The sequence below is a fragment of the Pristiophorus japonicus genome, chromosome 5 (assembly GCF_044704955.1).
Source record: "Pristiophorus japonicus isolate sPriJap1 chromosome 5, sPriJap1.hap1, whole genome shotgun sequence".
NCBI classification, from domain to species: domain Eukaryota; kingdom Metazoa; phylum Chordata; class Chondrichthyes; family Pristiophoridae; genus Pristiophorus; species Pristiophorus japonicus.
Genome location: NC_091981.1, coordinates 216,314,237 through 216,386,325, shown reverse-complemented (window position 1 = coordinate 216,386,325; position 72,089 = coordinate 216,314,237).

Genomic DNA, 72,089 nt, shown 5'->3' with positions numbered 1-72,089 from the left:
TGCTACCAGTTAGGTTAGCCCAATCAACATGTAGATTAAAGTCGCCCATGATTACTACAGTACCTTTATTGCATACATCCCTTATTTCTTGTTTGATGCTGTCTCCAACCTCACTACTACTATTTGGTGGCCTGTACCCAATCCCACTAACGTTTTCTGCCCTTTGGTATTCCGTAGCTCCACCCATACCAATTTCACATCATCCAAGCTAATGTTCTTCCTTACAATTGCATTAGTTTCCTCTTTAACCAGCAACGCCACCCCGCCTCCTTTTCCTTTCTGTCTATCCTTCCTAAATGCTGAATACCCTTGGATATTGAGTTCCCAGCCTTGGTCAACCTGGAGCCATGTCTCCGTGATGCCAATCACATCATATCTGTTAACTGCTATCTGCGCAGTTAATTCATCCATCTTGTTCCGAATACACCTCGCATTGAGGCACAGAGCCTTCAGGCTTGTCTTAACACACTTTGCCCCTTTAGAATTTTGCTGTAATGTAGCCCTTTTTGTTTTTTGCCTTGGGTTTCTCTGCCCTCCACTTTTACTATTCTTCTTTCTATCTTTTGCTTCTGACTCCATTTTATTTCCCTCTGTCTCCCTGCATAAGTTCCCATCCCCCTGCCATATTAGTTTAACTCCTCCCCAACAGCACGAGCAAACACTGCCCCTAGCATATTGGTTCCAGTCCTGCCCAGGTGCAGACCGTCCGGTTTGTACTGGTCCAACCTCCCCCAGAACCGGTTCCAATGTCCCAGGAATTTGAATTCCTCCCTTCTGCACCACTGCTCAAGCCACGTATCCATCTGAGCTATCCTGCGATTCCTACTCTGACTAACACGTGGCACTGGTAGCAATCCTGAGATTACTACTTTTGAGGTCCTACTTTTTAATTTAACTCCTAGCTCCCTAAATTCATCTCGTAGGACCTCATCCCATTTTTTTCCTATGTTGTTGGTACCTATATGCACCATGACAACTGGCTGTTCATCCTCCCTTTTTAGAATGTCCTGCACCCGCTCCGAGACATCCTTGACCCTTGCAGCAGGGAGGCAACATACCATCCTGGAGTCTCAGTTGCGGCCGCAGAAACGCCTATCTATTCCACTTAAAATCGAATCCCCTATCACTATTGCTCTCCCACTCTTTTTCCTGCCCGCCTATGCAGCAGAGCCGCCCATGGTGCCATGAGCTTGGCTGCTGCTGCCCTCCCCTGATGAGTCATCCCCCTCAACAGTACCCAAAGCGGTGTATCTGTTTTGCAGGGGGATGACCGCAAGGGACCCCTGCACTACCTTCCTTGCACTGTTCTTCTTGTTGGTCTTCCATTCCCTATCTGGCTGTGTAACCTGTACCTGCGGTAAGACCAACTCGCTAAACATGCTATTCACGTCATTCTCAGATCGTGGATGCTCCAGTGTGAATCTACCCGCAGCTCCAGTGCCGCAATGCAGGCGGATGCACTTCCCGCACGTGTAGTCGTCAGGGACACCGGAAGCGTCCCTGAGTTCCCACATAGTACAGGAGGAGCATAACACGTGTCCGAGCTCTCCTGCCATGACTTAACCCTTAGATAAACTTAAATTGTCAACAACAATGCTAAAGGTTACTTACTAATATAGAAAAGAAAAAAGATAAAAGTAAAACCACTCACCAATCACCAGCCAATCACTTACCCCCTTGGCTGTGACGTCACCTTTCGATTTGTTTCTACTTCTTTTTGCCTTCTCTCCGACGACCCCGAACTCGCGCTGCTCCGAGCTCCCGCCTCCTCGACTGACTGCTCGAACTGATTGACTCCCGCTGGCCTTTATAGGCCTCTCTCTTATCTGTCAACTCGCAATTATTCTTTACTTATGGTGTCTCACTTGACGAGTGAAACGCAGAGGCTGGCAGGTCAGGCACCAAAGGGTGCTCTACTCTTCTTGGCCTAACTTGGAAGTCGCGCAGGGAGGGATGACACCATACTACCATGTTTAACTTGTGTTTGATTTTACCTGCTGTAAATCGCAACATCACGAGTGTTGTAAGAGTGTTACTTGAACGTTTTGACTTTGTACCTTTATTTTACTGAACTTAAAATGTGTTTAACTATGGAACTTTATGTTACCTGAGAATGTGTTCGACTATGTGCTTTTACTTTACTTAAAGTTGTCTTTGACTGTATACTGTTATTTTACTGTGAAAACCGAGTAAAAGAGGAACATCATACCCCCTCTATGATATAACTGAGTTGTAACGACTGTAGTCACCTGTAAATTGCATTGCATTTCAACGGGGGATGCAGGGTAATGTTTAGTTAGTATAAATGCAGGGAAGGTCGACTCTCGGGAGCAGGAATTTTTCTGACCTTGATTGACACTCAAGAGTGTGGAGTGTCAACAGGGGGGACTGAAGGGGTGCAAAATTCACAAGAACCTTCCTTGTGTTTGGGCTCATTCGAAAGGAAATTTAATTTGGAACTATCTACCGAAAAGTTTGGAACCCTAAAGTGCTTATGGAAGAAACTACAAACTTTAATAGAATTTTGAACTTTTACAAGACAAATTCAAAGCTGTGGGTGGACCTAAAGAACTAACAGGAGACAACTTGATTATTGAAATTGTCTGGGTGTGAGGACTAAAGTAACCTGTCTGGAGAAATGGGTATTCGAGAATCCTTCTCCACAAGAGACATTAACATTACAAATAGCCCAGAGATAGTTAACCATCAACTTGAAACTGGAAAACCATTTCAGCATGTACATCACAAAGAGGCCCAATCCAGCCTGTATGTGAAAAACTAAGCACAAAAGGACATTGCAATTACCAAACTAATATTTCCATCAGTTTTCGAACATCAGCCCACCCAAGACATATTAACTTTAACAAGCCCGCCAAATATTACAAAGAAGAGTCAAGCCCACTAAATTCAAACAAAGGATTCTGAACAGATTTGGCGCCAAGATTAGAACCACTCAAACCATATAATTGGCCCCCTGTTTCAACAGAGGGTATGACATACTTGGCTATACAACCGAGACCACGCTTGTGCCATCAAAACAAGGAGAGAAACCAACGCGACAATTGTAAACTAACTTCTCCAGCCACGAAGTCCTGAAGTCCTGAAGGGAGAACACCACCATCGCGGCAGCAACCGACCACAACCAACATGGTATCAACGAAAAACCACCTCGATCGACCAAACGCGAAACAAAACTCCAACGGGGAAAAACCGAAGAATCGAAAAGTTTCCACTCTACAATCTAATCCTGACCTACCAACGGGTAAAACATTACCTAAAAGACTGTAGAAACCTATTTCTAACCAAAGAAAACGGGTACTTACCCCACAGATCCAAAACGCGCCTTACCGCATCAGCCGTCTCAACCCAACTGAAGATTGCGCAGCAGAAAGTCTTCTCCGACGTTCGGGGTACGGCAAGCAGACCCTACCGCATCCAGCGAACCCCAAAACCGCGATCTACCGCTAACTGCCAAAAGGATTGGTAAGCATAGTCCCTGCCTGCCCTGGAGTCCAACCTCGCTAGAATTAGGTATTGGGAGGTGGGAGGTGGGAGGTGTAATTCTACTGTAACCCCTTTAAATGTGTAGTGTATGGTCCTTTATTAGAGTGATTATAAGTTTGACCATTGCACCTTTCCTTGTATTGTTCCTTATTAGAGCGATTGTAAGTTTGACATTGTACTTTCTTACTAGAGTAATTATAAGTTTGTATTTCCTTGACTGTAATTAAATCAAAGTTCTTTTGCATCAAACCACTTTGTCACATCCCCCAAATAAATCCAGAGTTTAGAACCCAAGGGAGTGGGAGCGATTCGAACCGCTCAAGTTGGTCAGAAGGGAACCTGACCCCCTCATAGAGACCACCCCCTTTCTGGGTGCTCCTTGGCCTCCTTTTTAAGGGGACTGCTTAAAAATATTGAAAAATTACAGCCAGATCTCTAGGAGGTCCAGACCACAGTCCTGTCCTGGATCACCACATGTGTCCCACAACCACCGGTGGTCATGGAGGTGCACCTGGTCAGACCATAGCATGGTTACAGCACAGAAGCAAACCGTTCGGCTCGTCGAGCCTGTGCCGGCTCCCTGACCAGGCGTACCTGAGCTGGCCCTACGCCAAGCACCGGTTTAAACGCTTAAACAGATTTTTGGGGCCTTGGAGTTAACAACAACAACTTTTATTTATATAGTGCCTTTTGTCATGTATGCTACATGTTTACAGCTGGTACCATTACACATGATGTACCACCAGAGGGCACTGCAGTGGGAGACTTGTAAGTTACCTGTACAGGTGTGCCAGGCCTAGTATAAAAGGCAGGCCACCATGTGTGATCCTCACTCTGGAGTTACAAATAAAGAACTAAGGTCACTGCAGTTCAAGTACAACACATTGCCTCGGGGAGTCATTATCAGAGCATCTAAAGACATAACACTGGCAATGAGATTATGGACCTTCACGCGAAAATGGCTAACTTCGGTACATTGCAGCAGTTCGCCGATGGTGATGATTGGGATACCTTTGAGGAGAGGCTCGACCATTTCTTCAAAGCAAATGACCTGGCAGGCGACAATCCGGCCATATTGGCTGATAAGCGCAGTGCTATCCTGCTAACCAGTTTTGGGCCCACTGTCTATGGCCTCGTCAGGGACTTGCTGGCACCAGCGAAGACAACGACCAAGACATACGAGGAGCTTGTAACACTGATCCAAGAACAACTTAAGCCCAAAGAAAGCCTCCTCACAGCCAGACACCGGTTTTATACACACCGATGGCCCAAATGCCAGGAAATCGCGAAATATGCTGCAGACCTCAGGAGGCTGGCAGCACCGTTGGATTTCAGCGACTACCTCACCAAAGCACTGCGGGACATCTTTGTCATGGAATCGACCATGAGGGCCTTCTTCATAAGCTGCTGTCTGCGGATACCACAGTCACACTGCAGAAGGCCATCGCCGTGAGCCAAGCATTCATAACCTCGACCTTGGTTCGAGGCGGATAACTCATCCTCAGGACTCAAACCCAGCAAGTACTGTACACAGAATGGTGCCTTTTAGAGGCTGGACTGTAGAACGTGAATCTTCTCAGGGAAGAGAGAATAGGCCTCCGAGTCCCTTACCTCAGAGACCGCTGAGGGGGGCTAACCGAGTAGCTTCATGCTGCCGTTGCGGAGGGAATCACAGGGCTCACCAGTGCCGTTTTAAGAACTATGTGTGTAAAGGCTGCAGCACAAAGGGCCACCTCCAGTGAATGTGTAAAAGAAATATGACTCACTGTGTTGATGAAGAGTTTGCAGATGGCCATGAATCCAGCACGGATTATGAAACAATAGTCAGAGAGGCAGCTCAACCCCACGATGAGGTGTATGGTATGTTTACCTGCACCACCGAGTGTTCCCCGTTGAGGATGGAAGTCGAGATAAATGACTTTCCAGTCTTCATGGAAGTGGACACGGGAGCGAGTCAGTCAGTAATGAATCAAGAAGCCTTTGAGAGGCTATGCGACAATCAGGCTGAACGACCCAAATTGGTCCCGGTTCAGGCTAAGCTGCACACCTACACCAATGAACTTATCCCAGTCGTTGGTAGTGTGGATGTAAAGGTACTCCATGATGGCGCGGTGCACAAGTTACCTCTGTGGATTGTTAAAGGTGATGGACCAACGCTACTCGAAAGAAGGTGGATGGAGAAGATCCATTGGAGTTGGGAAGATTTCATCCCTCCAGCGATCAATGTCCCCCGCACTCAGAGGCAAAGCAAGCCCTCACCTGAGGTTGGATCCGGCACCAGAGAGCAGACCAGCACTGCATCCGAGGCACAGACCATTCAGCACGACTGCACGGAGATGATCCAGCTGAGACGACCTGAACACGCCTTCTAGGCTCCAGTGGCAGGACTCCGGAGGAAGAAAATCGGATACAAAGGCTACTTCCCAGCTTCGGTGGCAGAACCCGAGGAGAAGAGGATCTCCGCAGTCGAAATCGTGGATGGAAGAAAGTTGGTGCCCAAACCATGAGGTGATGCGCTGAAGAAAAAGGTGGTGGCGGCCAGACCACGAGGTGCAGCGCTGATGCAGCAACACATGGCACCAAACGGAGAAGAGGATTGGAGTAAAGATAGCAAGGCTCTCTTAAAGGAGGCCTGCAACCCACCACACTTAAAGGGACAGTTCCACATTCTCAATAATGTAACAGCAACTGTGAGTTGGACGTAAAATGTGTAATTGATGATCAGAGTTGTGTACATGCAATAAGCAAAGAAATGTTGTCCGATTGCGATCGAAGCTACTGTTTATTCACAATGAGTAATGAAACGTTGTGCGATGTAGGATTTCAACTGCATCCAGTTAATGCAGCGGGCAAACACCCAATGGGAGCACACAGGTCCAGCGAGCTACCCAATGCTGTAGCCTGTGCCCCTGGGACCAGAGTGATGCACCACATAGTGTGGCCACAAGCAGCTAATATAGACAAGCTGCAGAGCAAGCGATCTCAGGAGGGCAACGGCACCGGTATCGATACCCTGCCCCTGATCGGCTCCACCTCTCAGGCACCCGATGGCACCAACTGCCACAAGCCTGAAAGAGCAAACCGTGCTAAGACGCAGCTCCCAGACCCAATCGCCACCAAGGCTATACCCGGGAACGAAGGATCGCCCGCAACGGTTCTCCCAAATGGGACCGGGACCAACCAGGATCCCAAACCAAATAACGCCCAGGCAAGCGAGTCAGCAGTTCCCTGTGCACTGCTAGACGACTGCTCCTCAGGGAGCAGCAGCGACCCGAGGCGCAAGGAGAGGACAGGGAGGTCACAGGCATCTGTGAACCTTCCCCTTCACTAGGAGCAACGGCAAAAGCCCCGAGAGCAGGCAACTTGAGCCAACCGGGTTCCCACTGCCAGCACTGGGCACCGCGCTGCCACCAGACTACCTGGGCACCATCCAGCAGTTCTGGCACTAGTTCATCCTCACGCACCGGTGCTGACCCCAGCACTGACTCCAAGTGTATATCAAGTATGTACCTCACCAGTCAAAGGTACTTACCTCACAACGGTACCACGAATGTGATGCTGTAAATGCAAATATTTCTTTTTGGACTTGAATGTATATGAATGTAATGAGCCCCCAGCACAATCTGTAGGTGGGGGGCGGGGGGGGAGGGGGGGGTGGATAGAATGGAGTGGTCATGGACGCACAAACAGAAACCACCAGGACCTCCACTGCCAATGAAACACTACCCACTCACCCAAGATGGAAATGACCCTCCAAGGGTCAACCAGATAGAGCTAAGTCCAGAGCATAGTCAATGTATGAAGGCGATTTGCATGAAGGACTTGGGGGAGAGTGATGTCATGAATTCTACATGTTTGCTGCTGGTACCATTACACATGATGTACCGCCAGAGGGCACTGCAGTGGGAGACTTGTAAGTGCCAGGCCTAGTATAAAAGGCAGGCCACCAAGTGTGATCCTCACTCTGGAGTTACAAATAAAGGACTAAGTTCACTACAGTTCAAATGCAACACATTGCCTCGTGGAGTCATTATCAGAGCATCTAAAGACATAATACCTTTAACGTAGTAAAACGTCCCAAGGCGCTTCACAGAAGTGTTATATAACAAAAACAGATAAATGTGACACCGAGCAACATAAGAAGAAATTACAGCCGATGACCAAAAGCTTGCTTAAAAAGGTAGGTTTTGAAGGAGCATCTTAAAGGAGGAAAGAGAGGTAGGGAGGTGGAGAAGTTTAGGGAGGGAGTTCCAGACCTTAGTGCCCAAGCAGCTGAAGGCACAGCCACTGATGGTTGAGCAGTTATAATCAGGGATGCTCAAGAGTACAGAATTTCAAGAGCGCAGATATCTCGTGGAGTTGTGAGGCTGAATTAGATTACAGAGATAGGATGGGGCATGGCCATGGAGGAATGAGAATTTTGATATCGAGGTGTTGTTTAACTGGGAGCCAATTGTAGATCAGCGAGCACAAGGGTGATGGGTGATCATGACTTGGTGCGAGTTAGGACACGGGCTGCCGAATTTTGGATGACCTCAAGTTTATGTTGTGTACAATGTGGGAGGCCAGCCATGAGTGCATTGGAGTAGTTAAGTCTAGAAGTAACAAAGGCATGGATGAAGGTTTCAGCAGCAGAAGAGTTGAGGCAGGGGCAGAGGCAGGCAATGTTATGGAGGTGGAAATAGGTGGTTTTAGTTATGCCACGGATATGTGGCCGGACGCTCATTTCAGGGTTAAATATGACGCCTTGGTTGCGAACAGTCTGGTTTAGCCTCAGATAGATGCCAGGGGGAGAGATGGAGTCAGTGGTTAGGGAATATAGTTTGTGGCAGGGACCAAAGTCAATGGTTTTGGTCTTCCCAATATTTAATTGGAGAACATTTTTGCTCATCCAGTATTGGATGTCAGACAAGCAATCTGACAATTTAGAGACCATGGAGGGGTCGAGAGACGTGGTGGAGAGGTAGAGCTGGGTGTCATCTGCGTACATGTGGAAACTGACTCCGTGTTTTCGGATGATATCGCCAAGGGGCAGCATATAGATGAGAAATAGGAGGGGATCTGTGATATATTCTTACGGCCTCACAAACACACAGACTACAAGATGGCTGTTAACGCCAGGAACTTGTCAGGTGATCTGTCACCTGATGCTTTTATTCATGTTACAGCAATGGTTGCATTACCACAGTAGCCACTAGATGGAGCAGTAGTCCACTAGGTGGAACTATATATTGCACTTCTCCCTTCTTAATGAAGAAGTAATTATAACAAACAATTGTCATACATAACTTGCATGGTTATACATAACAAAAGATAGGGACTTATTTTGCCATATTTACAAATCAAACTTAACTATTGGTTTTCTGTTTCAAAAAGGATACCTTCGCTCTCGAACAGAACTTTCCAAACATGGTGTCGAACTTAGACTCATTCTAGGCTGATCCTGAGGAAAGTTTTCTTCCAAAGGATGCCATTGATCTACATTTTGATTCGTTGCAACTTCAGACTGTTTGTCTGCCTGACTCGGATTCAGACTTAAATTCTGACTTTCTCTTGGACTTGTTTCTCGTACATTTGATGTAGGATATGCTATTAGTACTATACTTGTAATAAGACTATCTGATGAGCCAGAAATAATCGAATCATTCCAACTTTCAACTCCTTCCACATCTGTAGGTAAAATATGATCAATGTGAACAAACCTAACCGATCCATGATCAAACATCTTGACCAAATATGTACAAGGGCCACATATCTTCACTACTCTTCCTGATAACCACTTTAACCATTTATGGTGAGGTTCTTCACTCTCACCTTCTGATTTAATTTCACACTTCTCTCTCTTACTCTACCTCTATCATGATTCTTTTTAGATATGTCACCGTGAACTAACATGGTACTCTCTACCAATTGGCTTTTACACTCCTTGAATGCTGTGTCACATTCTTCTGACCACTTCCAATGGACCTGTTTTTTCAACAGCTCATTCAGTGGATGTAACACTGTAGCCAAATTGGTAGGAACTTCCCATAATAGTTAAAAAATGATCGCAGTTCAGTGACATTCGTGGGAGTGAGTGCATTTCTAATTGCATCCAGCTTTCTCTTGGTTGGATGTAAACCATCTTTGTCTACTCTATGTCCTAAGTACTCCACTGAGTTTTGAAATAATTTACATTTGTGAGCAGTCACTTGTACTCTGTGCTTCTCTAGCCGTTTGAGCACTTCATTCAATACGTTATTATGGATTTGCCTGTTTGTTGCTGAAATTAGTTTGCCATCTAAATTACATACTACCCCTTCAATGCCTTGCAAAATCTGATTCATCACCCCTTTGAATATGGCAGGGGCGGAAGACACTCCAAATGGTAGCCTATTAAATTGATATAGGCCTAGATGAGTATTTATAGTCAAACATGACTTGGACTCCTCATCTAATTCAAGTTGTAAGTAGATATTTTGTAAGATCCAACTTCGAGAAGATCTGACCACCTATCAACATTGTGAACAAATCTTCTGCATTTGGCAATGTATTGGGGAGATTACCCTCTAGAACTTGGTTTACAGTTACTTTATAATCCCCACATAACCTTACCTTACCATCTGACTTAAGTACAACAACAATGGGTGTAGCCCAATTACACAGATCTATCTTAGAGATAATGGCCCAAAGATCTTGGTTTCTCCTTCCCGCAGGTGTTCGACTGGATTCTGGGAAAAAAAGCTGCTGCGCCCACGCAAAATCCTGGTCCAGAGGCCTCTCCTGACTGCGCATCACATCGCATGCACGTCGGGACGTGCGCAGGCCTGGAGCTGGAGTCACATGGCTCTGGGCAGCCAATCAGATAAAGTATATTCTCATTCATAGTAATAGGAGTTTCGTAAGTCCGAAACTCCTATTACTATGAATGAGAAACACCCCCAAATACCCAAAGACTATATAAAACATTTAAAAAAAAACACCTCACATAAATGCACGATAGAAATTAAAGTTGATAGAAATGTTTTTGAAAAAACATTTTTTGCTGATTTTTTAAAAGTTTTAATTATCGTTTAAAATAAAATTACCTGAGTGTGCAGGGTTTTTAACATAAATATGTATTTTTAAATTTTATTTTAATATGTTTTTAATATGTTTTTAAACACTTACGCTGATAAAAGTAGGCTATGCGCCTGCTTTTACCAGGTGCAAGAGTTTTAAGGACATTCGCAAGTTAAGAGATGGGCAAATAGCCCAATCTCTGACATGGGAATGTCCTCCCTCCCGATATGCGGGAGATCTGTAAAGCCAGAAACTTGACAGATCCAAAAAGCAGGTTTTCAGTGCATGCACATTGCGCGCCAAAAAACAGCTTTTCCGATGCCTTCCAGGGTCCGTAGAAACTCCGTGCGGACCCAGGGAGGCTGCGTTTTCTGGGCCATTGTTCTCAATTTCTAGTCTTTTGAGTTCTTGCTCAACTTTCTCCTTGAATGCATATGGTATGGGACATGGCTTGCAGTAAACTGGTCTAGCATCCTTCTGTACCCTGACACTCGCCTTGAAACGTTGGATCGGACTGCCCGTTTCGCAGAACACCTTCGGATACTTCTTGATGACATCATCCTGCGATGAAAATCTCGTTTCAACACGAAAAATCTCATTCCAATCCAGCTTCAGTGATCCCAACCAATTCCTACCTAGTAAGGCAGGCTTGTCTCCTGCCACTACTAAGAGAGGCAAGCTCTGAAATTGATCCTTGTATTTCACCGATACGGTGATACAACCTACCATAGGAATGTTCTCTCCTGAGTAGCATCACAGCTCTATCTTGGATTTCTCCAATGGGAAACCACGCAATTTGTCAAGGTATAGCGATTCCGGTACTACACTCACGGATGCACCAGTGTCGATTTCCATGGGTATCTTGTTTCCTGCAACATCTACTTAGATGATGATACTTTTCGAATCACTGTTAGTTACACCCGTGCTCCTGATGATGTGTATCTCTTCGTCCTGTTGCTTTTCTTCCATGCTATATACTCTCTGGGGATTTCTACTTACAGCCTTGAAAGTTGGTTTACTCTTCAGTCGGCACGTCTTTGCAAGATGCCCAGTTTTCATGCAGAAGAAACACTCTGCCTTCATATAGGGACAACTTTGAGCAATGTGTTGTCCCAGGCACCGATAGCAGGACTTCAATGTATTATTACCTTGGCCAGTTGCTGAGGCCTTGGGACCCAACTTGCTTTTATTTTTAACCTGTAAGCAATTCACCTCAGTTGTCTGATGACTGGAGATGGTACGAAATTCTCGGGAATATTGGTCGGCCATATCCATTGACATAGCTGTCTGACAAGCTAAATCAAAAGTCAAGTTAGGAGTTGTCAACAATTTTCTTCTGACTGCTTCATTTTTCATCTCACAAATAAAGCGGCCACGCAATGCTCGGTCCTGTAAGTTTCTGAAATGACAGTAAATACATAGTTTCTTTAATGCTACAATGTACTCACTGATACTTTCATCGGTTAATTGATCTCATGTTCCAAAACAATAACTTTTAGCAATTTCCAGGGACTTAGGACTGTGGTACTGTTCTAACTTCCTTAGAATCTCCTTAAGTGATGTATCCTTTGGCTTGACAGGAACAAGCAAATTTTTCAGTGTTTCATACATCTTGGGGCCAGTTTCAGTCAGGAAAATAGTCAGTTTTCTTTCCAACACCACACGGTTACGGTTTTCATCATCAGGGACTTCGATGATACTATTTGAGGTTTGAAACATTTCTAGCCATTCCACATAAGCTCCAAAATTTCACATTCGTGATGGAATTCACCCAAACACCCTATTATTCCCATTGGCGCGCCAACTGGACTCTGGCAGTTCAGCCAAGTGTGCTTGTAATTTATCTTGGATTTTTAGTTGTTCTGCAAACAAAGGACCTCTCTAGTCTCTCTGATGTTTGGCTGGAATCATCCACCAACAAAAATTTCAGCTAGGGAATCCAATTATCTCATCCTTCATCACAGATGTGATATATTCTTATGACCTCACAAACACACAGACTCCAAGATGGCTGATAACTCCAGGAACTTGTCAGGTGACCTGTTATCTGATGATTTTAATCTTGTAAACAGCAATGGCTGCATTACCACAGTAGTCCATTATGTGGAGCAGTGGTCCACTCGCTGGAACTATACATTACAGGGTTAAGGATAGATCCTTGGGGGGCACCAGAGGTAACAATGCAGGAGTGGGAAGAGAAGCCATTTCAGAAGATTTTCTGGCTGCGATTAGTTAGATAAGGATGGAACAAGGCGAATGTAGTCCCACCCAGCTGGACGACGGTGGAGAGGCGTTGGAGGAGGATGGAGTGGTCAACTGTGTCAAAGGCTGCAGACAGGTCCAGGAGGACGAAGAGGGATAGTTTACCTTTGTCACAGTCACAAAAGATGTCATTTGGACTTTAATGAGAGCCAATTCAGTACTGTGGCAGGGGAGAAAACCAGATTGAAGGATGGGTTAGTATTGTTTCCATTGCTTACTGGTACTTACAGGTATGCAATATATAAGGCCTGAACTTCTCCACTGGATGATGAATGAGCACATGTTGCTGTACGTTAAAATTTGTGGTTGAAAACAAGTATGACAAAGTGAGGCTTTGCTACCAGCTGGTATCCGCCTAATTGGGAAGGAGAAGTCATGTTAATGAGGTCCCACAATGAAGTTCACAGTATTTGGGTGAGCTCTGCTCTTGGTGCTCACTGTGTCAAAGGTGCCATCTTTTGGATGAGGCATTAAGCCAAATCTACTATCTCAGATGGATGTAAAAGATCCTATAGCATGATTTCGAAGAAGAGCAGGGAAGTTCTCCCCGGTGTCCTGGCTAATATTATCTCTGACCAAAACAGATTGGTCATTATCACATTGATGTTTGTGGGACCTTGCTGTGTGCAAATTAGCTGCCGCATTTTATACATTACAACAGTGAAGACACTTCAAAAGTATTTCATTGGCTACAGTATGCGGACAATGCCTGCGTCTGCGCACATAGAGGCTGAACTCCAGAGCATAGTCGATGTATTTATTGAGGTGTACGAAAGCATGGGCCTTACGCTAAACATCCATAAGACAAAGGTCCTCCACCAGCCTGTCCTCACCGCACAGCATCCCCTCAGTCATCAAGATCCACGGCGTGGCCCTGGACACCATGGACCACTTCCCACATCTCGGGAGCCTCTAATCAACAAGAGCAGGCATCGACGACAAGATCCAACATTGCCTCCAGTGCACCAGTACAGCCTTCGGCCGCCTGAGGAAAAGAGTGTTTGAAGACCAGGCCCTCAAAACTGCCACCAAGCTCATGGTCTACAGGATTGTAGTAATACCTGCCCTCCTGTATGGTTCAGAGACATGGACCATGTACAGGAGACACCTCAAGTCGCTGGAAAAATATCACCGATGATGTCTCCACAAGATCCTACAAATCCCCTGGGAGGACAGATGCACCAACATCATCGTCCTCGTCCAGGCTAACATCCCCAGCATTGAAGCACTGACCACACTCAATCAACTCCGCTGGGCAGGCCACATAATTCGCATGCCAGACACGAGACTCCCAAAGCAAGTACTCTACTCGGAGCTCCTTCATGGCAAACAAGGCAAAGGTGGGCAGCGGAAATGTTACAAGGACACCCTCAAAGCCTCTCTGATAAAGTGCGACATCCCCACTGACACCTGGGAGTCCCTGTCCAAAGACTGCCCTAAGTGGAGAAAGTGCATCCGGGAGGGCGCTGAGCACCTCGAGTCTCAACGCCGAGAGCATGCAGAAATCAAGCACAGGCAGCGGAAAGAGCGTGCGGCAAACCAGTCCCACCCACCCCTTCCCTCAACGACTATCTGTCCGATCTGTGACAGAGTCTGTGGCTCTCGTATTGGACTGTTCAGTCACCAAAGAACTTACTTCAGGAATGGAAGCAAGTCTTCCTTGATTCCAAGGGACTGCCTATGACTGACTGACTTCATTGGCTGTAAAGCACTTTGGGATATCCTGAGGTTGTGAAAGATGCTATAGAAATACAATACTTTATCTTTTATGAAATAAGCAAATTTATAAGCCTGCTGTAGTTTGGATTGTGAAAGCCACCTTTCTATTCTGAAAGTATATTAAAAAGTTATGTTTGTTGTGGTGGAAATATAGATATTTAATTAGAATTTGCTGCCTGGATTAAGTGTTTTTGATGTGGAGATTGCCAGTTTTGTGTTTCGTATTTTGTAAGCTCCTTATCTGAATGCACGAAGCATTCGTAACAAATTAGATGAGCTGCCGACATAAATAGTTACAAATGGGCATGATCTGATAGCCATATAAGAGATATGGTTGCAAGGTGACCAAGAGTGTGAACTAAAAATTCAGGGGTACTCTGCTCATTCCGCCTGGCCATTTGAGGCCGGCTTGAATGGTGCCATTCTGACATCGTGGATACCATTTCCTGCCATGATGTCCTGGAATTCAATGCTTGTAAAGCATGGGCCATTGTCGCTGACCAAGACGTCCGGTAGACCATGGGCAGCGAACAGCCCGTAGACTTTCTACCGTGGCAGAGGATGTGCTTGAATTGAGAACGCTTTGCCCTTCTCACCGCCGGTGCGTGTAAAACCGGTGTCTCGCCATGTGCATGCTGCTCGCCGGTTTAAAGTGTTCCCCGATCAACTTACTGAGCTCTTCAAAAGTCTTGTCCGCCGGCTTCTCTGGCGCTAGAAGGTCCTTCATCAGGGAGTACGTTCTGGATCCACAAACCGTCAGGAGATGAGCTCTGCGTTTGTCGGCCGAATCCTGTCCCAACCATTCCTTAATGACGAAACTTTGCTGTAGTCTCTCAATAAAATCGTCCCAATCATCACCAACATAGTCCCTGTCGTCTGTGCTGCTAGTGGCCATGCTTGCGTGGTTTAAATCCCTCGTCGCCAATAATATGTCCTTACTATACAGTATAAATGCACACAAGGCCCATACTTGAGAGAAGGTCACTCTGTGACCAGTTACCTTTATTAGCCAGCACTGAAGTGATGAAGGTGGGTGGAGCTTCCCCTTTTATACCTGAAAGTCCAGGTTAGGAGTGTCTCTCACAAGTTCACCACCTACTGGTCAATGTTCTCACGGTGTACAACTTAGGTCAGTTTATACATGGGTTACAATAACAGTTAAATACATGACAGTTTTGGTGGAGATAAGGAATAATAAAGGGAAAAATCACTGGTGAGTGTAGTCTATAGGCCCCCTAACATTAGTAACTCTGTTGGTCGAAGTATAAACCAAGAAAAAGTGGGGGCTTGTTAAAAGGGAACAGCAATAATCATGGGTGATTTTAACTGCCATATTGATTGGACAAATCAATTTGGTCAGGGTAGGCTTGAGGAAGAGTTCATAAGGAATGGGTTCCTTCAGCAGTATGTAATGGAACCAACCAGGGGGCAGGCTATCTTAGATTTGGTCCTGTGTAATGAGACAGGATTAATAAACAATCTCCTAGTAAAGGATCCCCTTGGAATGAGTGATCATAGCATGATTGAATTTCAAATTCAGACAGCGGGTGAGAAAGTTGGATCTCAAACCAGTGTACTAAGCTTAAATAAAGGAGACTATGAAGGTACGAGGGCAGAGTTGGCTAAAGTGCACTGGGAAAACAGATTAAAGTGTCGGACAGTTGATGAACAGTGGCGTATCTTTAAGGAGATATTTCATAACTTTCAAGAAAAATATATTCCAGTGAGGAGGAAAGGGTGTAAAAGAAAAGTTAGCCACTAAAGAAAAAAAGGATGGTTTTCAATTAAAAACAAGTGCATACAAAGTGGCCAAAACTAGTGGGAGGACGGAAGATTGGGAAGCTTTTAAAAGCCAGCAAAGAATGACTAAAAAAATGATTAAGAAAGGGAAGATAGACTATGAATGTAAACTAGCACAAAATATAAAAACAGATACCAAGAGTTTCTATAGGTATATAAAAAGGAAAAGAGCAGCTAAAGTAAATGTTGATCCCTTAGAGGACAGGACTGGGGAATTAGTGATAGGGAACATGGAGATGGCAAAAATTCTGAACAAAAAAATGCCATTTGCCTTCTTCACCGTCTGCTGTACCTGCATGTCAACTTTCAATGACTGATGTACTATGACACCCAAGTCTCGTTGCGCCTCTCCTTTTCCTAATCTGCCACCATTCAGATAATATTCTGCCTTCCTGTTTTTGCCACCAAAGTGGATAACTTCACATTTATCTACATTATACTGCATCCGCCATACATTTGCTCACTCACCTAACCTGTCCAAGTCACCCTGCAGACACTTAGCATCCTCCTCACAGCTCACACTGCCACCCAGCTTAGTGTCATCTGCAAACTTGGAGGTATTACATTCAATTCCTTCATCCAAATCATTAATGTATATTGTAAATAGCTGGGGGCCCAGCACTAAACCTAGCGGTACCCCACTCGTCACTGCCTGCCATTCTGAAAAGGACTCGTTTATTCCTACTCTTTGCTTCCTGTCTGCCAACCAGTTCTCTATCCACATCAATACAATACCCCCAATACCATGTGTTTTAATTTTGCACACTAATCTCTTGTGTGGGACCTTGTCAAAAGCTTTTTGAAAGTCCAAATACACTACATCCACTGGTTCTCCCTTGTCCACTCTACTAGTTACATCTTCAAAAAATTCCAGAAGATCTGTCAAGCAAGATTTCCCTTTCATAAATCCATGGACCGATCCTGTCACTGCTTTCCAAATGCGCTGCTATTACGTCTTTAATAATTGATTCCAACATTTTTACCACTACCGATGTCAGGCTAACCGGCTAACTGGTTCATTCTCGGATTGGCAATCAGTAACTAGTGGAGTGCCGCAGGAATCAGTGCTGGGACCCCAACTATTTACAATCTATATTAATGACTTGGATGAAGGGACCGAGTGTAACGTAGCCAAGTTTGCTGACGATACAAAGATGGGAGGAAAAGCAATGTGTGAGGAGGACACAAAAAACCTGCAAAAGGACATAGACAGGCTAAGTGAGTGGGCAAAAATTTGGCAGGTGGAGTATAATGTTGGAAAGTGTGAGGTTATGCACCTTGGCAGAAAAAATCAAAGAGCAAGTTATTATTTAAATGGAGAAATGCAAAGTGCTGCAGTACCACGAGACCTGGGGTCCTGGTGCATGAAACACACAAGGTTAGTATGCAGGTACAACAAGTGATCAGGAAAGCCAATGGAATCGTGCCCTTTATTGCAAAGAGGATGGAGTATAAAAGCAGTGACGTCTAGCTACAGTTAAACAGGGTATTGGTGAGGCCACTCCTGGAATACTGCGTACAGTTTTGGTTTCCATATTTAAGAAAGAATATACTTGCTATGGAGGCAGTTCAGAGAAGGTTCATTAGGTTGATTCCAGAGATGAGGGGGTTGACTTATGAGGAAAGGTTGAGTAGCTTGGGGCTCTACTCATTGGAATTCAGAAGAATGAGAGGTGATCTTATCGAAACGTCTAAGATTATAAGGGGGCTTGACAAGGTGGATGCAGAGAGGATGTTTCCACTGATAGGGAAAACTAGAACTAGGGGACATAATGTGAGAATAAGGGGCCGCCCATTTAAAACTGAGATGAAGAGGAATTTCTTCTCTCAGAGGGTTGTGGAAAACAGGTCAATGAATAAATTTAAGACAGAGATAGACAGTTTCTTAATCGATAAGGGAATAAGGGGTGATGGGGAGCGGGCAGGAAAGTGGACCTGAGTCAATGATCGGATCAGCCATGATTGTATTAAATGGCGGAGCAGGCTCGAGGGGCCGTATGGTTTATTCCTGCTTCTATTTCTTATGTTCTTATGTATATTTCCTTAGTTTCTTTATCAGCTTTTCCTACAATATAGCTGATTGCTGGCTTTAGTTCCCAAAGCCCACTCTCCAGGCAGTAGGAACCATTATAACAAGTTGGAGCAAATGGCCTCACAATTTTCGACAAGGCTAGACCTCCCTGCTACTAATACAGCTCTACCATACCAGAGGCAGGTGCATCCCCGAAATTGTCAACATCACAATTTTAACACTTTCTTTAAAAATTATTTTCCTAAAAATATGCAATAATGATCCTGCAAAAGAATAAACAGCCCCCTGTGATTGGTTTTCTTTTGGCATTATTATCAGACTGGAAAGCCCCCAAAAATGGTATGAAATCCTGGAACTGTCACAAAAATGACCAATGCTCTAACAATATGCAATGCAACATCAACTTGTATTTATATAGCACCTTTAACGTAGTAAAACATGACGCCATGTTTTTGGATGATGTCGCCAAGGGCAGCATATAGATGAGAAATAGGAGGGGGCCAAGGATAGATCCTTGGGGGACACCAGAGGTAACGATGGGGGTGTGGGAAGAGAAGCCGTTGCAGGTGATTCTCTGGCTGTGATCAGATAGATAAGCATGGAACCAGGCGAGTGCAGTCCCACCCAGCTGGATGCAGCAGACAACAGGGAATTAATTAATGACTGTAACCTTTCTCAAACTTTAGATGATGTGTATAAACTGCTAGAGCTTTACTCTTGCAATTTATAAGTCATGCAAATTCCTCACTTAGGTTACAGCCTGGTAATTCAATCTCAGCTATCCAGTATCCAGTGGAAATTTGGAAATGTTATTTTTTGGGGGCAGTACAGGGAATTAATATGTTGCAATCAGTCACTGTACAATTGTCGTTAATATGCTTGTCAGATTGTAACAAACCCATGAGTAAAGGCCAGAATTTTCTTTACCTGGACGGGTCAGGTGCGGGCGGTCGGCATGGTGGATTGGGATGCTGTTGTTCTTCTCATCCCGCTCCTCGGAGCAACATATCCTTAATAAAGCCTATTAAGGCAGGCCTGCAAGTTTCCCGGCCCTATTAAATGGTGTGGGCCTGATGACATCATCGATGACTCATTTCCAGCCGGGATATTTAAACGAAGTGACTATTGGTACTAACGCATTTCTGGTCCTTCTGTGCCTACATCCTCTGGACTCTGCCCCCCGCCTGAAACCAGAGGCAGAAGTGGGGCCTGAACCGGAAGTGGGGCCCGCAATTGACCAGGCTATTTCTCTAAACCGGCGGGCGGTGGGCGGCAGCGGGGGGAAAGAGAGAGAGAGCCGGTGGTGGGGGGAGAGAGAGAGAGAGAGCCTGATGGGGTTGGGGGGGGAGAGAGAGACAAGAAGGGGAGAGAGAGAACTCAGGGAAGATGGATCACCTTCTTCCAACCCCCTTTACATCCACACCCGATTTCTCGGAAAGCTCGGTGCATGTGTTACAAGGGACATCATTGGAGTGGATGAAATCCAGAAGTCATGACACTGTCACTATTCACTTCATACCCAATAAACCTGTTAACTTTTCGCACTCAATGCCCCATCTATGGGAGTTGGGGGGGGGGGGTGGAGAGGGGTAAGGGGGCACTGGAGAAAGGGACTTTGGCTGGGGGAGGAATGCACTTGCGCTGGGTTAAGGAACATCAGCTGGAACTTGGGAGACTTTTGCTGGGTTGTTCAAGATCTGTCCTCTGTGGCTTCAGAAGACAGAATGGATCAAATTACAAGTTGCAATTTGTCAGTCAGAACTTGGGCTGGGCGGTTCCATTTACACATTCCAGAGAAACTTCAGGGTATGGCTTATCCTCCAAGAGGACCAATCAGCAATAGGTCATGTGATAATGGAGAGCCAATTAATGGTGGCCATTTTATTAATACAAACAGTTGTGTCCATATTTAAAGGAGGCTTGGCCACATTACATTTGAAGATTCATCAAGGAGTGAACAGGCTGTACATTTTAGTTTTCGGGTCTTTCTCAGTCTGGCACATATGACTGCACAGCTGCAGAGGGCTGCACCCTGGTTCTCAGATGATTCCCTGCATATGCTTGTGGAGGGCGTGAGAGCATGCAGGGAGGTCCTCTTCCCTTCTGATAGGCGCAAGAGACCTCTCCAGGCAACCAAAAGAGCCTAACTGGTGATAGCAGAGGAGGTCAACAGCAGGGTTGTCATGATGAGGACCTGGGTGTAGTGCTGGAAGCCCTTCAATGATCTCATTGATCAGGAAAGGTGAGTGCACAGCCCCAGTCAACCTCATCCTGCTGTGCCTCTCATCACATCCCCATCACTCTGCCTTCCCAAGCCTACTTCTGCACATCATTACTCACACCAACTTACCTTACAATTCCACCCATCCCTCTCTCTCTATATCTACATTATCACATTCCCATCTGACTAACCACACATAAGAACATAAGAAATAAAAGCTGGAGTAGGCCACCTGGCCCCTCGAACCTGCTCTGCCATTTAATAATATCATGGCTGATCTGATCATGGACTCAGCTCCACTTCCCTTCCCGCTCCCCATAACCCTTTATTCCCTTATCACTCAAAAGTCTGTCTATCTCCGCCTTAAATATATTCAATGACCCAGCCCCACAGCTCTCTGGGGCAGAGAATTTCATAGATTTGCAATCCGCTGAGAGAAGAAATTCCTCCTCATCTCAGTTTTAAATGGGCGGGCCCTTATTCTGAGACTATGGGCTAGAACCTCCACTTTTTTGTGCTTATCGCCCAAAAATAGGCGTTATTTCTAGCATGGGTGTTAAAAAAAGGTTTTCTGATCGCCGGCTTCTCGCCCATTCTCAAAACACCTAGTTTCCATTTTGGAAATGAGCGTTACTGCGAACGGCATCAAATAGGCGGTAGAGTAAAATTCTGCCGTAGAGATGGTGTCGGCAAGTCGAGGTAAGAATGTTCTCCTTGTACTTGCGGGGGGTGTAACGTCTGGTCCTCCTCATCAGTCTGTCACGTCTTACATTGGGTACATAATGCAGTGGAGCATTCCATCGGAAATGTTGAGTCTGCTGCATGCATTTGGTCACCAAGAGTGGGTGAGAAAGGACAGGCCCCATTGCAGTAGCTCTGTTTTCCACCGATTGCTCACAAACCAGGAATGTCCCGACTGTTATGTATGAAGAAAGAGTCAGACTGAACACTGTGAGCTCACAGTAAAGTGTAATCTTTAAATTGTGAGCTCACAGTAAAGTGTGAGCTCGCAGTGTTCAGTCTGCCTCTTTTATTGTAGGTCTCCAGAGTGCCTCTCCAACCTGTGAGGCCTCCTTAAATACCTGTGCTCCCAAGGGATTATGGGATCCCTTGGGACTCCAGGGGATGAGTCCTCTGGTGGCTGTACAGAGTAAATACAAGTTTACATATATAACAACACTACCCCCAAAGTCAATAGTGTAACTATTTACAATGTGAGCCGATCTGGGGCCCTTCTTGCCCTGGTTGATCGTCTCGGTATGAAAGCTGGTATTGTTGAATCATTTGTTGGGCCATTGCTGGCCTGCTGTGCAGCTGGCCTTGCTGGGCTGCCTGGTGTGTTGGGTACTGCTGGGCTGTTGTGGATCATGGGTTCTGCTTCGTGGTCAACCGTGGTGCCAGTTGCCATTGGTGTGTATGTTGGGGGATCAAAAAAGGTAGGGTCCAAGGTGGGTTGCTCAGGATAGTCCGTGAATCTGAGTTTGATTTGGTCCAAGTGTTTCTGGTGAATGAGTCCATTTGAAAGTTTGACCCAAAATACCCTGCTCCCCTCTTTGGCCACAACAGTGCTGGGAAGCCACTTGGGACCTTGTCCATAATTCAATACAAATACAGAATCATTGATTTCAATCTCGCGTGACACATTTGCGCTATCATGATATGTACTCTGTTGAAGCCGCCTACTCTCTACCTGTTCATGTAGCTCAGGGTGAACTAACGAGAGCCTTGTCTTAAATGCTCTTTTCATGAGCAGTTCAGCAGGTGGGATCCCAGTGAGCGAGTGGGGTCTCGTACGGTAGCTAAGCAGGACTCGGGATAGGCGAGCCTTCAGTTACCCTCTTCAAGCTTTGCTTGATGGTTTGCATTGCTCTCTCTGCCTGACTATTGGATGCTGTTTTAAATGGGGCAGATGTAACATGTTTGACCCTGTTACGGGTCATGAATTCTTTGAACTCAGCATTGGTAAAACATGGCCCGTTGTCGCTCACCAGGACATCGGGTAGGCCATGTGTGACAAACATGGCCCGCAGGCTTTCAGTTGTGGCAGCGGACGTGTTAGCCGACATTATCTCACATTCAATCCACTTGAAATACGCGTCTACAACCACAAGGAATACTTTACCCAAGAACAGGCTTGCATAGTCGGCGTGTACCCTAGACCACGGTTTGGAGGGCCAAGACCATAAACTTAGCAATGCCTCCCTGGGTACATTGCTTAACTGCGAGCATGTATTACATCTGTGAATGCAGGACTCTAAGTCCGCATCGATACTGGGCCATCACACGTGGGATCTGGCTATCGCTTTCATCATTACGATGCTTGGGTGGGTACTGTGGAGGTCACTGATGCAGGTGTCTCTGCCCTTCTTGGGAACCACTACACAATGGCCCCACAGAAGGCAGTCTGCCTGTATAGACATTTCATCTTTGCACCACTGGAACGACTTTATCTCTTCCTGCATTTCCACTGGGACACTGGACCAGCTCCCGTGAAGCATGCAGCTTTTGACTAGGGATAATAAGGGGTCCTGGCTCATCCAGGTTTTGATCTGCCGGGCAGTGACGGGTGATTGCTCACTCTCAAATGCTTCCATAACCATGGCTAAATCTGCAGGCTGCGCCATTTCTACTCCCGTGATGGGCAATGGCAGCCTACTGAGAACATCAGCGCAGTTTTCTGTGCCTGACCTGTGATGGATGGCGTAGTTGTATGCGGACAACGTGAGCGCCCATCTCTGGATGCAGGCCGATGCGTTGGTATTTATACCTTTACTCTCGGAAAACAGGGATATGAGTGGCTTATGGTCAGTTTCCAATTTGAATTTTAGCCCAAACAGGTATTGATGCATTTTCTTTACCCCATAGACACACGCTCATGCTTCTTTCTCAATCATGCTGTAGGCTCTCTCAGCCTTAGACAGACTCCTGGATGCAAAAGCAACCGGTTGCAGTTTCCCGAAATCATTAGCTTGTTGCAATACACACCCGACGCCATATGACGACACATCACATGCTAGTACCAACGCTTACATGGATCATACAACACAAGCAACTTGTTTCAGCATAACAATTTTCTCACTTTTACAAAGGCATTTTCTTGCCTTTGCCTCAAACCCATTCATCCCCTTTCCATAGTAAGAGATGCAGTGGTTCTAACAGTGTGCTGAGACCTGGTAAGAAGTTACCAAAGTAGTTCAGGAGTCCCAGAAATGACCGCAGCTCCGTCACGTTCTGTGGCCTCGGTGCATTCTCGATTGCCTCCATCTTCGCGTTGGTGGACCTGATGCCATCCGCCGCAATCCTCCTTCCCAAGAACTCCACTTCAGGCACCAGGAAAACGCACTTCGAGCGTTTTAACCTGAGCCCCACGCGGTTGAGTCGACTAAGAACCTCCTCCAGGTTCTGCAGATACTCGACTGTATTCCGACCTGTGACCAAGATGTTGTCCTGGAAGACCACGGTGTGCAGGACCAACTTCAGTAAGCTTTCCATGTTTGTCCGGAATGTTGCCGCTGCTGATTGCATTCCAAACGGGCATCTGTTATAAATAAAAAGACCTTTGTGCGTGTTGATGCAGGTGAGGACCTTCGATGAATCCTCCAGTTCCTGCCTCATGTACGCTGAAGTCAGATCCAGCTTCGTGAACGTCTTTCCTCCCGCCAGTGTTGCAAAGAGGTCGTCGGCCTTTGGTAGTGGGTATTGGTCCAGCAAGGAGAAACGATTGATAGTTACTTTGTAATCGCCACAGATTCTAACGGTGCCGTTTCCCTTGAGGACCGGAACAATCGGGCTGGCCCACTTATTGAACTCGATTGGTGAAATGATGCCCTCTCGTTGCAGCCGGTCTAGCTCGATCTCTACCCTTTCTCTCATCATGTACGGTACTGCTCTCGCCTTGCCATGGATGGATCGTGCCCCCGGAATTAGGTGGATCTTCACTTTTGCTCCTTGGAATTTCCCGATGCCTGGTTCGAACAGCGAAGGGAACGTTTGGCAGCGTTCTCTTCCCCATCTAGCTCATTGGCCATGAAGTATTGGTCGAGTCTCTCCACAAAAGTTTCCCAATCATCTCCCTCTGAGAATTTCTCCAGGATGCCCACTGTTCTCTGCATCTTTAGGTTCGCTATCTGCATCTCGTCGCTAATTGTTATGTATGGAAAAAGAGTCAGACTGAACACTGTGAGCTCAAAGTAAAGTGTGACCTTAGTCTTTTATTGCAGGTCTCCAGAGTGCTTCTCCAACCTGTGAGGCCTCTTTAAATACCTGTGCTCCCAAGGGATTATGGGATGCCTCGGGACTCCAAGGGATGAGCCCTCTGGTGGCTGTACAGAGTAAATATAAGTTTACATATATAACACTGACGAAGGCACCTCTTCAATTCCAATCGGTCACAGTATGGTCAAGATGTTTTTACAGATGTTCACTTCAACTCCAATGACTGGCAGAGTACATCCGAACTCCGCTGAGGTTAAAGCACAGCAGCCTTTTAAAGGACGCGACATGTAATCTACAACATGGCGTCCATAACGCTGTGATTTGTTCTGGTTAGTTCCACTTTTTGTGGTCGGTTTTTTAGGCGAGCGATATTGTGGCCGATATGTGTGCGAGGTGGTGAAATTGAAGATGGGCGATCTCCATGGCTGCTAGTTTGGGTAAATATGCTTTTTACGACAAGAAACAGTGGGCATGCATTAATATTGAAGCTCGGTGTTAATTCCGTGCGGAAAGTAACCCTGGGCGATATTATGAGCGTTGATTTCGCCAATTCTGCTGATTCCGCCCAAAAAAAGTGGGCGGGCGGTAATATTTTTTCTCGGCGTTAAGCACATGGGGAAAGTAACGCTCGGTGATAAGTTACAAAAAAATGCCCGTCAGTTTCCATTTTTTGCCAAAATGGGCGATATACGTCATTTCAGTGGTAAAATGGGCATTAAGTGGGCATTAAACATGCAAAAAAAGTAGAGGTTCTAGCCCATAGTCCCCTAGTTTTAGTTTCCCCTATGAGTGGAAATATCCTCTCTGCATCCACCGTATCTAGCCCCTTCATTGGGGTCAAGATTCGGGCCGCGCCTAATTCGGTGCAGCCCCGACCTGGATGCCCGTTTTTCGCACCTTAACAGAAAAATACGTCTGAATTCTCCGGCTCCTTGTAGGTCCCTGGGAGCTCGGCGCGGCGTACACACAGCAGCGGGGGGGCGGAGCCACAGAGTTGCGCCAATTCTGATAGTGTAGGGAACAGGGCTAATTTAAATGAGGGAACGTCGTGCCGGCAGCCCTGCGCGTGCGCGTTGAGCTCGCGCGCACACGCAATAGCCCAGAAACATTGGCACTCGGCCATTTTTAAAGGGACTTAAAGAAAAGTGTTGATTTGTCTCGTGGACCCCTGGAAAGGCTTGGGATTTAATTTTGGTGATTTTTTTTTTGTGTCTGAAGGAGTGCTTTTAGCTGCACTGTTGAATAAGTCACCTGCTGAAATCAGTGAGTGCTGCTTTTCACTGCTAAACTTCCAGAACAGGTGCTGCATTGGTGCATGCAAATTAAGGACTGTGTGTTTTGAAAAATAAGAGTCAATTCAATACAGCCACAGAACAACGTCCACCAAGAACAAAGAATTTCTTGCATGAGGAAGTGGAGATATTAGTCAACGTCATTGAGCAGAGATGGCAGGAGCTAGATACCAGCAACAGAGGTCACATAAAAGTGCCACCTAAAGAAATGAAAAAACGCTGGAACCAAGTTGCTGAAGATTACTGCGCAGTGGTGCATACCATGAGATCTGGAAGCCAGTGTAAAAAGAAATGGCACGACCTTGGTCAAGTAGTTAGTGTAAGTAATAGTTTCCATTTTTAATGTAATCGTAATCGTAATGTGACTATTTGTATGTCCCACCCTGCAGAAAGACGCACTCTGTAAAAAGTTATATTTACTCTTCACAGAAGAAATTGGCCCACAACAAAAGGGAAGCAACTTGAACAGGAGGAGGCACGCCCAATCTGCATCCACTGACACCCTTGGAACAGAGGGTAGCTGCTATGATGAGTCGTACATGGAGAAAAGCAATCAGTACAGCACAAGCTGGGCCCGCACGCGAGGAAGAGGGTAAGTCCTGAAAATGCATCGTGGCTCTTCAAATCAACCTGCTGCCTGGCCTGCTATGTGTGAGAGTACTCATGTCACCCAATCTGCCCCCTCCCTTGCTGTTAAACATTTGACTGTTCTGATGTATTTTGCAGAACATGATGATGATGATGATGATGATGCCAACCCTGAGGATCCTGAAGATACAGAACAAGAACCAGTACAACCAGGTGCGGACGATCCAGATTGGATGATGGTGGCGATGACTGAAATGTCTACAGGGGAGAGCTTCCAAATGAATGTTTATGAGCCCCCATTAAGGGGTATCAGAGTTTCAACCCCTTGCATAGGTTCTGGTTCCACCTTCCATGGTTTTGATTCCGATGTTGTGGGTCCCAGTGGTGCTGCTGGTGTAATGCAGCAGTTTACAGCCAGTGCACCACCGTCCGAGCCTGCACCTCCCATTCGCATAGGTTCTAGTTCCACCTTCCATGGTTTTGATTCCGACGTTGCGGGTCCAAGTGGTGCTGGTGATATAATGGAGCAGTTTACACCCATTTACCCACCGTCCCAGCCCGTGTCTCACTCTCTAGTACTGTCGTCTGGAACACAGAGCGTCCCACCGTCCCAGCCCGTGTCTCACTCTCTAGTACTGCCGTCTGGAACACCGAGCGTCCCACCGTCCCAGCCCGTGCCTCACTCTCTAGTACTGCCGTCTGGAACACCGAGCGTCCCACCGTCACAGCCCGCGCCTCCCAGTGTAGTGGTGCCATGAGGCAGACCCAGGCAGAGGAGAAGGAGATTGGAGACACGCTCTCCTGAGATGCAGCGTGCAACAGATGCGGCTCAGGTTGTGGCAATGGATATGGAGACCAATGAGCTTACCCGATCACTCATCGGTAGCGTCAGTGCAGTGGGTGAAGAGGTGACGGTCCTGACGGGAGAAATAGCAGTAATGACACGGGAACTTAGGGAGGGACTGTCCGAGGGAGTGCAATCGACGGCACAGGCCGTCAGGGAGGTAGCTGCTGCAATAAGGTCACACAGCCCGGCCAATCAAATGACACCCCATGAAGAAGTGAACATTCACTGAGATGTGGATGAGAGATGGTTGCAGCCTTTCTTTGCTGCTTTTGTTCTTGTTCTTGATGTAGCTGTAGTAGTGTTTTTCAAATTGAAATTGTTTTGTAAGTTTTGTAACTTTACAACTTATAAGTGATCTTAGGGTTTTTAAGTGATCTTATAGTGTAAATGCTCTCACTTTTTGTAACTTATTTAATTTTGCATCTAAAAAGTGATCTTGAAGTTTAAGTGATCTTAAGAGTGTAAGATTTTTCACATTGAAATTGTTTTGTAACTTTTGTAACTTTACAAGTTTATAAGTGATCTTAAAGTGTTTAAGTGATCTTCAAGATTCATGTTAAAAAGTAAAGTTTGATACAACAAATATTTTATTACAGTGACGTTAACTTTTCAATCAAATATTTTTTCATTAAAACTGATTCATCTTCCATTAACACAACACAATGTAGGAACAACTGCAAAGAATAAACATGTCCATGCGCAACAGTGGTCACAGAGCCCTCAGGCATCAGTAATTGAAGTGTTCACGGATGAGCTGCTGGCGCAAGGCTCGAGCAATCGTTAAAGGAGCACGATGGACGGCCCTCCTCCGACCTCGTGCTCCGGCATCAGTCACTTGCATGTTCTCCTGATCGTCGTCATCATCCACATCCTGCTCTTCCGTAATACTATCGTCATGCACTGGACCCTCACGTGGGTCTTCTGGTTCCACTACCAGCTCCTGCTGCCTCATGATGGCTAAGTTATGGAGCATGCAGCTCACAACAGTGAAGTGACCAACAATCTGAGGAGAGTATTGCAAGTGGCCTCCGGAATGGTCCAGGCATCGGAAGCGGCTGTTTCAATATGCCAATTGTCCTCTCAGTGATGCTGCGCGTCGCAATATGCGCCATGTTGTATTGAGGTCAGCTTCTGTCCGTGTCATGTGTAGGGGGCGTCATGAGCCAGGTGGTCAGGCCGTACCCTTTGTCTCCCAGTAGCCAGCTCTGCCCTTCTGGCTGCTGCTCAAACATGTCAGATATAATGCTGTTGCGTAGGATGAACGCATCATGGGTGCTGTCAGGGTATCTCGCATCGACTGACATGATGCGCTGCTTGTTGTCACACACGAGCTGCACATTGATGGAGTGGAAACCTTTTCTATTCCTGCACTGCTCGGAATCCTCCACAGGTGCTCGCAAGGCTATGTGGGTACAATCAATGCAGCCCTGTACCTTTGGGAAGCCGGCAATCCTGAAGAAGCCCACAGTCCTCTCATGGATCGCTTGTGCGGTCATTGGGAAATTGATGAAGTCATTCCTCCGTGCATACAGTGCAGCCGTGACCTGGTAAACGCAGGCATGTATTGCACGTTGAGAGATGCGCACACATCTCCAGTTGTAGCCTGAAACGATCCCGAGGCATAGAAGGAAAGTGCAGCTGTTACCTTCACTTCAACAGACAAGGCAGTTGGCGTTCTGCTTCTGGGCTGCAAATCTGCTCTCAGCATATCACAGATCTCAGCGACAACTTCTCTGCGGAAACGTAGCCTTTTGACACAATCAGCCTCGGTCATGTCCAGGCTCAATATTGCCGACGTGGGTAAGATCTCCTGCCCATCAGCCTATGGGCTATGACATTCCTGGTGCAGTGAGCTCTAATCAATTCTCTCCTATGCAGTGAATTGATGGCGAACCATTGCATAATCCGTGGTGTTGACAATGCAGCACCCATTCTGCAAATTTAAGTTTCAACCTGGCTATCTGGCTGCCTCTCCCTATCTCGTGGCTGAATGGCCTCAGTCTCCCTCGCAGCTCGAAGACTGCTTGCTGTATCTTCGGCTGCCGTCGAGCCACTGCCGCCGCCCCTGTCTCCTACATGGAAGGCCTGCCTGAAGCACCGCAGCTCGAAGGCTGCTGCTGCTTCTCACAGGTAGGAATATTCAATATTTTGTCTTTGCTTTGCTTATAATTTTTTAGTCAGGATGGCTCTTTATTTGTATAAGTAAGACTGTCGAATGCTTGTAAAATTTAATTACTTCCCTTCTCCCCCACCCCCCCCCCCCCCCGCCCCCGTTCCCTACGCCTGATTTGTAAAGTGTAGGCAAGGTTTTTCTGAGCATACAAAAATCTAGACTTGCTCCATTCTAAGTTAGTTTGGAATAAGTTTTCACTGCCTAAACTTTGAAAACAGGCGTAAGTGGCCGGAAAAAAAAAATCTGTTCCAAAATGAAATTGTTCTAACTGACTAGAACTGGAGCAAACTAAATGCCGAGAATTGCAATTTCTAAGATACTCCATTCTAAACCAGTTGCTCCAAAAAATTAGGAGCAACTCAGGCCGAAACTTGACCCCTATATCTTATATGTTTGAATAAGATCACCTCTCATTCTTCTGAACTCCAATGTGTATAGGCCTAACCTGCTCAACCTATCTTCATAAGTCAACCCCCTTATCTCCGGAATCAACCTAGTGAACCTTTTCTGAACAGCCTCCAATGCAAGTATATCCTTCCTTAAATACGGAGACCAAAACTGTTCGCAGTACTCTAGGTGTGGCCTCACCAATACCCTGTATAGTTGTAGCAGGACTTCTCAGTTTTTATACTCTATCCCCCTTGCAATAAAGGCCAACATTCCATTTACCTTCCTGATTACTTGTTGCACCTGCATACTCACTTTGTTTTAAGCACAAGGACCCCCAGGTCCCTCTGTACTGCAGCACTTTGCAATTTTTCTCCATTTAAATTATAATTTGCTTTTCTATTTTTTCTGCCAAAGTGGATAATCTCACATTTTCCCACATTATACTCCATCTGCCAATTTTTATCCTACCCACTTAGCCTGTCTATATCCCTTTGCAGATATTTTGTGTCCTCCTCACAATTTGCTTTCCCACCCACCTCACACTCACCCTCATCCTAATGCAATCGTACCAAATAACACCATAGCAGGAGGCCATTTGGCATGGCCACCACACTCCCTCAGTCACCCTCTACAAATGTAGCCCATCCATTCCTTACACTCATTCCATCACTCTCACTCAAAGTTCTCTTCTTTCACTCCTTTCAGGAGAAAAGAGCCCACAATAAGTGGGAGTGGGAGAAAACTGGAGGTGGCCCTCCATTATTGCCCATCTTGACAGCAGAAGAGGTTGCCCTGGAAGTCTCAGGAATTGTGGAGTAGCTGACAGTGGGAGACAGAGAGAGAGAGACATCTTAGCAATCTGGTGACACAATTACATCTTATAAAACCACATGACATACAGAAGTGACTCATATGGGGACTGATGTCAGCAGCCAGTGAATGTTCATCATGTGCATAATGATATTGTTACCCATTCTTGATATGACATTTCTAAATCACCTCCTTACTCGCTCAGGTCCATCAAAAGCCCGCAACCGCCACCCCCCTCCCCCCCACTCCCGCCCCCACTGTCCAGGAGAAAGAGGAAGACGACTCCTCAGAGGAGCTTACAGCTTCTGAGGGTGCAACATCACCAGACAAACAGTCACCCAGCATCAGCGCAGATACCCACACCTCGGTGGATCCTACACGAGATACAGTAGTGTTGTCAACTGGTGTCTCACAACTCACAAGTGAGCAAGAACTGATGTTGGAGACAGGGACAGCAGTGGAGACTCCTCTCCAGGACGCTCCCAGCTCTGCTCAACTGCATGCACATGCTGAGCCTCGGGGGCCATCAAGAAAGAGGGCAATCCTGGAGGTGCAGGAAGAAGTGCAGGAGGTTCTGATAGGTTTTGCGACCTCAATATCTGTAACTGTGCAAACAATGCTTTCAAAACAGCAGTGTGAGCTGCCATGGAAGCTGTCAGAGCTGTCAGCAGAGGTTCCATCACTGTCGTGTTCAGGGAACTAACCATTCACTCCATGTTGGACAGAATGGGCTTCATGTTCTGCCACAAAATCTCAACACAATTTAGAGTCGGACTCCTCCATGTTCTGAACCATTGCCAGCTAGCTGGCTGGCAGGCTGTCCAGTGCCTAGCATTTCCTGGTGTATGCCCATCAAGCCATCTACGGTGTCCTCGGCCCTTGAGTCCATCTGAGACCTCTGCGACAGAGCTATTAGGTGATCTCACCCTCTGGCAAACTGGCACCTGCGGCTTCCTAGTCTCCTGCCTTAGCTCCTACACACAGTGCCCAGTGATTCACCAAGTGAAGACTCCATCCTCTAGCCTAGCCTCTGAAGTACACATGATGCCAGTCTCTGAGCTGGTACATGTTAGGGTAAAATCAAGTGAGAGTGCAACTTCAGAAAGTGATGGAAAGTTGTCTTCCTCTTCCTGAAGTGTCAAAGGCATGTCTACATGTTCAGCACTTGAAAGAAAGGGACAAGGGTTAGCTGTTAGTGTAAAGGGAGAAGAGAGCAACATGTTTCTGGTGAAAGCAGCTGCAGTTTGTCATGCTGAGTATGGAAGGTGAGATAGAAGTAAGAATGGAAAAAGAAGGTAAGAGTGTGAAACAACCCTGCGTCATCTCTAATGTTGCCACTCACCACGGCCATGACTCTCCCCTGCCCGTGAAGGCCAGCATGTTTACTTCCACAGGGGAGAGGATGTGATAGTGGGCTTGGCCTATTCCAGTGGCAGCTTCCTGGCGCAAGTTGTGTGTGACCTTCTCCTGAAAGAAAGAAGGGAGTTTGTTAATGATATCCTTGTGAGATATTTAGAGAATATGACATGGTCGAATAATTGCTATGCGTTGTGTAAGTGGGATGGGGATATTGCGATTAGTGAGGCTGGAGGTGGTGGAGAAGTGTGCAGAGAGTAAGAGAGCAGTATTCTTACCTTGAAAATTCTGGTGAGGTCATTAAACTTCTTTCAGAATTGTATCCATGTCCTGTCATCTTCTGTGACCTTTCCTCACTGGCAGCAGAGATGTTCCTGGAGGGCTTTCTGGCTTTCTGCCCTCTTGGAGGAACAGGATCTTCCCCTTCTTGTCCACCACCTGGACCAGGGACTCCAATGCAGCATCAAAGAGCCTGGGTGCTCTTTGTCAAGTTTTGCTGTTGTCTGCAGCAGAGTGCACCTTCCCTTTAAGAGACACAGGCTGCCTTTAAGCGGCATCAAAGAAGCCCAATTTCCCACGGGTAGTGCTAGCTGCATGCCTGAATCATTATACTGATGTGCTAGCACCAATTTCACGTAGTCCTTGTGACTATGTGAACAGACACGTGCAGCGCGCCCCCCCACCCCCTTCCACCCAGCGCGCCCATTGTTGTGCACAGTATAAATGCTATATATGAGGCATTTGTTAAAACACATTTGAAAAGATGTTTGAAGTACTGTTCACCATATTATAGGAAGAATATTAGCCCATGAAAGGATGAAACCTAGTCCAACTTAGTAGGACAGCTGGTTCTTGCTGGAAAGGAAATGTCAAGATATTTTCTAAATTATGATAGGAATTAGCAAAGTTATCTTGTTCATGTTCGTAAAGGCTATAAAAGTTAAGGAACTGCCGGTAAAGTCTCATTTTAGCATTTCCGACACAGTTTCATACAGCAGGAGTGCAGATAGGAAATTATGACATGCAACCAAATAATTTTAATGATCAAATTTAAAGATCTTTTCCTCCCCCATTCTTCTCACTGTGAATTTGTAGTTTTTGCTGAAGCTGTCAGGCCCCTTTCCAAAAGCTCCGTTAGCACCTACAGGGGCGCTAATGAATTGTCCCCAGCAAGCAACCCGCCCGATGATGTCATCGCGCCAACCTGTTTTCGCTCCACAGGGCAGATTGCCCCACGGGATGCGAGATTAGAATGGTGCGATGCCAACGACAGCTTCGCAGGTCTTAAAGGGGAGGGCCTTGCGCCACGGCTGTTATATCTTTTTGTCGGCCAGCATTGCAATCGGCCCGACATTGGTGATCGCTGGTTTGGCCGGGCCGCCAGGAAAGTGGTTGCAGAGTTCGCAGCGGCCCTCCCCTTTAAACGAAGGGGAGAGATGATGTGACACGTCAATGTCGTGTCGCACTTCTGCTGCTGCTGCCCTGCGGAGGCGAATTATGCCGCCGATACCACCACGCAGATTTTTTAGATTCAAAGACCCCAAATCCGGAACATTTAGCTACTCATCTCGCCGGGCGCTAACTTTTTATTTAATTCAAATTGTGCACCCCAAACAGGGCATGGGGCAATTTTGTCCCTGTCAACTCTTCATCAGGGATGTTATCTCAGTCATGTTTTTTAAAATCTTTTTTCTGCCTCTCCCAAGAGATCACATGGTTTTGGGTGGGGTGGAATGTATATATTGTGATACACAAGGTATTGCATTTGTGTGGGACAGGCATCGATGGACCAGATGGTCTTTATCTGTCCGTCATTGTTCATACATTCATATGTTCATATATCTCCAACATCTTGAACAACTGGTCATTTCCCAAAGTCCAGGCCTAGCTGGGTGTCTGACATCAGTCACAATATCTAAGCTCAGTCTCATAAGTTTCCACTTCAGAACACAATGCAAGCATTACTTCCCCTTAATGATCTAACAAAAAAGCCTCATCCAATCAACAGCTCAGGATTTTTATTTAGTGGCTTTAACTGTAAAATATTGAACATTTTTTCATTTCAATGGTTTCTTCCCAGTTCTCACAATTGTTATTTGTAAATTTTCTCCCTGGTCGTCATATGATGTGCAAGTCTTATGTCATAACCACAAAGCTAGCGGCGGCCTTGGGCAGCGTGGAGACATGCCACTTCAAGGTACAGCGCGAGCTGGTGCAGGAGGGCGACGGCTGTGAAGAGGGACGTCATCAAGATCCAGGTTGGTGATTGGAGCATGGGCAGATACAGCAGGAGCAGCGAGAGACTGTGGAGGGATGTGATCGAGGCCCGGGGGAGGTGCGAATTCGGGGCCAGGGGCCCAGGGGCAGCACGGGCCAGCCCACACTGTGTGCGCACTAGGTCCGTGCAGCAGAGCTGGTCTCCAGTCATCTTGGGTAATCCTTGCCACTGGACCAAGACCTAGCTGTCAAGCCCGTGTGGTGACTGGTGTGCAACGGCCACCCCACATTAAAAAAAATCACACACAGGCATCTTCCACCTTTCAGTATGTATTTCGGGTCCTTCAATGAAACTCCTGTCAACTCATCCTTTTTTTGGTGTGGAAGCAAGTCTTCCTCGTTTCGAGGGACTGCCTATGATAATGATGTAATCAGTCAAAGAAACACTTTAAAAAAGGTCGGAGGCTTTTCTGGTGATGAGCAGACTGAGAATCCATTGACCTCTGGGTTATGGGCCGAGGATGCTTCCACTGTAACCCTCTGATAACCCTAAGATTGCTCTTAGCTTGAGAGTCAAACTCTAAATAGCTCTGAATAGAATAAGGTCAATCTCCTGACATCTATCAGCACATTAATTTTGTTTCTTCCACGGTGCTGCTGAGGTGTAAAATAAATTTTATTTTCTTCCTCTGTCACAGATTTAGAAGCCTCGATCCCTGGTAGTATGCATAAATAAAAATCTAGATTCATGTCTTTCTTTCAGACAGTGAAATTATGGCTAGAAAAGCATTTCTTTTCCACAGCAACATTTTCATGACACAGAACTGCAGCTGTTTGGCCTTGTTTGGCTTCAATAAATTCAGGTATCAGATGGCAGACAATATTTGTGCAAAATAATTATTTGCAGATTTAAAAAAAGGTCTTAGTTCAGTTGAACCCTTTCATAGTGAAACCCTGTTTGTCACAACAAAATGTGCAATACCAACAGTTTCACTCGATCAGGGGCTGGCTAAGTGAAAGTTACTGGCGGCCGGTTTGATGAAATAGAGAAAGCAACAATGACATTTTCAGCAAGTAGTCAGTTCAGCTGGAAATTGGTGCATTTTCAGTGTTGATCCAAAGATTCTGAGCTTAAGAGCATGTTCCAGTCTTTGTTTCTTCAGGCAATGAGACTGATCTCAATCTGACTGCACACTTCATAAAAAAGGATTACAATCCTGAGACAGTTGCCTACAACCTAATTCCAGCCAACATTTTTTTTAAATCATAATAATAATTAAGAGACTTGGTTAGTGTACAGTGTTTCACAAGAGGCACCAGTTCCCCTTGGTCTGTGGAATACATTCCACATCTAAACAAAGGAAGGTTAGATTTTACCTGTAAAGTGCATGTGCTTTTTTACCACAGGAGTGTGACTTCATTTAGCTACATACCAAGTAATAGGAACTGCCATTTTTTTTGTTATTTTATAAGACTGCTTCGTTTTTCAGTTAGAAAAAGCAGCTGTTCCCAGGAGGTCTTTAAAACAAAAGATCTGAAAAATCTGAATGGCGTGAAACCTTTAGATATGAGTAATTATACAGCATTTCATTTAAAAGGAGACAGTCATGATTACAGAGTAGCACAAAGACAGCTGTTGAGTCTGTGCTCCAACTGAGGGAAGCTACGTGGCAACAAATAGTACCTGCAGGGAATAAAAGGGTCAAAAGATTGGGGTGCAATTTCTTCCAGAAAGGCAATAGCAGGGGAGTTCCCCCAGTGTCCTGTCTAACGTTTATCCCTCACCTAACACAGATTATATGGCCATTTATTTCATTGCTGTTTGTTGTGCACAAGTTAGCTGTCCTGTTTCCTACATCTTCATCGTAGGCAGTCCCTCGGAATTGAGGAAGACTTGTTTCCACTCTTATCATAAGTCCTTAGGTGGCTGAACAGTACAATACAAGAACCACAGTCCCTATCACAGGTGGGACAGATAGTTGTTGAGGGAAAGGGAGGGTGGGACAGGGGGTTGCCGCACGCTCTTTCCGCTGCCTGCACCTGATTTCTGCATGCTCTCGCCGATGAGACTCGAGGTGCTCAGCGCCCTCCCGGATGCACTTCCTCCACTTAGGGCGGTCTTTGGCCAGGGACTCCCAGGTGTCAGTGGGGATGTTGTACTTTATCAGGGAGGCTTTGAAGGTGTCCTTGTAATGTTTCCCTGCCCACCTTTGGCTCGTTTGCCGTGAAGAAGTTCCAAGTAGAGCGCTTGCTTTGGGAGTCTCGTGTCTGGCATGCAAACTATGTGGCCTGCCCAGCGGAGCTGATCAAATGTGTTCAGTGCTTCAATGCTGGGGATGTTGGCCTGGACCAGGACGCCAATGTTGGTGCATCTGTCCTCCCATGGGATTTGTAGGATCTTGCGGAGACATCATTGGTGGTATTTCTCCAGGGATTTGAGGTGTCTTCTCTACATGGTCCATGTTTCTGAACCATACAGGAGGGCGGGTATTACTACAGCCCTGTAGACCATGAACTTGGTGGAAGTTTTGAGGGCCTTGTCTTTAAACATTGTTTTCCTCAGGTGGCCGAAGGCTGCACTGGCGCACTGGAGGCATTGTTGGATTTCATCGTCAATGCCTGCTCTTGTTGATAGGAGGCTCCCGAGATAAGGGAAGTGGTCCACGTTGTCCAGGGCTGCGCCATGGATCTTGATGACTTGGGGGGCAGTGCTGTGCAGCGAGGACAGGCTGGTGGAGGACCTTTGTCTTACTGATGTTTAGCGTAAGGCCCATGCTTTCATATGTCTCAGTAAATACGTCGACTATGTCCTGGAGTTCAGCCTCTGTATGTGCGCAGACGCAGATGTCATCCGCATACTGTAGCTCGACGACAGAGGTTGGGGTGGTCTTGGATCTGGCCTGGAGACGGCAAAGGTTGAACAGGTTTTCACTGGTTCTGTAGTTTAGTTCCACTCCAGCGGGGAGCTTGTCGACTGTGAGGTGGAGCATGGCAGCGAGGAAGATTGAGAAGAGGGTTGGGGCGATGACGAAGCCCTGCTTGACCCCGGCCCGGACGTGGATTGGGTCTGTGATGGATCCATTGGTAAGGATCACGGCCTGTATGTCATCGTGGAGCTGGCGGAGGATGGTGACATACTTTTGGGGGCATCCGAAATGGAGGAGGATGCTCCACAGACCCTCGTGGTTGACAGTGTCAAAGGCCTTTGTAAGGTCGAAGGTGGCCATGTATAAGGGCTGGTGCTGTTCCCTACATTTTTCCTGCAGCTGTCGCGCTGCAAAAATCATGTCCACTGTGCCCCGTAGGGGACGAAATCTGTACTGCGACTTCGGGAGGAGCTCCTCGGCCACAGAGAGAAGATGGTTGATGAGGACTCTAGCGACGACTTTCCCAGTGGCTAATAATAGAGATTCCTCTGTAGTTGCCGCAGTGGGACTTGTCCCCTTTTTTAAAGATGGTCACGATCACTGCATCTCTGAGATCTCCCGGCATGCTCTCTGTTATGTAATGATGTGTGTATCGTCCTGGTACCTTAAATGTAATGGCAGCACTATGCCACACCACAGCGGGCGCTGTGGTGGGAAACCCTGGTAGTACCTGCAACAGGTGCTATATAAGGCTGACCACCACACTTGAGAGGCACTCTGGAGCTGAACAATAAAGGACAAAGGTCACAGCAGTTAGATTTACACCAGACCGTGTGGAGTCAGTGATTTGTGTGCTACATACACCACATTGGCAACGAGGAAGTGGACGAACTCCACGCAACCATGGCTACTCTGGGCTCGCTAAAGGATTTTACCGTGGGCAATGATTGGGAGGCTTTTACGGAAAGGCTTGAGTACTACTTCACAGCAAACGACCTGACGGAGAACACATACGCAATGAGAGAGAAGCGTAAGGCGATATTGCTCTCCAGTTGTGGAGATGAGGTTTACTGTCTTGTCAGGGATTTGCTGGCACCCGGGAGCGCCAGGGACAAGTCATACGAGGAGCTGACTGAACTCATTCGTGACCAGTTGAAACCGAAGGAGAGCATCCTCACGGCCAGATACAAATTTTACCATCACTGCAGACCTGAGGGCCAGGATGTCACCAAATATGCTGCGGACCTCAGGAGACTCGCGGCGCCGTGTGATTTCGGGGCACACCTCGACGAGGCTTTGCGGGACGTTTTCGTTATGAGGATTGGCCACGAGGGCCTCCTTCACAAGCTGCTGGCCACGGAACCCACAGTCACTCTGACAAAGGCCATCGCCATCAGTCGGGCACATATGACCTCGACTTGCAGCACCAAGCAAATAATCCACACAGTATCGAACCCGGCAGGCACTGTCCACAGGATAGCGCCCACGACGGACAAAACTGCAGAACGTGGCTCTGCCCGGGGCAGAGAGCACGGACCTCGGGATCCTGGAACCCAGAGTCCGCTGAGGGGGGCCAATCAAGCAGCACCATGCTGGCGTTGTGGAGGAAGCCATGGGGCTCACCGGTGCAGGTTTGCGGAGTACACGTGCAATACCTGCCACACGAAAGGCCACCTTCAGCGTATGTGTAAAAGAAATTGGACTCACCATGTGGCTGAGGAGATGGGGGATGATCTACTGTTCAGCGAGGAGCAGGTAGAAGAAGATGAGGTGTTGGGACTGTACACGTGTACCGACGATTCGCCCCCAGTGATAAGGGAAGTAAAAATCAACGGAGTCCCAGTGAGTATGGAAGTGGACACGGGCTTGGGTCCGTCATTGATGAGTCAGAGAACTTTTGATAAACTGTGGATTAACCCAGCTGCACGACTCAAGCTGGTCCCGGCCATGGCGAAGCTGCGTACCTACACCAGGGAACTAATACCTATTCTTGGCAGAGCGATGGTGCAGGTATCCCACGGGGACGAGACACACGCTTTACCTCTGTGGGTCATTGCAGGAGATGGGCCGACGCTCCTCGGCCGGAGGTGGATGGGGATGGTCCGTGGGAGCTGGGGAGACATCATCACTCCACAGGCTGCTGCTCCCCGGGGTGCTGCCGTGCCCCGGGTCCCCAGAGAGCAGCGCCGACCGAGCTGGAGCTGCAGCCTCAATCCATCCACCGGCAAGTCCCAGGCCTGGACCTCACACCGAGATCCTGCAGCCTCAGCCCCAACAGGCAAGCAGCCCTGCACAGAGGGGCCTAGTGGGGGGGGAGTGAGCCGGCGGGGTGCGAGGGATCCAGGATGGCCGGCGGTTTGGAAGAGCCCCGCCGAGGAGCTGTTAGCGTCGGGCGGTGGCAGCAGCTGGAGGTCGGCGGCTACGGAGGCGGCAGGGGACGCGGCAAGTGTGGCCGCAGGAGAGGCCACGACGGCCGCAGGAGAGGCGGCAAGTCAGGTGGCAGCGGAGGGGAGTGGAGGCTGCGACGGCGGAGGGAATCCGGAGCGGCGGAGAAGAAGATGGCGGCAGCATCGTGTCGGAGCAGCAGAGCATCAAAGATGGCGGCTCCCAAGGAGAAGCCTCGTGGAATCCTCCTGCATCAAAGGTGGCGCCTTAAAAAGGAAATGCACCCGGGAGTCTTAAAAGGGCCTTACCAAGAGGTGGTCCCCACAAAGGACTTCTGTAAGGCAGAGCGAGTCTAAAATGAGCTATGTTAATGTGAGATAGTGAATTTATAATAAGAATTACTTTTTTAATGCTGAATGGCCACTGTATTTGTGTAAAATAATGGAGGAAGTACAATTAATGATAACGGCTAACAAGGAAATCAAGGATCCGTTACCAGTCAATAACCAGTTAATGTACCAGATAATATGTACCATACTAACGCTAACTGTCTATGCCCACCTTCCTTCCGTTGGACAAGTGTGATGTTATGTAATGATGTGTGTATCGTTGTCCTGCGTCCTGGTGCGGGGGGGGGAAGGTGATGTTATGTAATGATGTGTGTATCGTCCTGGTACCTTAAATGTAATGTAAGCACTATGCCACACCACAGAGGGCACTGTGGTGGGAAACCCTGGTAGTACCTGCAACAGGTGCTATATAAGGCTGACCACACACCTGAGAGGCACTCTGGAGCTGAACAATAAAGGACGAAGGTCACAGCAGTTAGATTTACACCAGACAGTGTGGAGTCAGTGATTTGTGTGCTACATACACCACACTCTCCTCCCTCCAGATGAGAGAGATGAGGTCATGTATTTGCGCCATACTTCAGTGCTTCAGCAGGGATTCCATCCGCACCTGTAGCCTTGTTGTTTTTAAGCTGTTTGCTACATTACAATAGTGATTACACTTTAAAAGTACTTCATTGGCTGTATAGTATTTTGGGACATCCTGAGATTGTGAAATGCACTGTTTAAATGCAAGTTCTTTCTTATTTCTACATGCCACAAAACAGGCAGTAAATGGGAGGAACATCCAACCCTTGCTGTGTAAGCTTACACATGAAAAATGACCTCTTGGGTGAGGTATTGCAGAGCCATTGACATCCATGAAACTGTACTTCAGCATGTACTTCAGAAGAGGTGGGGAAAATATTGGCAAAAGATTGTCCACTTTTTTTCCCAGTGTTTTTTTTAAAGCTAGCATTAAAGCTCATTTTAATTTTCCATTTTAAGATTTTATAAGATAGAAAGAAAAAAATATAAATGCAAGAATTGTACTAACAGCTGTTGTTTTCTCACTTAATGCTTCCTTTCCTGAAAGTGGTGACTTATACAGGAGAGACCAAATACAGATTGAGTGACTGCATTTTACCCTTGGAGCTCTGCAGCCCTCTTGCCTGAACAGTGAGTTTAACAACTTCAGACCTGAGCTGCCTCTCACATTCTCCTTTTCACATTCAATTTTACTCCCTTCCATTTTGAAGCTGTTTTACATACCCTCACCTGCAATTTCCACAGGCATTCTCACAATCTCCTGCCGTGACTTAAGTGGAAGATGGGCAGAAATGCTGGAGATGCATTGTAAATGACAGTTTTAGCTATTTCTGCAGGGTTTTCACTGATCTCCTACCAAATTTGCAATGGGAGATCAAGATAACCCCTTCCAGTTCTGAGGAAGGGCTTGTTCCCAAAATATTAACCTATCTCTTCTCTTGTCAAGTCCTGATGCACCTGCTCTGTGTTCGTAGTATTTATTGTTTTTATTTCAGATTTTCAGTATTTGCAGTTTTATCTTGACTCATATAGGGGTGTTATTCTTTGGGTGTCAGCAACCCTCTGGTACCTTTCCCAGTGACTAATTTTCATGACTGAGCCTGGGCAGTGACTCAATGGCTTTTAAAATTCCTCAGCATTACATGCTGTACCACTACTGGCTATTTCCTTCCTCCTGCATGGCATCTATGCCAACACTTAACATTCTTTATCTCTGCACCTGACAAACACACCTTTGTATAGCTTACAGGTTGTCTTCTCCTGTTCACAAATTTCAGTAACCTGTTAGGAGGAGATTCCCTTCCACCTTCAAAAAGAGCTACTGAAGGATTGAGATACAACTGTTTGCACAGTTTATTATTCGCAGCTGTAATCCTTTCTTTGGGTAACAGTAGTGGTCCCTAAACATTCAACAACCTCTTTTCTTCTGTCTCAGATCATTATTTCTTCTTCTTCTAGTCTATTTGTTAATCCATCAAAGCAGCTTAATGATACAATATATGTAAGGTGTGGGTAGATGGGGATTATATTCAGTATTTGATGGAAGTCTCAAGAGAATCCAAAAAAAATTAAAGGGATATTATATTTTCAGAAAGAAAAGCATTTTCATCATCAGAACCCCAGTGGTGTATGGAGAAGACCACTGTGTTAATCTTAGAGATTACTGACTTATAAACATATCAAAGAAACTCAAATGTAACATTGGTTACAAGAATGTTTAATCAAATCTTATGCTATCTCTTCAATCTAGTCATAAAAAAGAGGCAGCATGTTTCAAAAACAGTAAAACTTTAGTGTCATTTTGTCGAGTTTATTATTTGATTCAACTCAACTGAAACCAATTCCAAAGGACAGAAAAATTAAATTGTGAAAAGTAAATTTAAAATAGATATTAGGGAGAATATATTACAATGATAAAAATTTTAAATATTTCTTCCAGGTAATAAAAAGAAGAGGGTCCTTCAAAATATAACTACAATGGCAGGATCCTGGACAATGGGTCCAAAGGCCTTTTTTCCATCTTGACCTTTCCTACGTTCCCATGGCATTCCGTGGCTTTATTTGTGTGGAGGGAATGCAAAGAGACACTTGGTCACTCAACCAGGAAACACACCAGGACTGGTTTAATGAGAATGATCAGGAGATCCAAGAGCTAATAGATCGCAAGCGCAGGGCATTTCTGAACCTTAAACAACAACCCAACTCAGGAGCAGCAAAGTAGCATTACAGGCTGATCAAGGCTGAGGTCCAACAAAAAACCCGTGACCTAAAGAACAGGTGGTGGATGGAGAAAGCACAGGAGATACAGCAGCTGGCTGACAGCCATGATGTGCGAGGATTCTTCATCACAGTCAAGGCCACCTACGGCCCAAACACCCAAGGCCCCACCCCACTGCTGGCATACAATGGAGAAACACTCATCACAGACACCGAGGCAGTCAGGGCCCGCTGGAAGGAGCACTTCGAAGATATCCTCAATCGAGACTCTGCCTTTGACCCGAGTGTTCTCGACTCCATCCCGTAGCATGCTACCCGCCACCATCTCAGTGAGACCCCAACACTGCACGAGGTAGAAAAAGCCATAAGACAGCTTAAAAACAAGGCCACAGGTGCGAATGGAATCCCTGCTGAGGCACTGAAGTATGGCGGAGGGGCACTGTTGGAGCGAATACATGACCTCATCACTCTCATCTGGAAGGAGGAGAGCATGCCGGGAGATCTCAGAGATGCAGTGATCATGACCATCTTCACAAAAGGGGACAAGTCCGACTGCGGCAACTACAGAGGAATCGCCTTGCTATCAGTCACTGGGAAAGTCGTCGCTGGAGTCCTCCTCAACCGTCTTCTCCCCGTGGCCGAGGAGCTCCTCCTACGGGGCACAATGGACATGATTTTTGCAGCACAACAGCTGCAGGAAAAATGCAGGGAACAACGCCAGCCCTTATATATGGCCTTTTTCGACCTTACAAAGGCCTTTGACACTGTCAACTGCGAGGGTCTATGGAGCGTCCTCCTTCATTTTGGATGCCCTCAAAAGTTCGTCATCATCCACACCTGCTTCACGACGACATGCAGGCCGTGATCCTTACCAACGGATCCATCACAGACCCAATCCACACCTGCACCGGGGTCAAGCAGGGCTGCGTCATCGCCATAACCCTCTTCTCAATCTTCCTCACTGCCATGCTCCACCTCACAGTCGACAAGCTCCCCGCTGGAGTGGAACTAAACTACAGAACCAGTGGGAACCTGTTCAAACTTCGCCATCTCCGGGCCAGGTCCAAGACCACCCCAACCTCTGTCGTCGAGCTACAGTGCGCAGACGGCACCTGCTTCTGCACACATACAGAGGTTGAACTCCAGGACATAGTTGACGTATTTACTGAGGCATACGAAAGCATGGGCCTTACGCTAAACATCAGTAAGACAAAGGTCCTCCACCAGCCTGTCCTTGCCGCACAGCACTGCCCCCCAAGTCATCAAGATCCATGGCGCAGCCCTGGACAACGTGGACCACTTCCCTTATCTCGGGAGCCTCCTATCAACAAGAGCAGGCATTGATGACGAGATCCAACACCGCCTCCAGTGCGCCAGTGCAGCCTTCGGTCGCCTGAGGAAAAGAGTATTTGAAGACCAGGCCCTCAAAACTGCCACCAAGCTCATGGTCTACAGGGCTGTAGTAATACCCGCCCTCCTTTATGGTTCAGAAACATGAACCATGTACAGTAGACACCTCAAGTCGCTGGAGAAATACCACCAATGATGTCTCTGCAAGATCCTACAAATCCCATGGGAGGACCAACGTTAGCGTCTTCGTCCAGGCCAACATCCCCAGCATTGAAGTACTGACCACACTCGATCAGCTCCGCTGGGCAGGCCACATAGTTCACATGCCAGACACGGGACTCCCAAAGCAAGCGCTCTACTCAGAACTCCTTCACGGTAAACGAGCCAAAGGAGGGCAGCGGAAACGTTACAAGGACACCCGCGAAGCCTCCCTGATAAAGTGCAACATCCCCACTGACACCTGGGAGTCCCTGGCCAAAGACTGCCCTAAGTGGCGGAAGTGCATCCGGGAGGGCGCTGAGCACCTCGAGTCTCATCGCTGAGAGCATGCAGAAATCAAGCGCAGACAGCAGAAAGAATGCGTGGCAAACCAGTCCCACCCACGCTTTCCCTCAACGACTGTTTGACCCACCTGTGGTTCTCGTATTGGACTGTTCAGCCACCTAAGAACTCATGCTAAGAGTGGAAGCAAGTCTTCCTCAATTCCGAGGGACTGCCTATGATGATGATGATTGTGTGGAGGGAAGAGGAAGTGGTAATGCTTATAATGTTGGGAATTGTACAAGCAGGGGCAAGCCCCAAATTCAGGAACTCATTCTCTTTCTTCCTGCTCTGCATTTTATGCAAATCATCTGCCACTGGCGTGCTCTCTCATTTTAAATGTTAAACCAATAGAAATAACATGTTAATAGGGAAGCCTGTGTAATTCCTGAATTCTCATACTGCATAAGCAGTGTACTATTCCTGCCCATTTCAAATGGGGATTAAAGGCCAACCAGGTTCTCACTTCTCAGAAAGGGATTCTTTCCATTTTTTTTGCTGCCATTTAATCGCATACCAGGGGGTTTGTCCTCCGTGTTTCCCTCGCTGGATTTAATAGAAGATGCCAAGGAAAAATAATGAAGCAAGACAGGGATATCAGGTGGCAGCTGAAGCTGACTGATCATGTTACACCACCAACTATATTCAGAGGCCCAGGTACCATTAATGACAGAGCAGGCCCTGGTGCAGCAAACAGGCAGTCATAGAGCTGCCTCAAGAACCCCTGCAGTCAAATTCCACCACAGGGTAGGCATTGCCAGTGCCAGTCAAGGTTGTAATGGCCCTCAAATTTTATGCCTCTGGCTCTTTCACACTAGCACGAGAGAAAATTTTCTGTCCACACATGAATCAAATAGCTGACTGATACATGTTCAACAGGACCAACACCCTCCTCTTTTTTTTCCCACTGAACAGCAATAGTACCGTGATACAGTTACCCAACTTCATCACACTGCTGGATCTCCTAAACTACACAGGATCACTGATGGCAAAAATGCAATGCACACATGAAGCACTCCGTCAATAATGCAAGCCAATTCCTGCTTTACAGGCAACAGTCATGTTGCTCTCAATTTAAGACAATTAGCTGCGCTAAGCTGATTGAAGGTCAAGTGAAGGTGGACTCACAAGATGGCTCCTCAGAGATCACGGCTACCCTCGTCAGCCTGGGTAATGACATCCTTGACCAGAGAACAGATACAAGGTCCATGCTAGGATTATTATAGAGCATCTTGAAGCAGTGATTCAGGTGTGTAGCAGCTCATGAGATGCCTTATATTACAGCCTTGATAGAGTCTTCTATATCCACTGCATGCTCCACCTTGCAATTCAAAGAGGCCTAACCATAGAGGAGGAGGAGGCCAACCCACAAACCAAGCCACAGCAGGATATAGACACTGACGAAGAGGATGCTATCTGCACATTAGCCAGCACAAGGTCCTTTAATGATGCATGACCATGGTGACAAAATTGATTTTTGGCAGTGTTGTATTTTTTAACTTATAATATTTCTGTGATGTTGCAATCAATACATATGGGGTTAACTACCAAGGTTTCACGCTGTATACTCATGTTTAACAACAAACCCAAAGCCTGAAACCAGTTTATTTTTCTTGTATCCTTACCTCAGGTTGAAAGTTTGTTTAAGCTTACAATAGTGATTTGAAGTATTAATATGTTATCCCGAAGGCGAAGGTTTATTTACAATCTCAAACATGTCAGGACATTGTCAGAGATGGCTCCTTGCAACACCTGATTGTTTAAGGTGTCATAAGCACATAAGAAATGGGGAGCAGGAGTAGGCCATACATTCCCTCGAGCCTGCTACACAATTCAATAGGATCATGGCTGATCTTCAACTCCAGCTCCACTTTCCCGCTCGATCCCCATGTCCCTTGATTTCCTTAGAGTTCAAAAATCTATTGATTTCTGTCTTAAATATACTCAACAATTGAGCTTCCACAGCTCTCTGGTGTTGAGAATTCCAAAGATTCACAACCCCCTGAGTGAAGAAATTTATCCTCATCTCAGTCCTAAATGGCTGACCCCTTATCCTGAGACTATGCCCCCTAGCTCTAGGCTCTCCAGCCAAGGGATACAGCCTCGCAGCATTTACCCTGGCAAGCCCTCTCAGAATCTTATATATCATAGAATCATAGAAATTTACAGCACGGAAGGAAGCCATTTCGGCCTATCGTGTCCATGATGACCGACCAAGAGCAATCCAGTCACAAAAACACTCATCAACCATTACCCTTTGCTTCCTGCCTCTGAGCCAGTTTTGGATCCAACTTGCCACTTTGCCCTGGATCCCATAAGCTATTAATTTTGTGACCAGTCTGCCATGTGGGACCTTATCAAAAGATTTGCTAAAATCTATATACAGTACATCATATGCACTGCCTTCATCAACCCTCCTTGCTACCTCTTCAAAAATTTCAAAAATTCAATCACCTCTCATTCTTCTAAACTCCAGACAGTATAGTCCCATTCTACTCAATCTCTTGCCATAGGACAACCCACTCATCCCAGGAATCAAGTTAGCGAACCTTCGTTACACCACCTCTAAGGTACATTTATCCTTCCTTAGGTATGGAGAGCAAAACTTTGCACAGTACTCCAGGTGTGGTCTTATCAAATCCCTGTACAATAGCAGCAAAACTTCCTTACTCTTGTACTCCAACTTACCATTTGTCTTCTTAATTGCCAGCACAGGGGACTAAACTGCAGTCTCAGAAAGTTAATAGTGTATTATGTTTTTGAATCTATACAACAATTAAAGATAAAACTGGGTGCAACATTTTTTTTCTTTCATTGACGGGATGTGGACGTCACCAGCATTTATTGCCCATCCCTAATTGCCCCTGAAAAGGTGGCAGTGAGCCACCTTCTTCAATACAACTGAGTGGCTTGCTAAACCATTTCAGAGGGCAGTTAAGAGTCACATACACTGTATAGGCTAGATCGGGTAAGGACAGAAGATTTCCTTCCCTAAAGGGCATTAGTGAACCAGATGTTATGACAAACAGTAGTACTAGCTTTTTATTCCAGATTTATTCAATTGAATTTAAATTCCCCAGGTGGTATTTGAATTCATATTTCCAGATCATTAATGCAGGCCTCTGGTTTACTAGTCCAGTAATATCTCTTCTTCTTCTTAGGTAGTCCCTCGGAGTCGAGGATAACCACTATGTTGCAGTACCCTTGCAGTATATGCAGTAGTACTATGACTAAAACACTGGGCTCAATTTTCCCCAATGCTGTTTTTTGGCATATTTCAAGAGTTACGCCCATTTTTTTTGGCCCCGACTACTCCAAAAAAAAACTTGAAAGTTTCTCCGTTCTAATTTTTTTAATTGGCGCCGTGCAGCCTGTCCTTTAGCTTTGGGGGGTGAGCCTAATGACTGCACCGAAAAAAGGATGCCCCCCCTCTACGCATGCGCGGGAAAAAAAATGATATGTTTTACATGATTGCTTTGGGCGCGCATGCCCAGTAAACCTCCCGGTCTGCATTCGGCCATTTTTAAAGAACCAGTTCTGTGTGAGAACTGTGTAAGAACTTTAATTCTCAGTCGATAAAATTGGAGCTGCAATATGCAACTCGGATCAAGGGCCAAGAATTTCTCACAGGAAGAAGTGGAGACACTAGTTACTGTGATTGAAGGCAGATGGCACGAGCTGGACACCAGCAGAGGTCAAATAAAAGTTTCACCAAAAGAAATGAAGAAACGCTGCAACCAGCTTGCAGAAGATTACTGTGCAATGGTGACCACCCTGAGGTCTGGAGGCCATTGTAAAAAGAAGTGGCAGGACCTTGGTCAAGTAATTAGTGCAAGTAATATTTTCATTTATTCACTGGAATTACAATTGTAAATGTGACCATCTGTATGTCCCACCCAGCAGAAAGACACCCTCTCTGAAGTTATATTTTCATCTTTGCAGAAGAAGGTGGCACACAACAAAAGAAAGAGAACTCAAACAGGACGAGGCCCAGCAAATCTGCACCAACTGACATCCTTGGAAGACAGGGTCACTGCTTTGATGGGTCCTGCCTGGAGAAAAGCAACCACCACTGCACAAGTGTAGATTGTGTGTTTTTCACTCTACTCTGATTCTTAGACCTCGGAACTTACAGTGGGAAAGGACAACACGTGGCACAAAATTTAGGCTTAACCCAGTGTCAGTTGTATTACACACAAAAAACGACTAAAACTACAGGACTAGACTTTCGAGAGAAATCGACTGCAATCATACAATCAGCCTTCCTGGCTGTAGCTATTGTAGATTCGTGGTCATTGGTTCCATGACCGGTTGGTTCTTCTTCTGGCTGTTCTCTGCAGTGCTGTTCCTTCTGTGTATGTTCCGTACTACATGTCCTTCCGTCCGTTCATCTGTTCGTTCTTTCGACCTGTATCCATCTGTACACGTGTCCTTCTACTTATGTATGCTTTTTCTTCCATCTGTTCCTGTCCTTCTTCTGTCTTCTGCTGAGCTGCTTCTAGCTTGCATATTTATATCCAGGTTTTGACTGATCTCCCACCACTGAGGTTTTGATAATGTGTTTGCATCGATACATTGTTTTGTGGTTCCCTTGGTTGATTGATTCCAATAACGGACTCATCTGTTTTCCCATTTGCACACTGAGTCTGCAAGGCTCAAGTTGATCTTAACACCTCGTTCCCCCAAAAATGTGCACCTGGTGTGGTTCCTTTGTTGTCTTTTTACAGACTTGGTGTCTCCAGTGGGTTTGTTTTTCCCTACCCTGGTCAATCAAGTTCAGGGCCTTACGTAACAACTCCATTGTTGTTATGCATGAAGTCAGTTTTGGTTCCTGACCACAGAATATCCTTAATTGTCCAGCTTAATTCAAAAAGCTTGTATTAAATTCCAAAAGCTTGGATTAATCAATTTTTAGCTCACGGTCTCCTTCTGTGCTTTTCTGAAGATTAGTAACCTTACACAAGTTGGGCCCACACTCGAGGAAGAGGGTAAGTCCTGCAAATTCCACATTCTGTCTTTGCTAAAAGTTAAGTACTGCGTGGGCTAGCCATGCTTCGGTTCGTGGGGATGTCTCCGCCAGCTGCTCTTCAGTTGATGCAATGTGCTATCATTCATCGTGGTCCTTCAAATGAGCCTACTGCCTGCGATGTGTGAGCCTACTCATGCCACCCACCCTGCCCCCTCCTCTGCTGCTAACCATTTGTCTGTTCTGTTATATGTTGCAGATCTTGAGGCCAACCCTGACGAGGCTAAAGCCGATGCAGACGATTCAGACCCGGACGAGCCTGAAGAGGAGAACATCTTCCAATCCCACCTTCCAGACCAAGGGCATGGGGGTGAGGGGGAGGGGGAGGAGCAGGGAAAGGGGAGGATGAAGCCCCCAATGTTGTACGGACTCTGGAGGAAGTGCAGATGTTGCCCATTGAGGTGCCAGCCCCTTTCCTGAGTGATGCATGTTATATATGCATGTCAATGATGTAATGATGTACTGTAACACTACACCTGAATGTACCTTCACCCTGTATATAGCTTACACCAGAGGGTGCTGCTGCTGGAGACCGAAGGGTCATCTGTACACTGCAGGTAACCCAGTATAAAAGGGAGCTCACCTCTTGGTGTCCTCACTCAAGGAGCTGCAATAAAGGATTACAGTCTGCATAGTTCAGGTGCCATACCGCTGCCTCATGGAGTCAGTTACAGAGTGCCTACATATACAGCAACTGGCAACGAGGTTACGAATCCTGCACACAACATGTCTAATCTCAGCAACTTTCAACAATTCACCGATGGGGAAGATTGGGACGACTTCGTGGAAAGGTTAGAACACTTCTTCATCGCCAACGACCCTGGATGGGGACTCCCCGGCCACACTGGCGAACAAGCGCAGGGCCATCCTGCTCAGCAGTTGTGGGCCCACTATCCACGGCCTCGTCAGGGACCTACTAGTCCCAGCAAAGACAACAACCGAGAGCTATGAGGAGCTCGTAACCCTAATACAAGAGCAACTGAAACCCAAAGAGAGCATCCTCACAGCCAGGCACCGGTTTTACACTCACTGGCGACCCGAAGGCCAAGAAATAGCTAAGTATGCTGCAGATTTAAGAAGATTGGCTGCACTGTGTGATTTTGGCGACCACCTCACCGGAGCACAAAGGGACATATTTGTTATCGGAATCGGCCACGAGGGCCTCCTTCATAAACTGCTCTCTGCGGACATCACAGTCACCCTGCAGAAGGCAATTAAAGTGAGCCAGGCCCAGAACTTAAAGAAGGCTAACTTTGAAGGTATGAGGCGTGAATTGGCTGAGATGGATTGGCGAATGATACTTAAGGGGTTGACTGTGGATGGGCAATGGCAGACATTTAGAGACCGCATGGATGAACTACAACAATTGTACATTCCTGTCTGGCATAGAAATAAAAAAGGGAAGGTGGCTCAACCGTGGCTATCAAGGGAAATCAGGGATAGTATTAAAGCCAAGGAAGTGGCATACAAATTGGCCAGAAATAGCAGCGAACCTGGGGACTGGGAGAAATTTAGAACTCAGCAGAGGAGGACAAAGGGTTTGATTAGGGCAGGGAAAATGGAGTATGAGAAGAAGCTTGCAGGGAACATTAAGACGGATTGCAAAAGTTTCTATAGATATGTAAAGAGAAAAAGGTTAGTAAAGACAAACGTAGGTCCCCTGCAGTCAGAATCAGGGGAAGTCATAACGGGGAACAAAGAAATGGCGGACCAATTGAACAAGTACTTTGGTTCGGTATTCACGAAGGAGGACACGAACAACCTTCCGGTTATAAAAGGGGTCGGGGGGTCTAGTAAGGAGGAGGAACTGAGGGAAATCCTTATTAGCCGGGAAATTGTGTTGGGGAAATTGATGGGATTGAAGGCCGATAAATCCCCAGGGCCTGATGGACTGCATCCCAGAGTACTTAAGGAGGTGGCCTTGGAAATAGTGGATGCGTTGACAGTCATTTTCCAACATTCCATTGACTCTGGATCAGTTCCTATGGAGTGGAGGGTAGCCAATGTAACCCCACTTTTTAAAAAAGGAGGGAGAGAGAAAACAGGGAATTATAGACCGGTCAGCCTGACATCGGTAGTGGGTAAAATGATGGAATCAATTATTAAGGATGTCATAGCAGTGCATTTGGAAAGAGGTGACATGATAGGTCCAAGTCAGCATGGATTTATGAAAGGGAAATCATGCTTGACAAATCTTCTGGAATTTTTTGAGGATGTTTCCAGTAGAGTGGATAAGGGAGAACCAGTTGATGTGGTATATTTGGACTTTCAGAAGGCGTTCGACAAGGTCCCACACAAGAGATTGATGTGCAAAGTTAGAGCACATGGGATTGGGGGTAGTGTACTGACATGGATTGAGAACTGATTGTCAGACAGGAAGCAAAGAGTAGGAGTAAATGGGTACTTTTCAGAATGGCAGGCAGTGACTAGTGGGGTACCGCAAGGTTCTGTGCTGGGGCCCCAGCTGTTTACACTGTACATTAATGATTTAGATGAGGGGATTAAATGTAGTATCTCCAAATTTGCGGATGACACTAAGTTGGGTGGCAGTGTGAGCTGCGAGGAGGATGCTGTGAGGCTGCAGAGCGACTTGGATAGGTTAGGTGAGTGGGCAAATGCATGGCAGATGAAGTATAATGTGGATAAATGTGAGGTTATCCACTTTGGTGGTAAAAACAGAGAGACAGACTATTATCTGAATGGTGACAGATTAGGAAAAGGGGAGGTGCAAAGAGACCTGGGTGTCATGGTACATCAGTCATTGAAGGTTGGCATGCAGGTGCAGCAGGCGGTTAAGAAAGCAAATGGCATGTTGGCCTTCATAGCAAGGGGATTTGAGTACAGGGGCAGGGAGGTGTTGCTACAGTTGTACAGGGCATTGGTGAGGCCACACCTGGAGTATTGTGTACAGTTTTGGTCTCCTAACCTGAGGAAAGACATTCTTGCTATTGAGGGAGTGCAGCGAAGGTTCACCAGACTGATTCCCGGGATGGCGGGACTGACCTATCAAGAAAGACTGGATCAACTGGGCTTGTATTCACTGGAGTTCAGAAGAATGAGAGGGGACCTCATAGAAACATATAAAATTCTGACGGGGTTAGACAGGTTAGATGCAGGAAGAATGTTCCCAATGTTGGGGAAGTCCAGAACCAGGGGTCACAGTCTAAGGATAAGGGGTAAGCCATTTAGGACCGAGATGCGGAGGAACTTCTTCACCCAGAGAGTGGTGAACCTGTGGAATTTTCTACCACAGAAAGTTGTTGAGGCCAATTCACTAAATATATTCAAAAAGGAGTTAGATGAAGTCCTTACTGCTAGGGGGATCAAGGGGTATGGTGAGAAAGCAGGAATGGGGTACTGAAGTTGAATGTTCAGCCATGAACTCATTGAATGGCGGTGCAGGCTAGAAGGGCCGAATGGCCTACTCCTGCACCTATTTTCTATGTTTCTATGTTTCTATTTTGGTCGGCGACTCCAAACGAATGATGACCCACACCCAGGACTCTAAAGTGCAGTGAACATAATGGCGACTTTGAAAGGCAGAAATGCTGCCCCGAGTCCCACAACCCTGAGTCCGCCACATGGGGCCAACCAGCTAGCCCTGTGCTGGTGCTATGGAGGAAACCACAGGGCCCACCAGAGCCGATACAAAGACTATACCTGCAAAGGTTGCAATGCGAAAGGTCACCTTCAAAGAATGTGCAGAAAAAGCTTTACTCACCGCGTCGCTGAAGAGTTGGCTGATCACCTGGGCTCCGACACAGATGAAGACAAAGCTGCTCAACCCCTGTAAGAATAGTATGGAAGTTATACCTGCTCCACCGAGAGTTCCCCAAGGAAGAGGGAAGTGGCCATCAACGGAGTTCCAGTTTCGATGGAGATCGACACAGGGGTGAGCCAGTTTTGATGAGCCAGATGACCTTCAAAAAACTTTGGAACAATCCCGCCCAACGACCAAAACTGTCTCCTACCCAGGCAAAGCTGCTCACCTACACCAAAGGCACCATCCCAGTTGTTGGCAGCGTGGACATCCAGGTCTCCCAGTGTGGCGTGATGAACAAGCTCCCCTTGTGGATTGTTGCAGTCAATGGTCCAACGCTGCTGGGAGAAGTTGGATGAAGCAGGTCCAAGTCAGTCGAAGCAGTGACATCCTCCGGGCCCCAATGATCGACATTCCACGCAGCCCCGAACTTGGATCCATCGCTGGACCTAGAAATCCTACCACCCAGCTCGACTGTGCAGTGACGACTGCACAACACCGTGGCAAGATCACCCAACCTGAACGTCCAGACCTCACCTTCCGGGCCGTGGCAGGACTCCGAGGGAAGAAGATTGGTGAAAAAGGTGGATTCCTGACATCTGTGGCTGAACCTGAGAAGAAAAAGATCACCATGTCCTATCTCGAGGAGAGCGAGAAGATAGCGGCCGCACCACGAGGCGAAGAACCTAAAATCAAAATGGCCGCGACCAGATCACGAGGGGCAGCGTTGGAGGAGCGACACGTGGCACCGTGCGGCGAACCGGATTAGAAGGCCCCCTTAAAGGAAACCGGTAACCCAAAGAAATTAAAGGGACAGTTTCACTCTAGGCACAGCGATGCCAAGGATATTAAAGTTAAAAATGCAGTAAGCGAATGCAGGTATGCAAATGTAACGTTAAATTGTGATGCCGGATTAACTGATGAAAAAAAATGTAATGAATGCTTGTGAAAGTGATGTTAGCAATAAGTTTGCACTGTTGAATGATGATGCTAGAAATGTTAATATGATAAATGTAACCCTGTATGGAGACACCGATACACAAGAAAGTGTTGTAAGTGCTAAATGTGACAATGTAAAGAAAGATAACTGTGTAGAATTGACTATTTGTGATCGGAGCCAATGTGTCATGCATGCAGAAAGTAGACTGTTAAAGGACACTGGGTTCTACAGGTACAAAGTAAATGCCGGAGGAGACCCCTAGGTCCAGCGGACTACCTGACCATGTAGCCTGGGCTTTTGGGACAAATGTGATGCCCCAGGAAGGGCTCACACACACTCAGTGAGAGCAGATCCACTGCAGGGACAGCAGTCAATGGGCAGCAGAGCCACCACCACTGGCAACCTGCCCCAGATTGGCCCTACACCCCTGGCCACCAGGGCCAGCACCAGGAGCAAGAGGCCAGTACCCTCCAGCTTTTCTGGCGGACCCTGGGATGATCAGGTTTCCACCACCAATGGAGGACAAGGAGCCCACACAGTCCTGTGGCCGTGCCTACCACCAAACACCATCACTTACCCACTCTACAGTGTACGTACCCTACCCATTGCACTGGCTCTACCACTGAGGAATCCTCCAACAGTGACACCCACATCTGTTTGTGAGGGGGGGGGGGGATGTATGAGGCCAGTCTCAAGCCCAGGGATCACACCTGGTACCCACACAACCCTCACCAAAATCTCCCACAGACCACTACTGATCACCTCCCCAGGTCATGGCAATAAGGACTTGGGAAAGGCTTAGGGGGGAGTGTTGTTATGTATGCATGCCAATGATGTAATGATGTACTGTAACACTACACCTGAATGTACCTTCACCCTGTATATACCTTACCTGTACACCAGAGGGTGCTGCTGCTGGAGACCTAAGGGTCACCTGTACACTGTAGGCAACCCAATATAAAATGGAGCTCACCGCTTGGTGTCCTCACTCTAGGAGCTGCAATAAATGACTACAGTCTGTACAGTTCAAGTGCCATATCCCTGCCTCGTGGAGTCATTAACAGAGTACCTACATATACAATAGTACGAGTGTTGGGACATTCCATGGTTTCACACACCTAAGGCATGCAGCAAGCCACACCCAGGGTGAAGAGGGGAAGGAGAGCTGGACAGTGCGCTCCTGAGATGCAGGCTGAAACAAATGTGGTTCAGGTGATGGCAATAGTGGGAAGAGCATTGACCTTACGCGATCACTCCTGTACACCATCAGTGGGGTGGGGGATGAGGCATCGGGACTGTCGAGAGAAGTAACAACACTCTCACAAGAAATGGGAACACTGTCCGGGCACGTGAGGGAGGGAATGTCGGAGGTAGCTGCTGCAATAAGGGCACATGCCCAGACCCTGCAGCCATTGACGGAATCAACTGCCACTCCCACTCCAATCCTCAGACCAGCCTCTGAAGAGACCCAAGCCGGGCCTTCCACATTACCGCCTGCGTACGCCACCCATCAAGAAATGCACATTGCCCGAGATGCTCGAAAGAATAAGCTTAGTACCAACCCGAGAAACGCTACACCACCGCCTGCGGGCAGGGGTGGAGTCACCAAGACCAAGCGCAGTGGGCAGTCTTAGAATAAGGTGGAGGAGAGATGGGTGCAGCCTTTCTTTGCTGTTGTTGTTGTTATTGTTATTATTATTGTTGTTACTGTTGTAACTGTTCTCAAATTAAAAGTTTTTTGTAAGTGATGTAAATTTACAAGTTTAAAAGTTTTTAAGTGATCTTAAAGTTTGTAAGTGATCTTAAAGTTTACAAGTGGTCTTAAAGTTTGTAAGTGATTTTAACTGAAAACTTTAAAGCTTGATACAAGAATATTTTTCTTAAAGTTAAGTTAAGTACAAACAAGTGTTAAACTTTTGAATAAAATATATTTTAAATTATAACTGAATAATTTCCATTATTTGTTCCATTATTAACACAACTTTTGAACTAAAGAAGAATCATTTCCATTATTTGTTCCATTAACACAACACAACATTATGGAACAGGTCCAAACAGTAAACATGGTTCATGTGGAATAGTTGCCGCTGAGCCTTCAGGCAGCAAAGCGTTCACGGATGAGCTGCTGGTGCAAGGCTCGAGCAATCGTTAAAGGGGCACGATGGTCCGCCCTCCTCCGCCATTGTGCTCTGGGTTCAGGTAGTTGCATGGCTTCCTCGTCCCCCTCCTCCTCGTCATCTTCATCTTACTCCTCATCATCAACCACTCTCACCTCAGGTGGGTCTTCTACTACCAGCTGCTGCTGCCTCATGATGGCTAAGTTGTGCAGCATGCAGCACGCAACAGCGGACTAACCGACAATCTAAGGGGAGTATTGCAAGTAGCCTGTGGAATGGTCCAGGCATCGGAAACGCTGTTTCAAGATGCCGATGGTTCTCTCTATTACGCCGCACATCGCAATGTGCGATATGTTGTATTCCCACTCAGCTTCCGTCCACGTTACGCGTAGGACGATCATGAGTCAGGTGGTGAGGCTGTACCCTATGGTTTCCCAGCAGCCAGCTCTGCCCTTCTGGCTGCTGCTGAAACATGGCAGATATAGTGCTCTCGCTTAGGATGAATGCATTATGGGTGCTTCCAGGGTATCTTGCATCAACTGCCATGATGGGATGCATGTTATCACAGACGAGCTGCACATTCACGGAGTGGAAGCCTTTTCTGTTCCTGTACATCTCGGAATCCTCCAAAGATGCTTGCAAGGTGATGTGGATACATTCAATGCAGCCCTGTACCTTTGGGAAGCCAGCAATCCTGGAGAAGCCCACAGCCCTGACACGCATTGCCTGGGCGGTCATGGGGAACTTCATGTAGTCATTCCTCCGGGCATATAGTGCAGCAGTCACCTGCCCAAGTACCCCCCACCACCGACCGAACGTCTCCTCATTGGGCTCGAGAGTCGGCCGGTAGAATCGCTCTCTCGCACGGACACAGGGGCTCGGCGTTCACCTCGGCTTGTTTTGAAGCTGCTGTATAGCCTAAGGGTTCTCATCCCTTTAGTTCACCCCACCCAGACTTCTTTTGAAGCCAAACCCCGAGCCCCTATGCCTGGGCGATGGAACGATTCTGCTGGCCGACGCTCCGACCCTCAAGCCCAGTGAGGAGAGATTCGATGGTGGCGTGGTACTTTGAAAAAAATCAAAATTTAAAGAATTGCATTAGACTTCCATTTTCTCCCTTTTGACTTTGAAAAAATTAAGCTTCATGATGCATATTCTTTGCCTTCTTGACTCCCTCCAATACTTTGCCTAAAAACGATGGCGTCTTTCTGCGCTGAGTTTTTAATGTGCGCTGGTTTTTCTTGTGCCCAGAGGGTTTTTTGGGAGTGGTCACATATGCCATCCTGGGAAAAATGTAAGTTGGCCAAACTTGCTTATCTCCACAGTTTTGATAGACTCAATTTGCTTTTATGAGGCACCAGAGATCTATCCTTCAGAATCAGCTTCTGGCCGCAAAAGAAAATATGATTTTTCAATACACCGTTTATGCGAAATATCTGTTAACACTTTCATAAGAGTTTACAATATCTCAGTCTATGTGTTGAAGCGTGGATTCATTGGTAAAAAATGATTCTTGGGTCGTAGTTTATATTTCTCACAGAGCCAACAGAATGTTCCTACCAGCGATTCATAAAACTCAAAAGCAGTTATTTTAGATATTTCCTGTCAAGAGTAATAATTTGTCAAAAAAACTGAAGCACGTCAATAAATAGATTACCAATAAATACACAAGTTAATCTCAGTAATATGTTTATAGTTACCGCACGCAAAGGGAAAGACCTTTTCACTGATTAGAAGGAAGGAAGTGGGTTAGCAATCCTTGTGGCTTCAGATTTTTTCTGACATTTTAAAAATGCTTTTTTCTAAATGGGCTGAAAGCTGTGTAGACAATATAGCATAGAACACCACTCTGTCACTGACAGAAGGTAACTATCCTTGAGTGAACTAAATAGTGTCCTTATAGTTCTTTTATAGACATCAGTCTAAAGCATAAAACTACCCACAAGTTCAGTACTAGTTGGCACTATTTTAGTGCTCCTTATTTTGAGATGCCAAGCGGGTAGAACTGGAAATATTATGCTTGTGTGTGTGTTCTATCAGGTTGGAGGCTATTTTGAGTCTGAAGTTAAGTATTGTATTTGGAATAGTGGGGACTTGTATATAATGGGGCCGAATTTTCAGCTCCCACAGATACGTGCGAGGTGCGCACGTGCCCATGGGGCCCCCACAAATTCTGCGTTTAGGCATGCACTGCGTTCCTACCACTTTGGTTGGAAAAATATAAGGACAAAGTATCATTTAAATGGTGATGGTTTGGCAAGTGTCGATGTACAGAGGGACCTGGGTGTCCTTGTACACCAGTCATTGAAAGCAAACATGCAGGTGCAGCAAGCAGTTAGGAAGGCAAATGGTATGTTGGCCTTCATTGCAAGAGGATTTGAGTGCAGGAGCAAGGATGTCTTACTACAGTTATACAGGGTCTTGGTGAGACCGCACCTGGAGTATTGTGTGAAGTTTTGGTCTCCTTACTTAAGAAAGAATATACTTGCCATAGAGGGAGTGCAGTGAAGATTCATCAGACTGATTCCTGGGATGGCAGGGCTGTCGTATGAGGAGAGATTGGGTTGACTCGGCCTGTATTCACTAGAGTTTAGAAGAATGAGAGGGTGTATCATTGAAACGTATAACATTCTGACTGGATTGGCTAGACTGGATGCGGGGAGGATGTTTCCCCTGGCTGGAAAGTCTAGAACAAGGGGTCACAATCTCAGGATACGGGGTAGGAAATTTAGGACCAAGATGAGGAGAAATGTTTTCACTCCGAGGGTGGTGAACCTGTGGAATTCTCTACCACAGAAGGCTGTGGAGGCCAAGTCACTGAATATATTTAAGAGGGAGACAGATAGATTTCTAGAAACAAAAGACATCAAGAGGTATGGGGAAAAAGCAGGAATATGGTGTTGAGATAGAGGATCAGCCATGATCATATTGAATGGCGGTGCAGACTCAAAGGGCCGAATGGCCTATTACTGCTCCTATTTTCTATGTTTCTATGTTTCTACTTTTCCAGACAAAAATAAACTTTTGATTTGAAAGTGCAAACTGACAAATGAGTTAGCAGAGCATAAATAACTGTAAGATACAACTGAACCAGTCTAAATGAACATGAAATAGTTTTTATAATTTATTCATACGCTTGTAGTTCTACAGTTGTGAGCTCTGACTCTGAAGTTACACCATGGGATGCCAGCATATGAACGGCTAACATAGTCATCTGAAACTTTTCCCTTTGTGGTTTCAGCAGCGGTGTTAACCAGTTTATTTTAAATAGATTAGTGTCTCCGCTAAAATGGCAGAGAGAGGCATTTCAGACAATGGCATTAAGTCTTTGTGCATTAGTATCCCATGCCATCATTTCAGGACCCTCTGTGAAGATAGAGAATGTAAATGTGTGTGCTGTATCTACAAGCTCCATTTAAAAGCATTGATTCTAACCATAAAGTAGTACCAGGTGTACTCACTTTACTTTTTACTGAGGGCCACAATCCCAAGTAGCGATTTGCTCAGGTCTGCTCTCGCATAAAGTAACTCCACATGCTTTTTTTTACAAACTTCTACATTTTTTGTTTGCTTGTGCCATGTTTTGAGAACCACCGATCAAGACGATATGGTAATGTAGGTTTGTTAAAGGCAGGTTATGCTATTTTTAAAAAAACTTTTTCGCTGAGGATTTAATAGAATTGGTGCATTATGTGGTAGTGGTTATATAGATTAGCTTTTATGAATGAATGCTCAGAAAATTCTGTGGTGTCGCTGATCTCTATGCCCTGAATCTTGATATGTGATACTGGTGGGTAAAGCTCCACAATGAGAGTGCAAATTCCTAAAATATACCCTTTCACTTCACTTTCATTCAAAGGGCATTTGATAAGGTGCCTCACTAGAAAGCTCTGGGAACAAAGGAGGAAGTTGAGAGCTGGATAACAAGTTGTCTAAATAACAGGGAACCAAGGTTAGCAATCAGTGATGAGAGCTCGAATTGGACAGTAGTGCCTCATGGATCACTGTATTTATAAATGATCCAAAATTAAGGTGCTCAAAGCAGAGGACACAGATTTTGGGGGAAGTAGTTCAGAGGAAAGGGATTAAAATCGAAATATCTAGAAATGCAGCAGCCAAACAGATGCAAATGGAAGGCTATATTTGAGAAATCAACAGTAATAAATATTGGTGTTAAAAATGTTTAAATTGAATTACAGAACAAAGGGGATACCTATTAAGTAAGGTCACAAGATCACAAGATAGGTACAGATGAGGAAGGGCATTCAGCCCATCATACCTCTTCTATCTAAAAGACCCTCCAGCCCCCGCACCTCCTTCCCCCCTCCCCACATCCTGCCCCACAATCACAGCATCAAACTATTCCTAAATCATTCCAGTGTCAGCTGGGGAAAATCGCATGTTATAGCACAGAAACCAATCAATTGGCCGATCAAATTTGTGCCAGTGTTTATCTCCCCACGAGCCACCTGGTCTAATACAATTCTCTTCCTCATTCCTCCTACTCATTAATATTCATCTTTTGCAAGCAACTAGATAATTCCCTTTTAAAATAATTTATAGACTCTGCCTTAAAGGAAGTTTGTGATCCTTATCACCAAATCACACCTTGGTCTGTCCCTCTATCTCTCTGGCACCTTCTCTTCCTTTGAGCATCTCGCTTTGTTCTACCCTCCCACCTCTCCTTACAAATCCTCGACCTTTACTGCCTATCCAAGTACCATACCAAGTTTCTCACCGAGATATCTTCACTGCTTTCCTCCCTCAGCCTTTGCACAAAGCGACTTCTCATCCTTGGTGATTTCAACCTCCATTTGAACTCATCATGCCCTCTCTTCTGAGTTCGTTGCCCTCCTTTCCTTTATCTCTCCCTCCATAAAAACTCACCTACCCGTATTCACAGCCACCCGGTCGACCTTGTCATCTCACATAGCCTCTCTACTCCCATCGTGTCAATCACAGTTAAGGCCATCTCTGATCACTTCTTTTTATCGCTCGCAATTCACATCCCCCTATCCACTCCCAATCACACTTCATTCTGCATCCGCCCCAGAAAAAACTCTCCCCAAGTCAATTACAATGGCACTTTCAAATTCCGAACTGTCGAGCCTTCGGCCTTCCATTCGCCACAACATTTCTTCAACTAACGATCTGCTCAATCAAACCTTCATCTCCACCTTTGATGCCTCAGTCCGCATTAAAACCATTACTCTCTCTCACCCTGGCTGTTCCCTTAGTACAGCCCCTATCTCCGCTCCCTTAAGTCCAAGAGATGCAGACTTGAATGTTTGTGGCGGACAACTGGTTCAGCCATTCACCGCCAGATCTGATTGGGCCACAAAAAGCATTATCGGGTGCTCAACTCTATTTTTTCTCCCCTTGTCCACTCTCTTCCCACCTACATCCGCGACTGCTCTGACGCCCTCTGCCACTTTAACAGTTTCCAGTTTCCTGGCCCCAACCGTCTCCTTTTTACCATGGATGTCCAATCCCTCTACACTGCCATCCCACATTAGGATGGCCCAAGGGTGCTCCGCTTCTTCCTCAAGCAGAGGCCCAACCAGTCCCCATCTACCACCACCCTCCTCGGCCTGGCTGAACTTGTTCTCACATTCAACAACTTCTTCTTTAACTTCACTCACTTCCTCCAAATTAAAGGTGTTGCTATGGGAACCCGCATGGGTCCTAGCTATGCCTGCCTTTTCATGAGATATAAGAACATAAAAACATAAGAACATAAGAAATATGAGCAGGAGTAGATTGGAAACCTGCAAATGTAATGCCCCTATTTAAAAAAGGAGGTAGACAAAAAGCAGGAAATTATAGACCAGTTAGCCTAACATCTGTGGTTGGGAAAATGTTGGAGTCCATTATTAAAGAAGCAGTAGCAGTACATTTGGATAAGCAAAATTCAGTCAGGCAGAGTCAGCATGGATTTATGAAGGGGATGACATGTTTGACAAATTTGCTGGAGTTCTTTGAGGATGTAACGAACAGGGTGGATAAAGGGGAACCAGTGGATGTGGTGTATTTGGACTTCCAGAAGGCATTTGACAAGGTGCCACATAAAAGGTTACTGCACAAGATAAAAGTTCACGGGGTTGAGAGTAATATATTAGCATGGATAGAGGATTGGCTAACTAACAGACAACAGAGGATCAGGATAAATGGTTCATTCTCTGGTGAGCAACCAGTAACTAGTGAGGTGCCGCAGGGATCAGTGCTGGGACCCCAACTCTTTACAATCTATATTAATGACTTGGAAGAAGGGACTGAGTGTAACGTAACCAAGTTTGCTGATGATACAAAGATGGGAGGAAAAGCAATGTGTGAGGAGGACACAAAAAATCTGCAAAAGGACATAGACAGGCTAAGTGAGTGTGCAAAAATTTGGCAGATGGAGTATAATGTTGGAAATTATTGGCAGAAAAAAATCAAAGAGCAAGTTATTATTTAAATGGAGAAAGATTGCAAAATGCCGCAGTACAGCGGGGCATAGGGGTACTTATGCATGAAACACAAAAGGATAGTATGCAGGTACAGCAAGTGATCAGGAAGGCCAATGGTATCTTGGTCTTTATTGCAAAGGGAATGGAGTATAAAAGCAGGGAAGTCTTGCTACAGCTATATAAGGTATTGGTGAGGCCACACCTGGAATACTGCATGCAGTTTTGGTTTCCATATTTACGAAAGGATATACTTGCTTTGGAAGCAGTTCAGAGAAAGTTCACTAGGTTGATTCCGGGGATGGGGGGTTGACTTATGAGGAAAGGTTGAGTAGGTTGGGCCTCTACTCTTTGGAGTTCAGAAGAATGAGAGGTGATCTTATCGAAACATATAAGATTATGAGGAGCTTGACAGGGTGATGCAGAGAGGATGTTTCCACTAATGGGGGAGACTAGAACTAGAGGGCATGATCTTAGAATAAGGGGCCGTCCATTTAAAACAGAGATGAGGAGAAATTTCTTCTTTCAGGGGGTTGTAAATCTGTGGAATTTACTGCCTCGGAGAGCTGTGGAAGCTGGGACATTGAATAAATTTAAGACAGAAATAGACAGTTTCTTGAGCGATAAGGGGATAAGGGGTTATGGGGAGCGGGCAGGGAAGTGGAGCTGAGACCATGATCAGGTCAGCCATGTTCTTATTGAATGGCGGAGCAGGCTCGAGGGGCTGTATAGCCTACTCATTTCCTATTTCTTATGTTCTTATTTAATGTGCGAGAAACTTATGGACTTCTTTGTCACTAAAATTGAGACAATCGTTCAGCTGCATCTTCCACTTCCCTCTCTTCCTTTTGCCCACCAAACCAAACAAGGTTCTGCCCTGCCCTAGCCTTGAACTCACATTTTTCTCTAGTTTCTCTCCTAGCTCCCCTCATGTCTTCTCTGAGCTCACCTTGTCCACCTCTTGCATCCTCGCCCCTATTTCCATTAAAATGCTGACCACCCAGCTTTCCTTCCTGGCCCTCATGTTAGCTGATATTGTTAACAGTTCCTTTTCTGCAAGTACTGTTCCCCTCCCCATCAAATCTGCCACCATCACCCGCTCCTCATAAAACCCACCCTTGGCACCATCACCCGCTCCTCATAAAACCCACCCTTGGCCTCTCTGTTCTTGCAAACTACCACCCTATCTAAAACCAACATTTCCTCTCCAAAGTCCTTGACCATATTGTAGTATCGCAAATCCATGCCCAACTTTCCCGCGATTGGGCAAAATTGAACCCCTCCATTCAGGTTCCCACCCACCACAGCAGTGAAATGGCACGGCCCTTATCAAAGTCACAAATGACATCCTATGTGACTGTGACCATGATAAACAATCCTTCCTCATCCTTCTCGACTTTTCTGCACCACCCTCCTGCAACACCTCTCCTCCATTGTCCAGATGGGTGGAACTGCCCTTCTCTGGCTACATTCATATCTATCTAGCTGTAGCCAGAGAATCACCTGAATGACTTCTCTTCCCAATCCCAATCCCATGCCATTACCCAGCTCTAGCTCACCACCTCCTCCACTGATTTTTCACACTGCTTGTCCAACATCTGGTCCTGGATGAGCAGAAATTTCTTCCAATTAAATATTGGGAAGAACAAAGCCATTGGGCTCGATTTTCGGTTCTGGTCATTTTGGGCGGTAATGGCGGCGGGGCGGTAAAGGGAAATGGTTTGCGTCCTTAGCCACAAAATTCATCAGCTGGGTCCTGAGTGTGAAGCAAAGCAGTAAGGGACACCAAAAACATTCCCAATACATAATTCACACCACCATAACATAAATCGCAAAAAAAAGGATAAAAATTCACACTTGCCTGAGGTTGACATTACTTACCTCACTGCGGCCGCTACAGCTTGGCACGCCTGCTTCTACAGGCGTTCCCACCAGAGCGCTCTACAGAGCACTACAGTTCGAGCGGCAGACCAAAATTGAGCCGGTGTCACAGCCAAGGGCGTTGCACATCGGCTCGCCATTTCCGGGCGCTAATGCTCCGTGCCCCCTCCAAACCAGCACCAAATTTCCTGCCGGTGCACTGGAAACTGGCCTCTCACCCGGAAGTACTTACCATCGCCATTGCCGTCCCTCTGGGGTGCTAACAGTGGCAGCAGAAGACCGAAAATACAGCCCAGGGTCATCAGTCCCTGCCACAAACCCCATTCTTTCGCCACTGACTCCATCCCCTCTCCTTGGCCACTGTCTGAGGCTGAACCAAACCGTTCGCTACCTGGGCATCCCATTTATCCCTGAGCTGAGCTTCCGACCCCATAGCCTCTCCATCACCAAGACCATCTACGTCCACCTCCGTAATATTGCCCATCTCTGCCTTTGCCTCAGCTCATCTGCTGCTGAAACCCTCATCCATGCCTTTGTTACCTCGCGACCTGATTATTTTAATGCAGTCCTGGATGGCCTGCCAAGTTGCACCCTCTGTAAACTTGAGCTCATCAAAAACTCTGCTGTCCGTATCCTAACTTCTACCAAGTGCCATTCACCCATCATCCCTGTGCTCGCTGACCTGCATTGACTCCTAGTCTGACAATGCCTGATTTTTAAATTCTCATCCTTGTTCCTTGTTTACAATTCCCTCTATGGCCTCATCCCTCCTTCTCTATCTCTATAACCTCCTCCACTCTAAAACCCTCCAAGATCTCAGCTCTCCTCTATTTCTGGCCTCTTGCGCATCCCCAATTTTTTTCGCTCCACTATTGCCAGCCATGCCTTCAGCTGCCTGGGCCTTATGCTCTGGAATTCCCTCCCGAAACCTCTCCACCTCTCTACCTCTCCCTCTCCTCCTTTAAGACGCTCCTTCAAACTTACCTGTTTGACACTCCTGGCCTAATATTTCCTTAGGTGGCTCAGTGTCAAATTTTGTTTAATAATCACTCCTATGAAGCACCTTAAGATGTTTTACTGTGTTAAACTATATAAATGCAAATTGTTGTTCTTGTTACTGACAAATTAATTAATATGATATTCCTTTGTCCACTTATTTTATCAGAGGCATTAAACCACTCTAATAGTGGACAGATAAATGCCACACGAATGCATTAAGCATTTATTCACGAATATCACCAGCAGCAACTTCTAGCCTAATGTAATCTCGTAACGTTCTGTAAATTTTTGGTAAAAGTCAGTAAATCATGTCACAATACAACAGATAACTTTGTTGGCTGCCAAGTGTACCTGGAAGAGGTCCAAGTATTAATATTTGAAATTCAAAGCATTTTAAGAAAGTCATGAGATCCCACAGGAGTGCATTAGGCTGCGAATTATGGGCCCTCCAGGAAAGTTTTGCAATCATGGGTATTTTAAGGTTTAGGGGGATAAGATCTGAGATTACTGATGGTGAAACACATTTTATTTCTATACTCAAAAACAAAATAAGCAGACCACTCACCTGCTTATTAAAAGTATTCTGTACAATAAATTATACATTCATTATATCTACATTAAATGTTAGAAATGCTGTTGGCAGCTTAATATTTAGATGAATTATTGTGTGTTTAATGTTTTGCCATCTTAAATATATGGTTGAGAAAATTATTGTTTAGCATACTGTAAGCATCAGTTAGGGGCAGAGCACTTTGAAAGGTTTTGGAATCAGTCAGAAAGCTAAGATATTAGCTCAGATTAAATACACCACCCGGTGTGAAACTAAGCTCTACAAAGTTTCACTTCGATTCGATCCCCAGTTTATGCAGAAATCCCTGTCCTCAGCCAGCACAAGAGTGAGGGCACCATAAATGACCAAGGTATTTCCTGAGTGAGAGAAAATAAACCACCATTCTGGGGTCCCACTCCTGACGGCTATCCAATGAGTCCTGCCTGAAGGTGTGTGTAGGTGGACTTTGGGTGTGGGTCCCATTGCATTGCCCCATAGCTTATTGATAGGGATTTTTAATGATTCTATGATTAAAGATATGCTGGAGTGACATTTTTACATGGCTAACTGAATTGTAAAGAATCCATAAAATAAACATGAAAGAACACTTAAAACCAGTGTTAAAATTACATTTTATTTTATCTCCAGTTTAATTTTTTGCTTTACTAAGTCACCTTGACACCAAAAATGGAGTGAGGTTAAAATTGTCGATCTTACTGTTCTACTGAACCTAGAAAAGTGGCACTAAATTTCTTTAAACATTGATAGTTGTTGTACACTTATTCCACAACAAATGCCCAAAATATGTAATATTTCTAATACCGTTAAACTTCACTTGAAAAATAATTATTTCACTTGTTATTTTCATTTATAGGTAAACTTTTGTTCTTGTTTCAGGGAGAAGATGGAGCAGGGGCAGCGTCTCTACTTTCAGAACATGCAGCTTATTGAGTCTGCTAGATCAGAGAAGACACAGGATGCCATTTGCCCAGTGGGTCTTTTCCTACTTTGAACTGACAAAGTTGCTTGGATTTAAGCCCACCCACATAGAATGAAGGCAGTGACTAGTGGAGTGCCGCAGGGCTCAGTGCTGGGGCCTCAGCTCTTCACAATATACATTAACGATTTAGATGAAGGAATTGAGTGTAATATCTCCAAGTTTGCGGATGACACAAACTGGGTGGCGGCGTGAGCTGTGAGGAGGACACTAAGAGGCTGCAGGGTGACTTGGACAGGTTAGGTGAGTGGGCAAATGCATGGCAGATGCAGTATAATGTGGATAAATGTGAGGTTATCCATTTGGGGGCAAAAACACGAAGGCAGAATATTATCTGGATGGCGGCAGATTAGGAAAGGGGGAGGTGCAACAAGACCTGGGTGTCATGGTTCATCAGTCACTGAAAGTGGGCATGCAGGTACAGCAGGCAGTGAAGAAGGCAAATGATATGTTGGCCTTCATAGCAAGGGGATTTGAGTATAGGAGCAGGGAGGTCTTACTGCAGTTGTACAGGGCCTTAGTGAGGCTTTACCTGGAATATTGTGTTCAGTTTTGGTCTCCTAATCTGAGGAAGGACGTTCTTGCTATTGAGGGAGCGCAGCGAAGGTTCACCAGACTGATTCCAGGGATGGCTGGGCTGTCATATGAGGAGAGGCTGGATCAACTGGGCCTTTATTCACTGGAGTTTAGAAGGATGAGAGGGGATCTCATAGAAACGTATAAGATTCTGATGGGTCTGGACAGGTTAGATGCTGGAAGAATGTTCCAGGTGTTGGGGAAGTCCAGAACCAGGGGACATAGTCTTAGGATAAGGGGTAGGCCATTTAGGACTGAGATGAGGAGAAACTTCTTCACTCAGAGAGTTGTTAACCTGTGGAATTCCCTGCTGCAGAGAGTTGTTGATGCCAGTTCATTGGATATAGTCAAGAGGGAGTTAGATATGGCCCTTACGGCTAAGGGGATCAAGGGGTATGGAGAGAAAGCAGGAAAGGGGCACTGAGGGAATGATTAGCCATGATCTTATTTAATGGCGGTGCAGACTTGAAGGGCCGAATGGCCTACTTCTGCACCTATTTTCTATGTTTCTATGTTTCTAAAAGAGGTTCACATAAACTGAAGGGTAACATTTAACAGCAGATAAATGCAACAAAAAAATGTTTTTTATTACATTCGTTCAATCACAATTATTGTGCTTAAATAGTTTCTTTCTGGTTTTCATCTCTGGCTAAACGCAGCATTCGCCATTGCTGCATGGCTGCGTCACCTGGACACACAGATGGTGTTTTGGGGCCCATGGAATGCTTGAGTGCCAAAGGAAAAAGACATTTTCTTTCCATTCCTACATTCTTCATGTAAATCTTAGATTCTTGTTCTCCCTGCTGATTCCATCTGCCTCTATCAACTAAGACTGCCTCCTCCCTGCTTTTTCTGTCATCGTGAGAGAAAGGTTCAGGGAATGTTATTGGGAATGAGATATATCCCAGCCCCCATCATACTCACTATAAGGGACACATTGGTTTTGAAGTACAAGGAAGACTGGGATACTCATGTTTAACCACTCTTTCTCAATTTCTCTGTGAAAGAGAAGAAGTAGAAATTGATAATGATATTTTACAACATCATAGAGGTCTATTAAACTAATGGGAAATTAGCAGGAAGACTTTGAGGCATAGGGGAACAACAGGCATCAGAGGCATAATTTATCGGGTTTGAAAAATATCCTGCATCGGGGATTCAGAAGGACAGAGGGAAGGGAAAAGGATCAGCAATAGCTTTAACATTCTTATACATTTTGTGTAAAGGTAATGCCATAAAACTAAGGGTTCCAGTGTTTTTGATTGAAACATAATTTTAACACTTGTCAGAATTGAAGAGGCAAGTACAAGAGGGAGGGAGCACTTTGTGCTGGAAGTGCAGGAAAGAAATCAGAGGAAAGAAATGGGAAAGAGGGGAAATAATCATGGGGTTAAAAGGGTTAAATTATGAGGGCAGGTTGCGTAGACTAGGCTTTTATTCCCTTGAATATAAAAGATTAATTGAGGTGTTTATATGATCAAAGGATTTGATTGGGTAGAAATTGGATTTGATTAGGTCCTCTGGTGGGGGAATCCAGAACAATGGGGCATAATGTTTAAATTAGAGCTGTGCTGTTCAATGGTGGTGCTAGAAAGAACTTATTCAATCAAAGTGTAGTAGAAATCTGGAACTCTCGCCCTCCAAAATGCTATTGAAGATAGGTCAATTAAAAATGTTAAAATTGAGATTGATAGATTTTTGTTCGACAAGAATATTAAAGGTTACAGAACCAAGGTGGGTAGATATAGTTAAGATACAGATCAGCCATGATCAAATTGAATGGCGGAACAGGCTCAAGAGGCTGAACGGCCTATTCTTGTTCCTATGTTCCTATACTAATCGCTATTATTTTTCTCAACTAACGGTACAACCATTTGCATTCACAACGTGCACCTTTAACGTAGTAAAACGGCCCAAAGTGCATATTAAAGTTAACACTGTCATTGTACCAATGGTTACTTGAAAAATTTAAATGAATTTCCACATCAGATTACCCAAGCTAGCCATCATGCTTTGTAGAACTAGAGACTGTATCCCTAGATGTTGCTGTAAAGGAAGGCTACATTTAAATGATGAATTCATTTTCTGTTTGTGTACATGTCAGGAAATTATGTGTGTGCAGCATTTAAGAACAATTAAAAGTAATGAAGTCAATGGAAAAGAAAATCGAGCATGATGTAAAACAGGCTGCCGATTCACAATGACTGTATTTCATGCTACTGGCGAAGACCAATGTAACCCCTTGGCATGTTTCAGAAAGCATCTCAATTTTTAATGTAACTCATTCTGATGGCATGAAAATGCATTCAAACATACAGAATATACAATGCAAGTTCTCAGTAAGGAGAAAACAAAATGTTTAAAATAATTACTATAAAAGATTTTCGGTTCTGCTCATTTTGGTACGGTAATGGCGGCGGGGCGGTAAAGTTTGTGCCCAGGAACAGTTTGCGCCTCAGTCAGTAAAATTCATCAGTTGGGCCCTGAGTGTGGGGCGGAGCGCTAAAGGTGGCGCTACACACCTCTCTTAGGGCATTAGGCCGGCTAAGCATGCGAAAATCCAGAACTAATCAGCCAGCCTCAGAGCGTTCCAAGAGAGGCCTGGGGAGAAAAAAAACCCTGAAAAACAACACCAAAAACATTCCCAATAAATAGTTCACATCACCACAACATAAATCACAAAAAAAACAATCACACTTACCTGAGGTCGACATTACTTACCTCACTGCGGCTGCTACAACTCAGACCGTTCAGTTTCACAGGTGGTCCCTCTACCGAGTGCTATGGATCGGGCAGCAGCCAAACATCAAGCTGGTGTCATTACCAGGGTGTTGCACACCAGCTCACCTCTTCCGGGCGGGAAGGCTGGAAGTGGGCCACCCGCCCAGAAGTGCTTACCACCGCAATTGTCTCCGGGGCAATAACAGGGGTGACAGAAGACTGAAAATGTAACCCCAGCAGTATTACTGTGAGTCCTGTTGTACCTAGAATTTTAGGCGTAAATTTACAGCCCATTTAGAACTAACATAAATACAGCAAACTCCTGTTTTGTTTCAATTATTTCATCGGATGTGAGTGGCTCTGGCAAGACCAGGATTTATTGCCCATCCCTAATTGCCCTTAAGAAGATGGTGAGCTGCCTTCTTAAACTGTTGCAGTCTGTGTGGTGAATGTACTCCCTTTGGGCTCAGTTTTATCCAATGCCATTTTTTGGCATATTACCAGAGTTACGCCCGTTTTTCTAGGCCAAACTGCTCCAAAAATAAATGTGGCAAGTTTCCCCGCTCTAATTTTTTAATTGGCGCTGCGCGGCCTGACCTGTAGCCTCGGGGGGGTGGTGTTCATGCGCGGAAAAAAAAGGACGTTTTTGACGTGATTCCTATGGGCGTGCATGCGCAATACAGCTCCGGTCTGCAATCGGCCATTTTTAAAGAGCCAGTTGTGTGTGAGAACAGAGTGCTGTGTGAGCACTTTAATTATCATTCGAAAAATCAGAGCTGCAATACAAGATGCAACGCAGCTCAAGTACCAAGAATTCCTGACAGGATGAAGTGGAGGCGCTAGTTACTGTGATTGAGGGCAGATGGCAGGAGCTGGACACCAGCAGAAGTCACATAAAAATTCCACCCAAAGAAATGAAGAAACGCTGGAACCAACTTGCAGAAGACTACTGTGCAATGGTGACCACCCCAAGGTCTGGAAGCCAGTGCAAGAAGAAATGGCATGACCTTGGTCAAGTAGGGTGAATAGCCAGTTGTCGTGGTGCATATAGGTATCAACGATATAGGTAAAAAATGGGATAAGGTCAGACAAGAAGAATTTAGGGAGCTAGGAGCTAAATTAAAAAGTAGAACCTCAAAAGTAGTAATCTCAGGATTGCTACCAGTGCCACATGCTAGTCAGAGTAGGAATCGCAGGATAGCTCAGATGAATATGTGGCTTCAGGATGGTGCAGAAGAGAGGGATTCAAATTCATGGGACATTGGAACTGGTTCTGGGGGAGGTGGGACCAGTACAAAATGGACGGTCTGCACCTGGGCAGGACCGGAACCAATGTCCTAGGGAGAGTGTTTGCTAGTGCTGTTGGGGAGGG